Source organism: Oncorhynchus kisutch, linkage group LG26, assembly GCF_002021735.2.
Source record: "Oncorhynchus kisutch isolate 150728-3 linkage group LG26, Okis_V2, whole genome shotgun sequence".
Classification (NCBI taxonomy): domain Eukaryota; kingdom Metazoa; phylum Chordata; class Actinopteri; order Salmoniformes; family Salmonidae; genus Oncorhynchus; species Oncorhynchus kisutch.
In genome coordinates, this window is record NC_034199.2 from 4964507 (window position 1) to 5036239 (window position 71733).

General features: G+C 43.2%; 2 protein-coding genes and 1 pseudogene across 4 annotated transcripts; all 3 read right to left on the minus strand.

The window, feature by feature from the left end:
- Positions 1-27064: 27064 nt before the first annotated feature.
- Positions 27065-46460, minus strand: LOC109870977 (COP9 signalosome complex subunit 8). 2 transcript variants are annotated; one of them, XM_031805645.1, is made up of 7 exons: positions 46247-46460; positions 43661-43731; positions 43507-43555; positions 42193-42325; positions 29701-29808; positions 29412-29474; positions 27065-27797 (listed from the first exon to the last, which is right to left on the minus strand). In XM_031805645.1, exons 1-7 carry the CDS (start codon positions 46274-46276, stop codon positions 27718-27720), a joined length of 534 nt encoding a protein of 177 aa, XP_031661505.1. In that variant the 5' UTR covers positions 46277-46460; the 3' UTR covers positions 27065-27717. The 2 variants fall into 2 exon arrangements, with proteins under 2 accessions (XP_031661505.1, XP_020317297.1); XM_020461708.2 differs by lacking the exon at positions 46247-46460 and adding an exon at positions 45484-45629.
- Positions 34026-35837, minus strand: LOC109870975 (E3 ubiquitin-protein ligase TRIM63 pseudogene; annotated as a pseudogene). Its single transcript, XR_002252251.2, has one exon. The product of XR_002252251.2 is annotated as an E3 ubiquitin-protein ligase TRIM63 pseudogene (transcript).
- Positions 46461-64683: 18223 nt separating the features above from the next.
- Positions 64684-65632, minus strand: LOC109871123 (leucine-rich repeat-containing protein 3-like). The gene has a single exon (XM_031806332.1). The coding sequence runs from the start codon at positions 65619-65621 to the stop codon at positions 64830-64832; it is 792 nt and encodes a 263-aa protein (XP_031662192.1). The 5' UTR covers positions 65622-65632; the 3' UTR covers positions 64684-64829.
- Positions 65633-71733: the final 6101 nt, after the last annotated feature.

A 71733-nucleotide genomic window follows, 5' to 3' on the forward strand; every position in this document is an offset into this window, starting at 1 on the left:
GGACTCACTATGTGTTCAATAATAATAGTGTGTAACATGATTTTTGAATGACTACCTTAACTCTGTACCCCACACATAAAATGATCTATAACGTCCCTCAATCGAGCAGTACATTTTGAACAGATTCAACGACAAATACCAGGGAGGTTTTCCAATGCCTCGTAAAGAAGGGCACCTATTGGTAGATGGGTAAAAATAACAAAAGCAGACATTGAATATCCCTTTGAGCATGGTTGTTAAGGCGGTGTAAGGGAGGCGAAGTCAGGTGCAGGAGAGCAGAGTAAACAGGCGCACTTTTATTCAGTTCAACTATAGGCACAAAAAATGACATAAGTGCCCAAAAACACAGAACATAAACTATAAAAGTATCGCGCGAGAACATACACCGTTAACAATGAACAATTACACACAAAGACATGATAGGGAACAGAGGACTAAATACATGTAGATTGATTGGGGAATGAAAACCAGGTGTGTATGGAACAAGACAAAACAAATGGATATATGAAAAATGGAGCGGTGATGGCTAGAAAGCCTGTGACGTCGAGCGCCGAACGCCGCCAGAACAAGGAGAGGTGCCAACTTCCGCGGAAGTCGTGACAGTACCCCCCCCCTTGACGCACGGCTCCACAGGCACGCAGACATCGGCCTCGGGGACGACCTGTAGGGCGAGGCGCAGGGCGATCCGGCCGGCGACGGTGAAGCTCCCGCAGCAGATCAGGATCCAAAACATCCGCCACCGGAACCCAACACCACTCCTCCGGACCGTACCCCTCCCACTCCACGAGGTACTGAAGGCCCCCTGCCAGATGCCTCGAATCCAGGATGGAACGAATGATGTACGCTGGGGCTCCCTCGATGTCCAAAGAGAGGGACCTCCCGCACCTCAGATTCCTGGAGCAGACCAGCCACCACCGGCCTGAGGAGAGACACATGGAACAAGGGGTTAATACGATAATCAGAGGGATGCTGTAATCTGTAACATACATCGTTCACCCTCCTCAGGACTTTGAAGGGCCCCACAAACCGCGGACCCAGCTTCCGGCAGGGCAGGCGGAGGGGCAGGTCTCGGGTCGAGAGCCAGACCCGGTCCCCCGGTGCAAACACCAGGGTCTCACTGCAGTGACGGTCCGCACTGGTTTTCTGGCGAAGCGCGGTTCGCTGGAGGTGTACACGGACGGCCTCCTATGTCTCCTCCGCGCGCCTGAACCAGTCATCCACCGCAGGAGCCTCGGTCTGACCCTGATGCCACAGCACCAGAACTGGCTGGTACCCCAATACGCACTGAAAGGAGCAGAGGTTAGTGGAGGACTGGCGAAGCGAGTTCTGTGCCATCTCGGCCCAGGGCATGAACGTCACCCACTCCCGCGACCGCAGAAACCTGCCCACATCCTGTTTGACTCTCTCCCCCTGCCCAATACTCTCGAGGTGAAAACCCGAGGCAAGGCTGATCGAGACCCCCAGACGTTCCATGAACGCCTTCCAGACTCTCGACATGAACTGGGGAACCCGATCAGACACTATATCCTCAGGCACCCTGTAGTGCCGGAAGACGTCAGTAAACAGGGCTTCCGCAGTCTGTAGGGCCGTAGGAAGTCCGGGCAGAGGGAGGAGACGACAAGACTGGGCACACACTGAGCAGGAGGAAACATAGATCCTCACATCCTTAGCCAAGTATTGGGAAGTACTGGGAAGTACTGGGCCACCAATACTTCCCAGTCAGAACCATCCGGCGCAGTCAGAACCATCCGGCGCACCATCCGGCCGATCCCCGGATGACTAGAGGAGGGTGACGTGTGGGCCCAATAGATCAACTGGTCACGGACAGCAGACAGAACGTATATACGTCCGATCGGACACTGGAGGGGAGCGGGTTCTGTACGCAATGTCTGCTGTCAATGTCCGTGTCCAACTCCCACACGTCCGGCGCTACCAGGCAAGAGGCCGGGAGTATGGGAGTCTGATCCATGGGCCGCTCCTCTGTGTCATACAGCCGGGACAGTGAGTCTGCCTTCGTATTCTGGGAACCTGGTCTGTAGGACAGGGTAAACACAAAACGGGTAAAGAACATGGCCCACCTTGCCTGACGAGGATTCAGTCTCCTCGCTGCACGGATGTACTCCAGGTTGTGGTGGTAAGTCCAGATGAGGAAAGGGTGTTTAACCCCCTTAAGCCAATGTCTCCACACCTGCAACACTTTAACCACAGCCAACAGCTCCCTGTCCTAAATATTTTGAATTAAATCATTGGTTTTAAAAATGTATCTCACCCTTTAACGAAAGGGGAAGCTGTCTTTTTGCTCATGCCCTGGTCTGTCGCATGCAATGTCTTATAAAAAATAATTATATTATTTTATAGTCTTTCCTACAATGGTATGTTATAAACATTACTGGTTATTAAAGATTTTTAATGATGTACAACTGTACACTCGTGATGCATGTTTAAATATTAGTCAAATTTGGTAATTAATTGTAACATGTCTTAAAGTTTGTACTAAATATTTTGGAATTAAATAAAAGGAATTTAAAACTGTATCTCACTCTGGTCAGATGAAACCAAAATTGAACTTTTTGGCAACAATGCAAAACGTTATGTTTGGCGTAAAAGCAACACAGCTCATCACCCTGAACACACTATCCCCACTGTCAAACATGGCGGTGGCAGCATCATGGTTTGGGCCTGCTTTTCTTCAGCAGGGACAGGGAAGATGGTTAAAATTGATGGGAAGATGGATGGAGCCAAATACAGGACCATTCTGGAAGAAAACCTGATGGAGTCTGCAAAAGACCTGAGACTGGGACGGAGATTTGTCTTCCAACAAGACAATGATCCAAAACATAAAGCAAAATCTACAATGGAATGGTTCAAAAATAAACATATCCAGGTGTTAGAATGGAGAATCTGTGGAAAGAACTGAAAACTGCTGTTCGCAAATGCTCTCCATCCAACCTCACTGAGCTCGAGCTGTTTTGCAAGGAGGAATGGGAAAAAATGTCAGTCTCTCGATGTGCAAAACTGATAGAGACATACCCCAAGCGACTTACAGCTGTAATTGCAGCAAAAGGTGGCGCTACAAAGTATTAACTTAAGGGGGCTGAATAATTTTGCACACCCAATTTTTCAGTTTTTGATTTGTTAAAAAAGTTTTAAATATCCAATAAATGTCGTTCCACTTCATGATTGTGTCCCACTTGTTGTTGATTCTTCACAAAAAAATACAGTTTTATATCTTTATGTTTGAAGCCTGAAATGTGGCAAAAGGTCGCAAAGTTCAAGGGGGCCGAATACTTTCGCAAGGCACTGTATGCTACAAGCCGCAGTGTGTCTTAAAGCTTAAGATATAATGAATGCTGTAGAAGGTTTTGACCCCCGGTTGCAACTACCATTTTTGGCCTTAATCGCAGGGCCGTCCAATAGTGGTAAAACTTGTTTTGTAAAAAGTATTTTAGAGAATTCTGAACATGTGTTCTCAAAAGCCTGATAATGTTGTGTGGTGTTATTCTTGTTATCAACCTATGTATGATGAATTGTTGAATACCTAAATCCCTGTCTGATGATGAACTTTTACCTCATATAAAAGTTGGTTTTGGACGATATGCTATTTGCAGTTAGTGAACATCCCGAAATTGCCTGAGCGTTTACCCAATATACTCATCATAGAAACCTGTCCATGCTTTACTTGGTGCAGAATGTCTTTCACCAAGGTAAAAATAGCCGCAACATCAGTTTGAACGTCAATTACATGGTTTTGTTCAAAAATCTTAGAGACAAACTACAAATTAACACTCTAGCTCAGCAGATGTACCCTGGAATGAAATCCTACTTTATGGAGAGCTATGAGGATGCTACCAAAGCACCATTTTCTTATTTAATCATGGATTTAAAAGCAAATACTCCAGAACACCTGAGGCTACGAACAGGTCCGTTCCCGTGGGAGTGGTCGGCGGCGTACATTCCTAAAAAGTAACCGCTATGTCTCTGCGTTTAAAAAGAAACCTGCCCCTCTTGAGAAGCCTAGTTGGGGCTACAGCTAATGAACGGAAGGCCATCTTGGGTCACTGTTCTTCAGATCTCATATTATCCCTATGTGAGATTGCTTTGAATCTTCTCAAAGGACGCATTTCACTCACCCTGACCCAATTGAAAAAATTAAAGAGACAAAAGACCGCGATCAAACTCTTTGCCAAAAAAAGGGTCAGTCTTCAAAAGAAAAGACATAGCATACAACAGTCGGGCGGTTTTATTCTACCTTTACTAAGTATAGCTGTGCCCTTCGTCACCAGCCTTATTGCTGCCAGACGTGGGGGTTGAACACAGAGGGTGATGGCCAATAAAAATGTATCTGGTGCCACAACAAGAGTTGGATAGACTTAAAAAACAAGTGCAGGGTCCTGAAAATATCAGACAAACAGCGGAAAAGGATTTGGATACGGCCATGAAGGATATTTTGAATCAAAAAGGATTGAACCCCTATGATAAGGTCCAAAAATACACAAATCTCTGGCAAAGGTATTTGGCCTTGGTGAACCAAGGGGAGAGAGAGACCGGATTTCCCTACCGGACCCTTTAAAAGATGACGAGCCTAGCGAGAGCCAAGCCCCTGTAATGCCTGTACCTGCGAGCTTACCGTCTGAAGATCAAATGCCTGTTGAAGATAAAGTTATGCATGACATGTTAACCCATGTTCCGGCACGTAACAGGAAAAATGTTAGATACATTATGAACAAGATAAAAGACTCAAATGGGGCCGCTACTTGGAACGACAAAGGAGAGTTTATCCTTCAGGGTTCTGTTGTCAGGGGTTCACATATGCTTGACTTGCTTAAAAGTACCACATCGGCCCACAAGGTTGCTGATGACAGAAGACCTCCAGGGTGGCTTCAGTTTCTTAAGCCCCTGGCCATCCTCAACATTCCCCTCTCGGGTGTACCCAACTATAAGCTTCGTCAACAGATTCACGCTTTAAAACAAAAACCTTCAACGAGATACAGCACCCCTAAAGATGCCCCAACAACCCCACATCCCTATGAAATGAATGATGATAACTAATTTACCCCCCTGAATGCCTCCGGACCTTTCCCTAATCCAGATCTCTCTGGGTGGTTAGACTTTTGAATGACTTTTGGATGACTATGATTTAATTCAATAAATGTTATTTGAAAAATTAAGCAATTTAACATTTGTGGCATTCTTTGTGGCATCCTTGAGCATACGCCTTGATTACACGGTCTTAAAGGATACACATTTGAACACTTTTGATATTTTCTAACAAAACAAGCTACAACGTTATCATTACTTCTTAAATCATCCTTATAAAGAGACATAACATCTTCAAAAGAAACTCCCCGGGCTCTTTAGCATAGGTAGAATACACAGTGGTGACCGCATGTAGTGGGAAGGTTATATTGCACTTGTTTGATGCTGTAGTATATCTTTGAGATGTTTTTGGTCAAAAATTCTTTAATAGATTTGGGGAAATGTGAAAAACCGGGGGGAAAGCCATAGTGTCACGAACCGGCTCAAAGCCCGTAACAAAAGGGAGACAACGTGGAGATAAGGAGTAACAAAATATATATTTATTAAATAAGTAACTAAGTATAATATACAATAGTGTCTGTAATCAGTAATCAGTAGTGTAAGTGAGTGTTTTGCATGCATGAATGTGATAATGCAGGGTGTTGAAAGATGCTAAAGCAAACAACCAAAAAACCACCAAGAAAAGCAACCAAATCTATAAAGGTGTCTGCATGGAGAGAGTCTCCTCCATGAATGGGCAAGTGGTGTATTTATCCTGGGAGACACCGGGCCCAAGTGTTTCCCATGTAGCTGACGACCCTCCCAACTCTGCCCACCAGCATCCTAATAAGGAAATAACAGAGAGAGAATACGGCAGACAGAGTGGGAGGGTCGTCACATCCCCCCCCATAAAACCGGGGACCAACAAGGACCCTGGAACAAAATACCAGCCTCTAAGTTCCAAATTGACACAGCTTCTGCGCCACAAATTGATGAGGGTTTACGTGTTCACACTTACAATTTGCCCCAGCCAACCTCCTCCCGGACCTCAGCGACCTTCGCACAGGAAGCAACATTTAAGAGGAAAGAAGAAAACAAGACCAGGAGGGAGCAGACAGGACAGAGAGAACATGACAATACGAAACAATGGTCAGTCACGTAAACATTTAGGAACAGGGCGCACGAGAGAGCGCATCAGCAATCACGTTTTCAGTCCCCCGGATGTGCCTCACATCGAGATGGAATGATTGTAAAATTAAACACCATCGCATAATCCTCTGGTTTGGACACATCATGGACCTCAAAAAAGTAAGGGGGTTATGGTCGGTGTAGACCACAATGGGTACTACCCCCGACCCGACATACACTTCGAAGTGTTGTAGCGCCCAAATGAGTGCTAGCACTTCCTTTTCAATAACCGAATAGTTCAACTGATAATCGTTAAACTTTTTGGAAAAGAAACTAACAGGCCTCTCAATCCCAGACACATCTGCTTGCAGCAAAACTGCACCTGCCCCCACATGACTAGCATCCACCTCCAAGGTAAATGACAAATCCACGCGAGGAGCAGCCAGCACCGGAGTTGAGGTAAGCAACCTCTTTGCATCTTCAAAAGCGTGTTGACAACGAGTAGACCAAACGTAAACAGCCTTAGCTTTCAGCATATCTGTCAAGGGAGCGACCACAGTAGAGAAGTTATTACAAAAACTACGGTAATAACCAATCATGCCCAAGAAACGCATCAGTTCCTTTTTAGTAGTTGGTGGTGGAAAAGCATCAATAGCCACCACTTTAGCCCAAACAGGACGCACTTCACCCTGCCCAACCACTTTTCCAAGGTATGTAACGGTCGCCTGAGCAAACTCACATTTAGCCAGATTGATTGTGAGGCGACCCTCAGCCAGACGTTCGAACAAGGCTTGAATACGGGACAGATGTTCTTCCCAAGTATCTGCATATATCACTACATCGTCCAAATAAACAGCGCACCCGGTCAGACCGGCGACAACCCTGTTCATAAGTCGCTGAAAAGTGGCAGGTGCATTGCGCAGACCGAAACTCATAACCGAATACGAGTACAGACCAAAGGGTGTAATAAAGGCAGAGATTTCACGTGCCCTACTCGTCAGTGGCACCTGCCAATAGCCTTTTAACAGGTCAAATTTGCTCACAAACTTAGCTGCACCGACTTGATCAACACGGTCCTCCATCTGAGAAAGAGGAAATTAATCTGGCTTTGTGACACTGTTTACCTTACGGTAGTCCGTACAAAAACGGTTTGTTCCATCCGGTTTACTGACCAAGATACAGGGAGAAGCCCAACTGGAGAAAGAAGGCTCTGCTATCTTACTCTCCAGCATGTACTTGACCTCAGCATCCAGACAACGTAGTTTCTCTGAAGAAACTCTATAGAACCGCTGACGAATGTGGTCAGCACCTACAATGTCAATATCATGTTCTATTAAGTTTGTACATATAGGTGTATCAGAAAACAAACCTGGAAATCTCTGAATCAGACCATCCATCTCTTTCCGCCCATCAACAGGTAGGTGAGTGAGAAGACTGTCTTTCTGAATTTTTCAATCTACCCTGCAATATACAATCGTCAGGACCAGGAACATCTTCCTCCTCATGCACAGATCTAGCACGACAAGAACCCAAGGAAACAACGGTATCAGCCAAAAGAACAGGTTTTACCGTCCTCTGTCGACTCCCACTGTTCAGTCTCAGAGGAACGTGCATAATAGGGTTTTAACAGATTTACATGGCACAGCTGGTGTGCTTTCCTCCGTTCTGGAGTGGCAACTAGATAATTTTGCTCAGTGTACTGGCGCACCACTGTATATGGACCTTGAAACTTGGCTTGAAAAGGAGAACCAACAATTGGCAGCAGAGCAAGAACCTGGTCACCTGGACTAAAGTGACGAGGCTCAGTTCGGCGATCAAATATGCCCTTCATCCTCTCCTGTGAAGATGATAACTTCTCTTTAGCCATTTCACCAGCGGCGTACAGCCGTCGCCGGAAATCACACACATATGATAATAGGGACGATAATAGGGACTGAGGAGGCTCGGGAGACTTCCAGTCATCCTGGAGATACAGATAAAAGTCCACGCACCCTATGTCCAAACACAAGGTCATTTGGACTGAAACCTGTGCTCTCCTGTGAAACTTCCCTAGCGGCTAACAGTAACCAAGGCAACCCCTCCTCCCAATCCTTATCCATCTCAGTACAATAAGCTCTCAACAAAGACTTAAGTGTTTGATGGAAACGTTCCAGTGCTCCTTGACTTTGCGCGTGATAGGCACTAGACAAATTGTGTTTAATATGGAGCTGTTGAAGAACCTGACTAAACAGATTAGAGGTAAAATTAGATCCTTGATCACTCTGAATGACCTTAGGGATTCCAAACAATGAGAGAAACTGAGTCAAAGCTTTTAACACCGATTTAGTCGTGATAGATCGGAGAGGATAGGCAGCAGGAAACCTAGTGGTCTGACACATCACAGTGAACAGGTAACGCCTACCCTTTTTAGAACGAGGCAGAGGACCTACACAGTCAATAATCAGATACTCAAAAGGTTGGCTGAGTACAGGAATAGGAAACAATGGTACTGGTTTAATAGCTTGATTAGGCTTACCAGTTAATTGACAGGTGTGACAAGTTTTGATAAAATCAGAAACATCCCTCTTTAATCTAGGCCAAAAGAAATGTCTTAATATGCGATTGTAGGTTTTCTTCACCCCCATATGTCCAGCAACGTCGCTGTGAGAAGTTTCCAACACCAACTCACGAAGCTTAACTGGTACAACAACCTGACTAATTGCCTCCCCCAGAAAACAACTATCATGAGACACCCACTTTCTCATCAGGACATCCTCTTGCAGAAAATAGCCATGGGCAACTGTTCTACAGGCAGTTCTACACTGTTCTACAATTTGATCACGCAACTCTTCCAACGTGGGGTCATCCCGTTGCACATTGATTAGATCTGACCGGGTTACAGATAACGGGATAACAGGGAAAACAGTGACATACTTTGTATTATTATCATTAGTCGGCGCAGTGACCAGTTCGCCACAGCTCATAGAACGTGTCACTGCACACGCAGAGAACACCTCTGGGAAACTCTGTACACTCTCATCAGGAATCCCAACAAATTACGGCTTAGTGGAAACCACTGGAGATGGAAACACGACAGGCCATACACGCTCACCAGCCAAGTTATTCCCAAGGATAACGTCGATACCCTCAATAGGCAACGAAGGACGCACTCCCACAACAACTTCACCCTTCACCAGCCCACAATCCAACATCAGTTTATGCAATGGAACTGACAGAGTGTTCAAACCTATTCCCCTAATTAGAACACTATTCCCCGAATCAGTCTCAGCAGAAAAGGGTAACACAGACTCCAACACAAATGATTCAGAGGCACCAGGATCTTCACTGGCACTGGGTCTTTACTTCCTAACATAGACACAAAACCTTCCATAATGAAAGGTAAATAGTCTGGATCAATATGGACTTTCACATTCTCCTGGGCCTGAGGAAATGAGTCATGAATGAACTGATGTGGAACAGGTGCAGCTAACGCAGTAGGCTTAGATTTAGCGTAAGCACCCTTTGACCTGAGAAGTGGACATTCGTTTTTCCAATGATCTGAACCTTGACAGTAGTGACACTCCTGCCCAAAGTCAGCTTTACCATGGGAGTCAGGCTCAACCCTAGTTGAATAGAACTCTGCCCGTGAACCAAAGTATCTCGGTGTGCGAAGCCCAAATCTATCCGAACGCCCCCACTCTTTCCGAATACGGGGCTCTGCAAAGACACTTTTGTGAGTCAACACATACTCGTCCGCCAAAACCGCAGCTTCAGCAACATTCTTTACTTTCTGTTCGTTAATATACGTGGCAATACGATCAGGAATTGTGTCCTTAAATTGCTCTAACATAATCAGATCACACAGCCCTTGGAAAGTCACAACTGCAGAGGCGGAACACCAGCGATTAAACTGTAAAGATAACTGTCGTGCAAACTCAACATGAGTCTGTTTATCATCCCTTTTTAAAGTTCTAAATCGTTGGCGGTAAAGCCTCAGGGACCAATTCATAAATCTGTAACACAGCTGTTTTAACTTTATCATAACTGGCACTGTCGGCTACACTAAGAGCTGAATATGCTTCCTGCGCTTTACCAGTCAGCACACACTGCAACATTAAAGTGCGGTCAGAATCAGGCCAACTCCTAGCGTCAGCAACCCGCTCAAACAACGAAAAGAATGGGGTCCCTTTCATTAAACCGAGGCAATAACCGTAAGTTCCCAACAATATCAAATGTCTCTGGGGCACGACCAACAGAGAGAAAATACGGCAGACAGAGTGGGAGGGTCGTCACAATAGGAATAAAAAAAAGTTGAGATTTTTCTTCCTACTTCCTCTTCTAATGTCACAGCTAGCCAATGTTCACCCGGCATGTGTATAGGATGGGTATTGACAATAAACATGGCAGGCCGCTCCGGCCATTTCTCCATAGGTAATTCATCACAATCCAACACTCCACAAAATTGTTTTCCAATCAGTCGGCTCATGAGCCCTTCCAACTCTTGGGTATTCATGTCTTTGCTCAACGATCCTTAATAATAATCTACTAAAACCTGTCTTCGGCTATTCACTTCCAAGATTGAATCAGAGCAGGCATAAACAATCATGCTAACGGTACAGGCTACAGGTGTAGGGAAACGCATTTCCAGCCTGAGGTTACCTTGGGACACCACCGAAAGATTTCCTGAGGTGTCATCATCAGGTGATAAATTGAAAGCATACATTGTGTAACCCTCTGCAAAATCATTTCTGTCAATAGGTAAAGAGAGATCTTTTAGAAGCCTCCCGGTAGCCAGGAATAGATTGTAAAATTCTCGCACAGATATGTTGTTATTAAATTGCGGTTGGAAAGCCTTAGCAGGGACCTGACATCCGTCCTGACACAGAGCTACATACTCTGCATTGAAGTGTTGAAAATTAAATGGGTTTTTATTTAAGCTGCCCGTATTAGAGGCGTGATCAACCAAACCTATAACCACGTATCGTGGTAAAGGGCCTAGAAATAGGTTTTCTTGACTGCAGATTCTGCTGCCCACATGTATGCTAAAGGTTTTCATGGTAATTCTTTGGAGAGGGTAAAGGGCATTTCCTTTCATCAAAGCCTGTGAGTGACCCAGACGAACTGCCAGAGATACAGACATTTTTTTAATAAAAAGCGTGGCCCCCAACACTTTTAAACTAAAGTCCCCGTCCTGGGCAGATATTAGGCAAAACTCATCCTTGGCCCTGGTTAATTTTTGTCTTAAATCAACTGGATTTAAGAGTAAACGTTCTTGAAAGAAAATGTCAGAGTGTATAGGGCCTAGCAGATGAAACTCTCGAGATTCGGCACAGTAGCAAGCCCGTGCCTCCAGTCCTTTGTTTGCACCGGTGGATGGGTCTGTCGATACCATAGAGACTCCTGCAGTATCCTTGCTAAACAGCCCGGCGCTGAATTGTGTCTTGAGAGTGTCTTCAGAGTAGTTGAGTAAGCACTCCATGATGGCCCTATATGGGTATGTGGCACTGCTTTGACTGATTAGACGTTCACCCAAAGTCACATCCACTTGGGAGAAGATGATGGCCACTGGGTAATTAATGAGACTCACTTTGGCATCGTTTGCAATATTAGTACAATCTCTTTTGGTCACTTTTAGATGCAAATGCACCAAGGTGTTGTTGAGGTCCAGATAGTTGTCACCGTGGCCTGGTATGAAAAACTCTATGGGACCATTGTCTGTAATGGCAGAGAGTGGGCTATCTCCACATAACTGGACCTCTCTACTGAATGTTGGGTTAAGGGGTCCGTGAAAAGATTGAGCTCTGTCTTTATTGCTTCAGAGGAAATGCAGTGTAAAAGAGCCATGGTGCTTGTTCTTTTAGAAAATACTTCAGAGTATTCTTTTTACTGTTTTTGGTCCAGACCTCCTCACTTTACCTCGTCTTTGACTAACTGAGTTTATTTTAACCGTTAACCGTCGTTTTTTAGGCGCAAGCCTGCGCCTTATACCCGGGGGTCTCTTTTTTGGTCTTCGAGACAACGTCATCAGCCCCGAGCCTTCTTGACGCTCGACATCTGGTGACGCCCTTCTGGTCAAAGCATTGGCTACAACATCACTTACTATATTTTTTGCTGCTGATTTTAAATGCGGTTTGGCTATGCTGAGGCCTCTCATCATAAACGGTAAAACCATCCTAAAGAGGTTACGAAATATACCTCCTATCCCCGAACCGTACATGGTTGGGGATCCATAATAGCCTGGTAACCCATTACCCACTTGATCAACATAGTATGAGACATAACGGTTAGGGTCGAGATGTCGGTGTTCCATAACCCTTTTTATTTTTTTGTATTATGTATATAAAATATATAATACTAATATTATATATGTAGAGAGGTTTTGGTGGGTCTAAAGTGGATTTTTACAATTGTTTTACCATAAGTAAATTCTATGTTTTTGTTCTGATCCGTTTTAAGGTCAACAAGAATGTTTTCAATATATTTCTTGCTTACAGGTACGTAGTGTGGTTTGTCGTAGGTGACAGTGACTATGTCCCCATCCTTTCCGTCTCTATGAACCGTTCACAGGAGTGGCACACATCTGTCTCCGACCCTTTGATAGAATATGATGTCGGTATACACAAATATGTTGTAAAATCCTGCATGTATATCCGCAGGGAATGGGAATAATTTATCTTTCACATGCGTCCAACATGTCGGCTAAATTACCGCCAGTCTTTATTCCCCAGGCAGCATCTCCTCAGATTTGTACACGTTTATGTATAGGGGTGTACATCAGGAATATTTCCATATTGTTCAGTGATAGGCGTTCATTCAACTCGGAGACGATCCTGTCAACGGTTCTATAGAACCCTTTTTTAACCTTAATAAGTTTTGCAGGTTCCGATAACTTTTTACAATAAAAATCACGGTCCTTATCTTTGATATTATACCAGCTATGGGGGTATGTAATCTCGCTGAGACCTACTTCCCAGGCCTCTGATAACTCTATAGGCTTTGGAAAATTGGTTGTATAATTCGAACTCTGATTATTACGATATACATGTGCGGACGCAATACTGGGGAGAGTCAGGTAGAATCCGCTGTGTTCCATGATGCACTCTTGTGTACACGCGAATTATGGTGTATTTTATCATGCATGAGGGTTTAAATTAACCCCCGATGCCTCCACCACATCCTGCCCTAATACCCAACTGTTGAACTTTTGGGGCAAGTTATAGTTCCAGCACCCATTTTTGACCCTTTTCTCTCTTTTGATCTAGAATCTCCTCCACGTGAAAGACTTTGTCTTTACCCAACTGTAAGTTCCCTGTCATAATCTTTTAATTTGTAGACCTGGGGTATGCACGGCAGACATTCGGTAACCGTGAACAACTCATCGCTGTAGCCTTGCTCATATTTTTTGTCGAAAACACCCCTCAACTTGGATATACGCACCAAGTCCCCCACAATGAATTTAAAAAATAATAATTCTTACGGCGAAGGGGGAACAAACCATACAGATTTTTAAAGACTTGAAATAAGTTGTCAGAAGATACCTGAGAGGGTTTCATCCGTATACTCTTATGGTAACTATTGTTGTAACCCATTACTAAATCTTGAACTATATCGATATATCTATGCGTGTTGTGAGCTGTAAAATAGCGCCACATCCGCTCCTTCAGAGTTCTGTTAAAGCGTTCAACAACTGAAGCTTTCAAATCCAAGCCTGTAGCAAAATGTACTATATTGTGCTTCTTCATGATTTTCTGAAAAGTATTATTAAAAAATTATTTTCCGCCATCAGTCTGCACTTTCTTGGGGGCTCCTCCATCCTTCAAGATAGAGTCAAAGGCCCAGGTCACCTTTGCCCCGCTCTTATTTTTTAAGACCCTGACAAAAGCTATTTTAGAGCATGTAGCGATTTCCATCATTTTTATCTGCAAAGGTCTGCATGTCACATAGATCCACCTGAAATTGGGACAAATTATACTTCTTGGAAATTGTTTTCTTACAGGTTTATGTAGAGTGTGCGCATCCTGCTCTGATATCATTCACTTTAGCATCGCTTAACCGGCTACCTGTTTCTTCGGCTATAGCTCTCTGTAAACGTTCCTTACCCCCATAAGACCCAGGGTTAGAGGGATTATAATAAATGTTTTTCAACATCTGCTCCGCCATCCTTCTTGCCTCTCTGAGGTACAATAATGTTAATGAGCCACTTTCAATTAACGACAACATTTCATTTTCATTTTTTGGATTTTTATCTTCTAGAAAACATTATGTATTACGTATACAGACAATTCAGAATTCGTTGCAGGATACATGTCCCCGTTTTCTCAATGATCACATCATGCAACACCCTGTATATTTGGTTTAGATTAACAGGCTTGTGTCGCTGAATTTTTAAAACACACACATCCGCTATATAAGTATATAAACAACAAATATGATACATGTTACAATTAAATTAAGTAGTAAGAAGTAGTATCTTGGGGGGTCGTATAGGCATGGATGCCTGCGCTGGCTGGGGTGATTGATCTCACGACCGATGCATTTTTCTCGTATATACTCTCCAATCACCACGTCTAAAAGCGTGGCTACAGAGGCCTTGATGGTGTCCACAAAAATAGTACTGACCACCCCATCAAACACGTCCTCAGGCTGTGTACATGTAGGGGGTGGTTAATGCGTAAGTGAAGAACTGTAGGTTTTAAGGACCCTCCTTTTATTGTTGAACCAGCCCTCTGGGTATCAGGGCGTGGTTAATGCAGCCGCGTACTTAGTTTTCTTCGGGAGATGACCCTTCTGAGAATACATCTTCTTGGGGCTCCTTTGAATCATAATCCTCGGGATTCGTATATATTATGCACTTCCTTACATGAACAATGCTCTGTCGCTGTTGGCTCTGTACAAACAGAGCGTCCAACAACTCCAACATTTTCAATTCCATTAAATCCCAACTTTTAAAAGGAATAAGCATGAGCAACCTAAAATCCCCACTCCATCACGAATGTTTTGGTTGCGGATTTCCTCGTTGCTGATATAGAACTCCACGCAGCCACATGGAAGTCCATTCTTTCTTTGCATTTTCACCCTGTGAAATACTCTTCCTGAGGAGTCAGGGGTACCTTCCCAACGGGTCTCGTAGCCTGTGAACAAGCTATACCCCTTGGTGATAAGTCTCAGTTCGGGACACAAAACCTGGCGAAAAACCGTCCAGTCTTCAACCCCATAGTCCACTCCTAATGTCTGGTCGGTATATTATTCTCCTTCGGCTACCGTATAGAGGTTCACTCTACAGGCCAAGTAATCAAACAGATACCCCCATTGCTGTCCAATAGACATCAGCACTTGATCTTTCAGCGCAGTTGTGGGCGGTATCTGGGTTCTATACACACTTAGAAACTGCTTTTTTGGTCCATCGTATATTTCGGCATTATACTTGGCCCTTTCTCTATGTTTCAGCCGCGGTCCTGCTTCCGTTGTTACAGTCATCACAGCTTTGCCACTGATCACAAAATCCATGTTTAAAATCTTGTTTACTGTTCTGGGGTCGCATGCCTTGTTCTGGACTTTTATTTATAATGCGTCTGCCACAGCCAATACCCCGGGCATTCCTGCTTCATTAGATAACAACCATAAGGGCAATAAAACTGGGGGTGTGGGGCCATACTCTTTCAAAAGTTCAAACACAGAACCCCCCCAGTTCAACCAGGTCCCTAGACATCAATCAGCATGACAACTTCAAAGGATGCAATATAGATATAAAATAACACACCCTCTAACACGTGACCACAGGAACAGGATGTCCTGGCTGGAGGCCCATATTTGGACATGTATACGTAATCATGGACACAGGGTCATAAATCAAAATTTTGACCCGTGCCGTCTACTTTATTCTCTCTCTCCCTCTATTGCCAGGAAATAGTGGGGTTATGAAGAGCTAACCAGGGAAGGCCTAGTTCCACGGGAAACGCAGGACAGTAAATGAGAAAGAGACTGATTTTCTCCTCGTGACCCCCCTGCGTCTCCATGGTCAGGGAGATGGTGGCTTCCCTGATTAGCCCGGACCCTAATGGTCGACTATCCAGAGTGTGAACCGGGAAAGGTCTAACTACAGGAATAATGGGGATCCCTAAACTAATGGCTAATGCTCTGTTGATAAAATTCCCAGCTGCGACTGAATTGACGAGTGCCATATGCTGGGAATGCGGGGAAAAATCAGGGAAACAAACAGATACAAACAGGTGATCAACAGAGATCTCACATCGGGGCGAGCTTCAAGTTCCTCGGTATCCACATTACTAAGGGCCTATCATGGTATGGTAACTGCTTGGCATCCGATTGTAAGGCACTACAAAGGGAAGTGCGTACGGCCCAGTACGTCCCTGGGACCAAGCTCCCTGCCATCTAGGGCCTCTATAGTAGGCGGTATCAGAGAAAGGCCCTAAAAATTGTCAAAGATGCCAGCCACCCAAGTCATAGACTGTTCTCTCTTTTACTGCTTAGAAAGCGGTACCGGAGTGCCAAGTCTGGGACAAAAAGGCTCCTAAACAGCCATAAGACTGCTGAACAGTTAATCAAATGGCCTCCCTGACTATTTGCATTTACCATTTCATTTCCACTAATGCTCATGCACCAGCTCTCACACACACATAGACACACACTGCTGCTACTCTGTTTAATATCTATCCTGATTGTCTAGTCACTTTTACCCCTACCAAAATTAACTCAATTGCCTAATTCCCCTGTACGTTGACGGTACCAGTACTGCCTGTATATAGTCTCATTGTTATTTCAACAGATGAGAACTGCTAGCTAACTGGCAAGCATAAAAACAAACAACAACTTCGAGAGTACAGACCCATACACGGAGCACTACCAATCCAACACGACTGGTCTGCCGACGTAACCGTCCGAGGGGGCTACAACAGACTTCGTCTGTCGCGAAGTCCCCCATAAGCCCCGGCCCGCTAGCGGTCTGATTCGCCGTGTCTCCAGCTCGCCTAGCCTCCCACTGGTCCTTATGATCACTCGGCTACGCATGCCTCTAACCTAATGTCAATATGCCTTGTCCATTGCTGTTTTGGTTAGGGATTATTGTCTTATTTCACTGCAGAGCCTCCAGCCCTGCTCAAGATGCCTTAGCTAGCCATTTTGTTTCACCTCCCACACATGCGGTGACCTCACCTGGTGTAAATGATGTCTCTAGAGACAAAACCTCTATCATCGTCACTCAATGCCTAGGTTTACCTCCACTGTATTCACATCCTACCATAACCTTGTCTGTACATTATGCCTTGAATCTATTCTTCCGCACCCAGAAACCTGTTCCTTTTACTCTCTCTTCCGAACGCACTAGACAACCAGTTCCTATAACCTTTAGCCGTACCCTTATCCTACTCCTCCTCTGTTCCTCTGGTGATGTAGAGGTTAATCCAGGCCCTGCAGCGCCTAGCTCCACCCCCATTCCGCAGGCACTCTCATTTCTTGATTTCTGTAACCGTAAAAGCCTTGGTTTCCTAGCCATATCTGAATCCTGGCTTAGGAAGGCCACCAAAAATCCTGAAATTTTCATCCCTAACTATAACATCTTCTGACAAGATAGAACTGTGAAAGGGGGCGGAGTTCCAATCTATTGCAGAGAGAGCCTACAGACTTCTGTCATACTATCCAGGTCTGTGTCCAAACAATTTGAGCTTCTACTTCTAAAAATCCACCTTTCCAGAAACAAGTCTCTCACCGCCTGTTATAGACCACCTTCTGCCCCCAGCTGTGCCCTGGCATTTTTCTATGGCTGGCCATGATTTCCACCTGGCTATCCCTACCGCAGCCAACATCTTAGCACCCCCTGCAGCAACTTGCCCAAGCTCCCCCTCCCCTGCTTCTCCTTAACCCAAATCCAGAAGACAGCTGATGTTCTGAAAGAGCTGCAAAATCTGGATCCCTACAAATCAGCTGGGCTAGACAATCTGGACCCTCTCTTTCCAAAAAATTATCAGCTGGAATTGTTGCAACCCCTATTACTAGCCTGTTCAACCTCTCTTTCGTATCGTCTGAGATCCCCAAAGATTGGAAAGCTGTTGGGTCATCTCCCTCTTCAAAGGGGGATACACTGTAGAACCAAAAGGTTACAGACCTATATCTGTCCTACCCTGCCTTTCTAAGGTCTTCGATTGTCAAGTTAACAAACACATCACCGACCATTTTGAATCCCACCGTACCTTCTCCACTACGCAATCTGGTAGATGTTGCTCTTGCTGCTGGTGATTCTCTGATCCACCTCTTTGCAGACAACACCATTCTGTATACTTCTGGCCCTTCTTTGGACACTGTGTTAACTAACCTTCAGACGATCTTCAATGCCACATAACTCTCCTTCCGTGGCCTCCAACTGCTCTTAAATGCAAGTAAAACTTAATGCATGCTCTTCAACTGATCGCTGCCCACACCTGCCCACCCGTCTAGCATCACTACTCTTGACAGTTCTGACTTAGAATATGTGGACAACTACAAATACCTAGGTGTCTGGTTAGACTGTAAACTCTCTTTCCAGACTCACATTAAGCATCTCCAATCCAAAATGATATCTAGAATCAGCTTCCTATTTCGCAACAAAGCATCCTTCACGCATGCCACCAAACATACCCTCATAAAACTGGCTATCCTACCGATCCTTGACTTTGGCGATGTCATTTATAAAATAGCCTCCAACACTCTACTCAGCAAATTGGACGCAGTCTATCACAGTGCCATCTGTTTTGTCACCAAGCCCCATATACTACCCACCACTGCGACCTGTATGCTCTCGTTGGCTGGCCCTTACCATAGCAGCACCCCAACCGTAGCACGCACTCCAGCAGGTGTATTTCACTGGTCACCCCCAAAGCCTATTCCTCGATTGGCCGCCTTTCCTTCCAGTTCTCTGCTGCCAATGACTGGAACGAATTGCAAAAATCTCTGAAGCTGGAGACTCATAACTCTCTCACTAACTTTAATCATAAGCTGTCAGAGCAGCTCACAGATCATTGCACCTGTACATAGCCCATCTGTATATAGCCCACCCAACTACCTCATCCCCATGTTATTATTATTATTTTCTTCTTTGCACCCCTGTATCTCTACTTGCACATTCATCTTCTGCACATCTATCACTACAGTGTTTAATTGTAATTACTTCACCACTACGGCCTATTTATTGCCTTACCTCGCTGATCTTACCTAATTTGCACACACTGTATGTAGATTTTTTCCCTATTGTACATTTGTTTATTCCATGTGTAACTCTGTGTTGTTGTTTGTGTCGCACTGCTTTGCTTTATCTTGGCCAGGTCGCAGTTGTAAATGAGAACCTGTTCTCAACTGGCGTACCTGGTTAAATAAAGGTGAAATAAAAAATTTATTAAAATAGAAATTGGCTTATCGCCCCCCTAGTGGCAAAAGTAAGAACAGCCCAAAATGCACCAGTTCAAAGAGGATAATAATTATTCTGTCAAGGAAAATATTTGTATATATTTTTTAAGACAAAGTAAATGTAACTAGCTTGGTTTCCATCAAATTGGCCAGACTTTCATGCAAATATTCTAGAATCTGCTTAAAGAAAATGTGGTAATTTCCCACCAGTGGTACATTTCCAATAAACGTCTAATGGAGACGCTGGGAGTCAGAAGGCAGGTGGTGAATTTAATACTACAAGAACCATGGCAAGAACCATGGCATGAACCAAAACAAGAGTAGGGTCTGGACATGAAACCAATACTGCCTGGAGAATGGAACTAAGGGAGTGACAAATATAGGGGAGGTAATCAGTGAAGTGAGTCCAGGTGTGCCTCATAATGAGGCGTAGGTGTGCGTAACGATGGTGCCAGGTGTGCGTAATGAAAATTGCCAGGACCAGTGGTTAGTAATCCGGAGATGTCAAACACTGGAGAGGGGGAGTGGTGGAGTTGATGGGACAAAACAGACTTGTTGGGATAAAAATCAGTGCGTGATGACGTAGTTTATTTTTTTTCAACCTTTATTTAACCAATGCACACAAAATGTACTTTTCCACCTATGTTTTCATGTACAAAATAAAAATGTAATGTTCAATGTGTTTCCATCGCATTTTCTACTCTACCGATAGTTTTGTCACAGAAACTGTTGGGTTAAATAGCAACTGTGCCTACTATTGTCTTGGCACCTGCGCTCTAGCCAACAACCCGCAGATACAGTACATGCTGAGATTATGGATAATAGTAAGAATATTTTTATTTATCAAACGGCAGTCAAGCATCGATCATCATTTCACCAAAATAAGACCCGTGGTATTTATTTGAAAGCAGCAAGCTCATTATCATCATCATAACTTTAATCTGTAGCCTAATAGACTGCATGGTTTCCCGAGTCATAATGGGAGGACCACACACCATATCATCGTGTGACTCCAAATTTACTTCGTTATGATTGTTATATTAACATTTGCACATCAGATTTTTCCACCACCATTTCCGGAATAATTAATTTTACAGAGACAAAAAGGTCCCACCATGTCAAAGGAACTAATTATCTGTCAATAATTATAAAATTGCATCGAAACTTCCTGTTTCCATCACAGCTATTGTGATTCTTTTGTATACAATATTACTTTACTGTGGATGGAAACGTGGTCAATAATAACACATTAGTACAGGAAATGAAGAAATGCTTTAAAATGCTAGATGTGTATGTTGGAATTAAACAATTAACTATGCAAATGACCAAAAGATGTGTGTATTAAGGAAATAGACACCTGTGTAACGGCTGTCGGTGGAAGAAGGTGAGGACCAATGCGCAGCGTGGTACGTGTTCATCTTTTTTAATAAAGTAAACTGAACACTGAATAACAAAACAACCGGAACAGTTCTGTCTGTTGTAAGACACACAAAGACTGAAAACAACCACCCACAAAACACAATCGAAAACAGGCTACCTAAATATGGTTCTCAATCAGGGACAACGATTGACAGCTGCCTCTTATTGAGAACCATACCAGGCCAAACACAGAAAAACAAACAGACAACCCACCCAACTCACGCCCTGACCATACTAAAACAAAAGTCAAAACAAAGGAACTAAGGTCAGAATGTGAAAGTACCACACCCCCCCCAAAAAAGGTGCGGACTCCGGCTGCAAAACCTAAAACCTAAAGGGGAGGTCTGAGTGGGTGTCTGGCAGCTCCGGACAGACGGGAGACCCTGGCAGCTCCGGACAGACAGGAGACCCTGGCAGCTCCGGACAGACGGGAGACCCTGGCAGCTCCGGACAGACGGGAGACTCTGTAGGAAGGAGACGGAGAGACAGCCTGGTGCGGGGGGCTGCCACCGGAGGGCTGGTGCGTGGAGGTGCAACCGGATAGACCGGACCGTGAAGGCGCACAGGAGGTCTCGAGCAGCAAGCCTGCCCAACCTTACCTGGTTGAATGCTCCCCGTAGCCAGGCCAGTGCGGCGAGGTGGAATAGCCCGCACTGGGCTATGCTGGCGAACCGGGGACACCATGCGTAAGGCTGGTGCCATGTACCCCGGCCCGAGGAGACGCACTGGAGACCAAATGCGCTGAGCCGGCTTCATGGCATCTGGCTCGATGCCCAACCTAGCCCGGCAGATACGAGGCTCTGCTATGTACCGCACCGGGCTATGCCTGCGCACCAGGGACACCGTGCGCCTCAAGGCATAACACGGTGCCTGCCCGGTCCATCTCTCTCCACGGTAAGCACGGGGAGTTGGCGCAGGTCTCCTACCTGACTTGGCCACACTCCCCGTGTGTCTCCCTCCCAAAAAATTAGGGGGCTGCCTATTGGGCTTCCTTGCCAGCCGTGTTCCCACATATGACTGGTTCCTCTCTCCGGCTGCCTCTGCTCTCCTAGCTGCCTCCACCTGTTTCCATGGAAGGCGATCCCTTCCCGCCAGGATCTCCTCCCATGTGTAGACTCCCTTGCCGTCCAGAACGTCCTCCCATGTCCAGGAGTCCACCTTACCATGATGCTTGGTCCGTTGGTGGTGGGAAGTTCTGTCACGGCTGGCTGAAGTACTGGACCAAGGTGCAGCATGGTAAGCGTACATTTGAACTTTATTTAAAAATGCCGCCGGCAAAATGAATAACCCAAAAAACAACCGTGAAGCTATGTGCCGTGAACAACTACAAAGTTAACTTCCCAAAAAACAGGTGGGGGAAAAGGGTACCTAAGTATGGTTCTCAATCAGAGACAACGATAGACAGCTGTCCCTGATTGAGAACCATACCAGGCCAAGACATAGAAATCAAAACATAGAAAAAAGGACATAGAATGCCCACCCTAGTCACACCCTGGCCTAACCAAAATAGAGAATAAAAAGCCTCTATGGCCAGGGGGTGACAACCTGGCTCAAATCGAAGCCTTTCTAATAAGTGCCTGTTGTGTTCAGTGATTTAAGCAAATAAATAAACACCCAGGCTATTAATGAACGTTTTCCCGTACCGACGCTCAGTGGTGTAAAGTACTTTGGTAAAAATACTTGAAAGTACTACTTTAAGTAGTTTTTCAGGGTATCTGTGCTTTACTGCACTATTTATATTTTGACGACTTTTACTTTTAGTTCTCTATATTCATAAAGAAAATTATGTACTTTTTACTCATACATATAATTTCCCTGACACCCAAAAGTACTTGTTACATTTTGAAATTTAAGTATATTTAAAACCAAATACTTTTACACTTTTACTCAAGTAGTATTTTATTGGGTGACTTTCACTTTTACTTGATTGATTTTCTATTAAGGTATCTTTACTTTTACTCAAGTATGAAAGTTGGGTGCTTTTTCCACCACTGCTGGCGCTTTTATGCGCGATTTGTGTAGGCGGAGAAGCGTACCCAAGTTGTTGGGTTGTTATTTTTATAGTGAATGATAGCCAGTTACGTTCTGAAAATAGTATACATTTCCTCTGCTACATTTTCCGCTACATTTTCGGATTAAAAATGCCTATAATATTGCTATCATCCCCTTATGCTAAGAATTTCATTGATATTCTCAAAAATCTTCTACGGTAGTTTGTGTTTTTAAAATGTATTTCAGATGGCTGTCTATCTTGTCTTTCTGTTTATAATCTAATGCTAAATTGCAGGTTTTGCAGAATATATTGTTGACTGCAAAGAGCGTACCAGCGAGGAATTAGCACACTCTTTTTTCAAGCGATATTCAGATTCTGAATTGTTTTTCTTTTTTGGTTGCATTTGTATCTGACAAGGCAGCAGCTACTCTTCCTGGGTTCCAAACACATTAAGGCACTTAGATCACACACACAAAACCAAATATAAAACAGTACATCATATAACATTACACCACTACATATCTACAATGCAAAATGTATAATACCACCTTACAACAATATTACAATGTATGTGTGTGTAGAGTGTGTGTGCTAGCGTTTGTGTGTGTATGCGTTTGTACTAGCTGTGTGCTAGTAGTTTTACATAGACAGCATGGTGCATTCAGCTTGTCAACACTTCTTACAAAAACAAGTATTGATGAAGTCAATCACTCCTCTACTTTGAGCCAGGAGAGATGGACATGCATATTATTCATGTTAGCTCTCTGTGTACATTTAAGGGCCAGCTATACTGCCCTGTTCCCAAGCCAATTTCAAGTCCCTCTTTGTAGCACCTGACCACAGGAGTGGGGTGTGAAAAAGTCCCGGGGTGTGAAAAAACTAGGGCCTGTCAGACCTGCCTTGTTTATAGTGTTGTTAAGAAGGCAGAGCAACACTTTATTATGGACAGGCTTCTCCCCATCTTAGCTACTGTTGTATCAACATGTTTTGATCATAACAGTTTACAATCCAGGGTTACTACAAGCAGTTTAGTCACCTTTCTACATGATTTATTGCAATATTTAGTTGAGGTTTAGGGTTTAGTGAATGATTTGTCCCAAATACAATTATTTTAGTGTTTCAAATATTTAGGATTCATAGTCTCTCCCCTTTAACTGTCCTAATTGCCCCATTTCTATAACCTCAGATCAGCGATTGAGTCTGTAGGAGGATCAGCTTGAGCAAAGGGAGGTGCAGAATCACTGATATAGAAATAATATTCCCTACCAAATAGTAGGCTTTGTGCAATAAAGATGTGTATGCTACGCCTCCCCTGGTTTAATCAACCAAACACTAACCCCCCACCAAACACTAATGCACAACCAGACATTGAACATTTGATTGGAGACAGCTAGTGTAAATTAAAGAGCATTTCCGATGATTTTCTGCCTGCAGCAAACCCAGTAGATAATGCTGGAAATACCGGACAAAAAAATGATAAAACATGTAACAAAAAAAACACCTGTCCCTAACCCATGGTGAATCAGAATGCGGACAAGATCAGGAAAAAGGACGTTAGCGCCATGTTAGCACCAGGTATAAACGGTGCTATAGTATTATGTGAGTAAAGTCATACCATATAAGATCACGACAGCTGTGATGGAAACAGGAAGTTTTGGTAAAATGTTATAAATGCTGACAAATAATTTGTTTGACATGGTGGGTTCTTTTTGTGTCAATAAAATGTGTTAAAATGCGAGAAATGGCGGTGGTAACGAGTCACGCAATGACATGGTATGTGGTCCTCCCACTAGGACTCGGAAAACCATGCATTTCAAATTAGGCTACAGATGCAATAAGTAATGAACTTCACAGGGTGGTGAAAGTACACGGTATGAGCTTGATGTTCTTTTCCAATACATGTTGAGGGTCTTATTCTGGCGACATGATGATCAATGCTTGACTGCCGTTTTGACAAATAAAAACGTTTTCTTATCCATAATCTCTTCATGTAGACTAGCCTAAACGCAGAGCTACCCGCACTATACTTACTGTATCTGCTAGCTGTTGGCTAGAGAGCACGTGCCAAGACCAGAGTAGGCACATTTGCTATTAAAGGCTACAGTTTTTGTGAGAAAAAAATATCAGTAGAGTTGAACATGTGATGAAAACACTTTGAACATTCCATTTTTATTCGGTACATGAAAATGTACGTGAAAAATATTTTGTACACACTGCGTCATCTGCAACATGTCAGTTTGGTGGAAACACCACTATTGGGCAAATTCGCATATTTTCCTTATGTAGATTTTTATTTATTTATTCAGGAAACCAGCCAAAAATGAACCTTAGCAACATCATCATGTGTCATATCACGAGAGAGATGTCCAGCACGTCTACAGAGGTGAGTACCTGGTCACTGCTACATTTGTGTACAGAACAATAAATCAGACTCCTGAATACACTGGGAATAGTGAGTTGAATGGAGGTTAGTGTGTTTTGAGCTTTCTGGGTGCTAAGTATTGTAAGGGTTGAGGTGAGTCCCCCCCTCCCCCATACAATGTAAAGCCTTTTGAGCACCTGGAAAAGGTGCTAGGTATAAATCCAACCCAGTCACATTAGAACAAGTCAGTCTAGACTCCTGTTGTTCTATGTCAATCTTTCAGCTGTTACTGTAAGGTCAATACCTGAGGTCAATGTAAATAGGCTAGGCCATAGGCTACATTCACAGGGCATCGGGGAATGGTGTGTGCCTGTGTACACAGATCTCCAAATTCATTACTGTTTATTTACAGTGTTGCAAACAACAGCTGTGCCCATTGTAAGCAGCCCAAAAAACAAGTTGGATCTTCAATCAAAAAGAGAGACCCAGCTTGATTTTGTCCCCACGCAGCTGTTAGTCTAACATTGACTCTAAAGTTATAAAAAAGGTCCAGGTTGCACCTATTGATATTGAGTTTCAGAAATAATTAATGTTACAAGCCCCACACTATTTTAACTGTTGTGAGTCAAGGTGATAATGCAGCTCTATTGCAAATACTTTTCAGCGAGTGTAATGACCATAAGCATAACATGGGCTTATGACTGGGCTGGGCTTCCCCATGACCACAACTGCTAAACCTCTATATTAGCCTACTAACAAACTAAACAAAAAGGAAGAACATGGATAACAGCAACGCAGGAAATAAGGATCTTTGAATTCGAAGCCAAAAAATGCATGTTCACAAAGGGGAATTATTTGCATTAATTCCATGTGTGAAGAATTAGTAGTTTACCATTGTTGATTATTTTCATTTTATGGTGTCCAAAGGCTTTATGTGGGAAGAGTAACAGTAATTACTTTGTCCATCTCCCCTTTTTATCAGTACAAGCATATAAAGGCAAGTAATTACTTGCCATTAGCAAAATGTTAAATAGTTCACACATTCATGGTAGTCAACTTTATCTCGAACCGTTCAGAAACGACCCTCACTTTGTCTACCTTCTCAATGTCATCAAGTTCAAATACAGTGATGCTTCCTTGCTCAATATAACTTTATGGCTGGCCCCCATGTGGATGACGAGCGCTGTTGATATGCATATCAGACAGGGAGTAACGGATTCACTGAATAGTGAGTGATCGGGTCTAGTTACCACCAGCTGGGAATAGCCTGCCAGAGAATCTGAGGGGGTGAAACTGTGTACATACTGTATTTAAAGGAGATCTTAAAACACAGCTTTTTAGCTTTGCTTTTCCTTAGGATTCTGTTTTGTCGTTCAGTTGTTATCCTTTTATGTTTGTTGTGTAGTAAATATTGTGGCGGCAGGGTAGCCTAATGGTTAGAGTGTTGGACTAGTAACCGTAAAGGTTGCAAGTTCAAATCCCCGAGCTGACAAGGTACAAATCTGTCCTTCTGCCCCTGAACAGGCAGTTAACCCACTGTTCCTAGGCCGTCATTGAAAATAAGAATTTGTTCTTATTATTAACCGACTTACCTAGTTAAATAAATGTATTTTAATTGTCTTCTGTGAAGCACATAGCGTTGCATTGTGGGGAGGGAGGAACGTCTTGGCCACCCTTCTTGTGGCATGTTGCTCTCACAGACAACTGACACTAGAGAGTCACAACTTTTCTGGTTTGCAGGGACTGCCCCCCAAAAACCACCAAGTTCAGAATTAGAAACAAACCATAGCATTTATTCACGACTCAAAACACAAATAGTAATTCAAAGGCAAAGTCTATAGATGGAAGGGTGTTGTTGGAGAGAAGGGCCTATATTTTCTAAATAACCTGGAGTCATCTTACCTGAAGGATTTCTATTGCGGGATAACTTATAAGTGCTCAGGGAGTCTACATAAATAGGTCTATTTATATATTTGGTATTGGGTCAAATGCAGTTCCGTGTCTTACTATGATCAGGTTCACTCCACTCTTTTGAGAAACCTTATAAATGCATGTAGCGATAAGGTGCATACTCAAATAGTATACTGAACAAAAATATCAAATGCAACAATTTCAAAGATTATACTGAGGTTCATATAAATTAATTAGGTCCTAATCTATGGATTTCACGACTGAGCAGGGGCGCAACCATGTGTGGGCCTCGGAGGGAATATAGGCCCACCCACTGGGGAGTCAGGCCCACCCACTGGGGAGCCAGGCCCAGCCATTCAAAATGAGTTTTACCCCACAAAAGACATGACCACAATCATGCACAAGGGGGGTCAGTTTGAGGTCCTGCGTGTGTGTGTGTGTGTCCACATCTAAGCTTGGGAAAAGGGGCGTTCTGGTGTCCTCATGGCAGACAAACAGAGCTGAAGGAAATGTATCAGTTCTCAAGAAAAGCCACGTAGTCAGTGAGCCTGGCCAGCTGCTGCTCATTTGGAACCAGCGATACAGGGGGAGGATCTGTTGAAAGAGAGAGGGAGTGAGTAAGAGGGATTCCTCATAGAGCCAAGTCTTCTACCATGTAGCATCCTCCATCCGTGTGTGTGTCAGAGTTTCCGTTATGAAAATGTGGTGCAGGACATTTGATCAGCAGCATTTCCATTTACCAGACATTTTAGAAATTTACGGGAACCATAGGCCTATGCATTGGGTGCGTAACCTGATTAAGGCATCCACCAACGGTGATCGGAATAACAAAAATCACATAATCACATATTATAGTGAATTAATCTTAACAGAACGTGCAAGTTGAGGATGCAATGACGTGTCTCTTACTTACTGCGCACTTTGTAGATAGAATAACTGTTGACATTTACTTTTCCTCAGCCAACAAGACGAGTAGCGAAAAGTACAATCACTAGCCTGCGTGAGTTTGAAGTTTGGGGAAGCAAATTTTCACCATAAAAATGCAACTGTATTTGCAGACTTATGTAAAATAGCCTACTCTTCGGAATCTGACGAGTAGAGTGTATAGTCATAATTTAGGCTAATAATATAACTCAAATCACTGTTCGCAAAAAAGATTGTCCAATGCATGGCTGAGTGCATATAGCAGAGAGGCCTAGGCTATATCAGATGTGTTTTTTCTTTCTTTGCGTAGGAAAAATTAAGCTTTTTATTTAGACGTATCATTCAATTCTACTACACTTTACAGTACTGCAGACTTTAGCAGAATCTTTTTTAATTACAGGGTAGCCCACTCTGCTGACACTGACAAACAGATCAATAAAAACGACGTTGTCCATATAACAGTTGAGACAAATAGAATATGATATTCATCTAAGCTGGAGGAGGAAATTATTGCCCAAAAACAAACTTAAGTGGCACTGACCCGACCATGATAGAGTGAATATGTGCAGTGAGCACTCACCAAGGATATGGTCAATGCTCTCCGCTGGTGCCAAACAACATGAACATGACAGAAATGGGCAACAGGTTTCAATGGCATATGGAAGTATTTATAAAAATAGGCTAATTGCCTCCACTGCCATGGTCGGATTTTGCCTAAGCTACTTTGAAGCAAGGTAAAACATGCCTCATGTAGTGAAACTTTCAGGTTTCAAACAATTAAGAAGCTATAAATTTTCAAAATGCATACTGCATCTAGCTCATTGCAAAGTGGTGTGTGACGCACTGATGAAGCCTGTCTTCATTTGCCTATGCATTTAAAAAGCAAATGGGAAGCGTGCTTCAATTTCCAGTTGAGAAATAAAAACAATAGCTGTATGTATGACGTGGGACAAAAATATATTTTTAACACAAGATTGCATTTAGCATTGTTGCGCAATGATTGGGCTTATGAAAGCGCTGTCTGACAGATTTTCTGCTCAAAGGCTCTGTATGCTGATTTAATGTAAGAAAAATTGAGGTGCGAGAGGATTAATTGAGGGGCTGACGGATCAAGTCAGATGAACATATGTGCCACAGATTCTCAGCATGATGGTCTGCTGATTACAGAAAGGGGCTGTTACAAGGTTCCGCAAAATGTTTCCATACAAAGTCGGAGGAAAAAGGCTCAGGCATGACAAATAGCCTACTGACGGGAGAAAAGAGAAGGGCAACAGCTCCACCTACCTGGCTTCTGGGGCATTACCATCCTGGTGGCAGGGTCTGCCTGCCAACCCTGGCTCACCACCCCTGTGGGAGGGAGAAAGTGATAAGAGAGAGGAGGGTTGGGTGGTGAAAAGGAGTGCAAAATAAGCGAAGAGATGAAAGGGTAAAAGTTAGACACACTATTTTTAGGTCTAAACTTGAAAAGTCACATGAAGAGATTAAGGATATATGGTATACGACTGACTATATTATTGATCCAGTAGCCAGATGGTAGTGAGTATAGATTAGGTTCTGCACTGCTTCTGCTTACCCTTCACGGCGTCCTCCACGGAGTAGCCCACAAAGGCGGCAAAGTCTTCTGCCATGATGGAGGTGTACGCCTGGGCCACCAGGCCATACGCCCTCCGACGAGTGGTCTCTGTGGGAATAAAGATGGGTACACACGTGAGATGTCTGCATTTAAGAGAGGGCCATTTTGTCTTTCAAAGATACGAAAAAAATCAAATAACACATGTAAACTGCACAACATGGAGCCCAGCCCCATGGTCAAAAAGTTATATTCTTGTACTACTTATGTAGCAGTGCTAATAACAATGTCTATACTTGGACTGAGCAATAGCAAGTCAAATAGGCCTACAGTGTAAGGCAGATGTAAGGAAAAGGAGAGCACAAAACAAGGTCAGTGTATGATTTGGTCCCGAGTCAAGAGTGGGTCAACTGCTCCTTATGACGACATTGCAAAACAATTTAGCCTCACAGCTGACGGCAAACCAGACTTTGGCTTACACCTTTGATGGATTTGTATGTTTATTGATGCCCCGACTGCTTCAATGAACAAGCCCTAAGTTATCGCCTTTGCACTTTATAGCCTAGCAACAGTCTGTGTGTACTAACAACCCCCCATTTTCTACAACAGTGTTACCGGTGGTAACATAACAATTGGGACGAGTGGAGACAGCTGCGAGGACAGACGCAGTGACTGTCCGGGGTTTTCCCCCTTCTCCCCAAAGAGCCCCCTGTTATCAATGTTACTTAATTTTCTGAACAAATGCCACATTTGGTTTTAACTACAGGCATTTGCCCGGAAAATCAACCGATATCCTTCCAACCATATTATGTAGCCTACTGTATATGGCACAATTAAGAGCGAGAGCATTATCAACTGGTGTGCCCAAGTAATATAAATTAAAACGTCTGGTCCTGCCTTTTTAAGTAGACCTACAAAATGCCCAACCCACCTGAGGATGTCTTTCTCAGCCATCTACAGTGCATTTGGAAAGTATTCAGACCCCTGAACTTTTTCCACATTTTGTTACGTTACAGAATTGCCCCTCATCAATCTACACACACACACCACATAATGACAAAGCAAAAACAAGTTTACAAATTTTTGGAAATGTAGAAATAACTGAAATATCACATAAGTATTCAGACCCTTTACTCAGTACTTTGTTGAAGCACCTTTGGCAGCGATTACAGTATCAAGTATTCTTAGGTATGGTTCTACAAGCTTGGCACACCTGTATTTGTGGAGTTTCTCCCATTCTTCTTTGCATATTCTCTCAAGTTCTGTCAGGTTGGATGGGGAGCGTAGCTGCACTGCTATCGGGTTCAAGTCCAGGCTCTGGCTGGGACACTCAAGGACATTGAGACTTGTCCTGAACACCCATAAATGACCCTAAGCACACAGCCAAGATAACGCAGTAGTGGCTACTGCGTTCTCTTGGCTGTGTGCTTAGGGTCATTGTCCTATTGGAAGGTGAACCTTCGCCCCAGTCTGAGGTTCTGAGTGCTCTGGAGCAGGTTTTCATCAAGGATCTCTCTGTACATCTTTCCGTCAATCCTGACTAGTCTCCCAGTCCCTGCCTCTGAAAAACATCCCCACCACATGATGCTGCCACCACCATGCTTCACCATAGTGAAGGTGCCAGGTTCCCTCCAGACGTGACGCTTGGCATTCAAGCCAAAGAGTTCAATCTTGCTTTCATCAGACCAGAGAATCTTGTTACTTTAGGTACCATTTGATACTTTCCGAATGCACTGTATTTCCTGTGCTTGAGGAGTATAAAATCAATCTCGCTGGATTGATTGCGTTCATTTTATTCTTGCTTGTGCCGGTCGTTTCTTCCCATTAATGTTACGACCACGGAAACGTTTAATGTTAAACACACCCTGGTAATGGCTGAAATGGACTCAAAGGAATAGATTGTCTTTCTGTTGAATCTATAAGAACGCTAAAGCTTTGTCAGGGATTTAACGCATAGTCTTGACACATACCACAAGAAATATAACTTTTTATGGGTGTTCAATTTTTTAATAGAGTTGAAATGTTTAGTAATTTGATTTTGTATATATAGGTGTAGCCTCTGCAGAGTCCCCAACAACCCAAATTTTTTCAGTTTTTAGGGGAAATTAAAAGAGCCTGTGACAAAGACTTCCGCTTTTGGACATATACGAGGCAAAACTCCATCTTAAATCCTCCACATTTACTGGATTGGTTGAACAGTGCAGAAGAGAACCTTTGCCGACCGTTTTTGTTCCATTCTCGTCAAGACCAGTATATAGGGGGATCTAGTTACAGGCATTTCTATTAAGCCTGCTACCTTACGTTAAGATACAGTGCCTTCAGAAAATATTCACACCCATAGGCTTTGTCCACATTTTGTTGTGTTAGAGCCTGATTTTAAAATGGTTTAAATCTAGATTTGTGGGCATCGGCCTACCCACAATGAATTATCTTGAGTCAATAAGTATTCAACGTTCAGAAGTACAAACATGCTTACATAAGTCACATAATAAGTTGCATGAACTAATAATAGTGTTTAACATTTTCTTATGACTACCTCATCTCTGTACCTCACACATACAGATAATTGTATGGTCCCCTCAGTCAAACACAGATTCAACCACAAAGACCAGGGAGGTTTTCCAATGCCTTGAAAAGGGCACCCATTGACATGAATATCCCTTTGAGTATGGTGAAGTTATTTGACTTTGGATGGTGTATCAATACACCCAGTCCCTACAAAGTTACAGGCGTCCTTCCTAAATTAGTGGCCGGAGAGGAAGGAAACCGCTCAGAGATTTCACAATGAGGCCAATGGTGACTTTAAAACAGTTACAGAGTTTAATGGCTGAGATAGGAGAAAATTGAGGATGGATCAACCACAATACTAACCTAATTGACAGTGAAAATAAGTTAGCCTGTACAGAATAAAAATATTCCAAAACATGCATCCTGTTTGCAACAAGGCACTAAAAGTAATACTGCAAAAAATGTGGCAAAGCAATTAACTTTTTGTCTTGAATACAAAAAGTAGAATGTTTTGGGGTAAATTCAATACAACACATTACCGAGTACCACTCTCCATATTTTCAAGCACAGTGGTGGCTGCATCATGTCATGGGTATGCTTGTAATCATTAAGGACCAGAGTTTTTCAAGATAAAAAAATAAACCAAATGGAGCTAAGTACAGGCAAAATCCTAGCTGAGTTAGTTGACTTAAATCTATTTTAAAATCTATGACAAGACCTGAAAATGATTGTCTAGCAATGATAAAACAATTTGACAGAGCTTGAAAAATGTGAAAATAATAAAACATACCCTGAAAGACAGACAGCTGTAATCGCTGCCAAAAGGTGCTTCTACAAAGTTGTGACTCAGGGGTGTGAATACTTTTGTAAATGAGATTGTGTATTTCTGCATTAAAAAAATCTAAATTAGAAAAAATAAATATGTTGCTAATGTTTTCACTTATGGGTATTGTGTGTAGATGGGTGAAAAAATAATTCAAATTAGGCACATCATTTTCTGTATTTTAACAAAATATGTTTAGATTTTCTGATACCATTAGAATGCATTTGTATTCATTTTTCGAAGAAAAAAGTGAATTTTGACAATAAATGTAACAATGGAATTCCCACCAAAATCCCTGAACTGAATATTTGTCCGCCCCAGTAAAATGTTTGTGCTCTAATTCAGTTAATCTATAAAGTTCAGTGTCTTCATCCATTGTCTGTTGCATTTATTAGAATTGTTCTTAAAACCTTTTAACAATTTTGATGACCGTTGCTAGCACCACTGATAAAATATTAAAACGAATTCTAAAGGAATTTGGAGACTACAAGAACAGATGGCAGGAGCCATTGAACCAGCTGACTGGCAGGGTACTATCCAAAGATGACTAGTCATGTGGGCCGGCCCCTACAAATGCCTCCGCTACAGCTCTTCAGAAAGGAGTTGGTCATTGCTGAGCAAGCCGGTCTATGACATGAGGGGGATGGTACTTAATGGAGGAGAAACAGGACCCCCACCTGACCTTCACTGACACTCTATTCCAGGGCCTCTGTCATTTCTCAACATCTTAACTTTTAAAAATAGCCCCCCACTTCCCCCCCCCCCAATCTTCACCAGCAAAGGCTTGCCACTGAGGACTTCGCAATGGCTTTTATTTTTAAATGCTGGCACATGCCAAGTGAGAGCAACAACATATTAGGACCACACCCAAATTATAGTTATCTTTCAAAACCATTTTGTTTTGAACTTCAAACTTATTTGCTGGGTTTGCATGTGTGTGTTTCTCTGTACCTTGAAGATTCGGAATCTGATAAAAGCAAAGAAATATCTGCTTGAGTCATTTGAAGCATTGTTTATTTCAGGTTGCGACGAAAACAGATCTGTCTAAATATTCTGTTGCCAGTTGAGGGCACGCAATCAATTCAAGCATTTATCCGTTTGATACAACCACAGGCATTCTAGATGCAGATGAGAAATCACAAATCAAAACTTTATTCCCATCTCAATCTCTACACCTGATAAAGTCTTCAAGTGTAAACAACCAGAGTGTATTCAACCTAAGGTACATAACAAATAGATCTGAATAAATCTGATATGGAAATACAAAAGTATAAAAAAACTATATAGTTTACCAAATGGCAAAGTTTAAGAGTACAAAAACCTAAATATTGCACTCAAAACTGGGGTAAGCCATTGTGTATTAAAGTCAATCCACTCCTTACGAAAACATTCTGACACAACCAACTTCTTCCATCCTTCCTTACTCCTAAATTATCTTAATATCTCTGAAACATTGAAACTAGAGTCCCTGCAATGGACATTCAGGTTGAAGAGCCTTCAAAAGTAGTAAATTGTTCATTTGTTCTGTTCGTATATTTTCAAGTTTCATCACTCCTCCTCTTCATCCCCTTCCGCATCCTCAAACTCATCATCGTCGACCATTCCAAAGTCCATCTTGGCCAGGACGACCTCCACATGCTCTGTGGACAGTGTGAAGTGGTCCATCTTCTCGAAGCCTGGCTCGGGCCTCTCCTCGCCCAGGGAGCTCTTGGCGGTGTCCTTGGTCTGTGTAATCAGGCCCTTGGAGGCCAGCAGGAACTCGGCAGCACCACTCTGCTCCAGGGCCTGAACCGCCGTGTCAGTCAGCTCTGAGCCTGCCTGCAGTCGTTCGCCATAGCGCTGGGCCAGCGCCCGCAATGCTGTCACCTTCTCGTCCTGCTCCTTGCCGATCTGTTCCAGCAGCATGCCCTTACGCTCCTCCAGCACAGCATAGAGCAGGTCGAAGCGCTCACCCAAGCTTTGCTTGGCGCGCTGTGCATTGTCCTGTACCGCCCGGCAGGCGTCCTCCATCTGGTTGAGTAGGGCCTGAAGGCGCCCATTGCCCGCCACCAGGGCGTCGATGGCGTTGCTAAGCTCACCCTTCTGCACCTGGTAAACACTGGCAAGCGGCGACACCTCACAGTCCTTGTGCTGGCCAAACACTTTGCACATGGAGCAGGTGGGCATCTGGCAGGTTACGCAGTAGATGTTGATCTTCTCCTCCTCGTGCTCCTGGCACATGGGTTCCTTAGAGTCCTTGGGCTTCAGTGGAGTCTCTGTGCTGTCTCCGCTGCCACTACCCCCGCCGCCCTCCTGCTGTTGCTTGTAGATGTCGATGATGTTCTCCACCAGCAGGTTGCGTTGAAGGCCGTGCACGCCGTGGCGGTCCAGGACCACCTCGAAGCGGCAGGTGGGGCAGCGGAAGACGCCACCCGAGAAGCGGTAGGGATTGCGTGAGTCGTAGAGGTCGCTGGCACAGCCACGGCACAGGTTGTGCTGGCAGGGCAGGATGACGACGGGCTTAGTGAACATCTCCAGGCAGATGGGGCAGCTCAGCTGCTTCTCCAGGCTCTCCATGGGGCTTGGTGGACGCACCACCGAACCAGTCCTCTGGACATCCATGCTGAAATAGGCTTCTCCTTAATGTTGGGCTAGAAAAGCTGAGTCTCTTTTTCGACACAGCCTTCTCAAACTTCACAGTGTCTTGGACGATGCTTCTTCTCCTATAGGCTTTAACAAGCCAGTAACTATGGAGGCTGGGGGCTGAACCTTTCTCTTTGGTAGCTGCTTCAGAGTCCGCTGAAGTGCTGACATCTGTTCTGACTGGGGAATAGCAGCCCTGTCCTTTATACCAGCCTGCGACACCCGATATCTCCCACCAACCAGGGTACACATTCCTCCCTCCTTGTTTGCCAGACTCTTTTCTGAGAAAATACCCCCCACCCACTGGCTGCTGCATGTGTCATATGTTACACAAGGAGCAAGATCACCTCCCACAGTGACAGAAATCTGACAGGGCCAGGAGAACATTCAGCAGAGATAAAGCCCCCCATGTGACTGTCCCAGAGCAGTCGCACCTGAGGGAGGTTTCCTTAAGGGTAAACAACATGCCTTGTCACGTCAACACACCCCTGACTTTGTTTACGACAAGCTGGTTTTCCAGGAGTATTACGACAAAGCCAACATAGGCTTCATAAAGCTGACCACCTTTCTCACAGGCGTAGCCTACTTATAGACTCTGGTCATATCAGAGCACTTCAGTAGATTAAATATTTCTCACTACATACTTTTTTGCCCCTTCTACATATGCCCAATGAATGGTGTTTTGAATCCAACATCTTACTCGATAAACTGCCCCAACAAAACAAGCAGAATAAAATACCTCCCAGTGACATTTCTTTGGATGGATTGCCGTTATATTACACACGCGGTCAGCTATAGCTTAACCCCCAGATCGTGGAAATTGTCTTGAGTAACTCTCCTGTGAATGTGTAGCACATTCCGTGACGTTGAAAAATGATCAAAATAAAGAACAGTGAGAACCAGGGATGAGCTATTCTTAACCTTGCCGCATGAGTGACATCATGTATTGGTCTCCCGGGGTCCAAAAGTTTGAGGTGGTCACACGTGGGGAGTGTGAGCAGTGAAGGTCATACGTGTTTCCATATGACACTTATCTGCAGAGGCAGGAGCTTACTGATGGATATTTTAGTCTAATTTAAGACACCATCTTATCTGTCCATTTCATAACCTTGTGACAATACCTTTGTAATATACTCATCTATATTGACTACTGTCATTTTGAGAATCAAGAAAACAGATCTGTTTTGAACAATTGTGGTAGGCTAAATGGTGTGATGCTGCTTATGGTTTAACCTCACTAGGGTAGGGGGCACTATTTTCACCTCCGGATGAAAACCGTGCCCAAAGTAAACTTGGATAGAAAGATTTGGATAGAAAACACTAGTTTCCAAAACTGTTAAAATAATGTCTGTGAGGATAACAAAACTGATATGGCAGGCAAAAACCTGAGAAAAATCCATCTAGGAAGTGGGATTTCTTCATGTTTGTAGTTTTCTATTGAATGCCATTACAGTATCCATTGACTTAGGACTCAAATTGCACGTCCTATGGCTTCCACTAAATTGTTTCAGGCTTGTATTCTGAAAATGAGGGAGTAAGACCACTTTGAGTGAGTGGACCCTGGGAAGTCGTAAGACCCATTTCCTGTGCACGACCGAGAGAGCTCATTTCTTGTTTTTCTTTTATACTGACGGACACCATTGTCCGGTTGAAATATTATCGATTATTTAGGCTAAAAACAACTTGAGGATTGATTATAAACATCGTTTGACATGTTTCTACTTTACGGATACTATTTGGATTTTTCATCTGCCTGTTGTGACTGCCTTTGAGCCATTGGATTACTGAACAAAACGCGCCAACAAAACTGAGGGTTTTGGATATAAAAAGGGACTTTATCGAACAAAACAAACATTTATTTTGTAACTGGGAGTCTTGTGAGTGCAACCATACGAAGATCAAAGGTAAGGCATTTTTTATATCGCTATTTCAGATTTTTTTTTTGTCATAACTGCCTGGTTGAAATCTGATTTTCATCCTTTTGTATGCGGGGCGCTGTCCGCAGATAATCGCATGGTTTGCTTTCGCCATAAAGCCTTCTTGAAATCTGACACGGCGGCTGGATTAACAAGAAGTTAAGCTTTATTTTGATATAACATATATTTTCAAGAATGTTAAATATTTGAATTGAGTATTTTTGAATTACGCGCTCTGCAATTTCACTGAATGTTGGCCAAGTGGGACGCTACTGTCCCAGGTACCCATAAGAAGTTAAAGGGCTAGATTAAACAAGGCGAACTGTATCATATCATGCTGTGCATCAATGGGACAATTTGTTTGTGTTCTTATAGAGCCTATTAATTTTCAATGAGGTATTACAGAACCTTTTAAAGATGGAATCCGCAGTACTGGAAAACAGCTCCACTGTCCACATGACAAAGAGGAGCTGGGGAGCATCACATATGGTAAATATACATATGCTGCTGTTCTATCGTGTGTGCAATAATGGGAGAAAAAAAACTTGTTTGCAGTAACTTTTTGTTGTTCTTATAGAGCAAATGGACATGGCAGTTGCACAATTCAGGATTCCAACTTTAAGCTCCCTTATGTTTGCCCCGTATTACCACTTCACAGCTGGGAAACAATGTAAGCCTATGTAGGATGTAAGTGGCACCCTCTTATTTATTTGACTAGGCAAGTGAGTTAAGAACAAATTCTTATTTACAATGACAGCCTGCCTTGTTCAGGGGCAGAATGACAGATTTTTACCTTGTCAGCTCAGGGATTCAATCCAGTAACATTTTGTTTACTGGCCCAACGCTCTAACCACTAGGCTACCTGCCACCCCTTTTGATTATGAAGGACCCGCAATAGGCAGCAGACTACAATGTCCAGTTGAAGTCGGCATACACTTAAGTTGGAGTCATTAAAACTTGTTTTTCAACCACTCCACTAATTTCTTGTTAACTATAGTTTTGGCAAGTCGGTTAGGACAGCTACTTTGTGCATGACAAGTAATTTTACTTGTGAAGTCAGAAGCTTACATACACTAAGTTGACTGTGCCTTTAAACAGCTTGGAAAATTCCAGAAAATGATGTCATGGCTTTAGAAGCTTCTGATAAGCTAATTGACATAATTTGAGGCAATTGGAGGTTTACCTGTGGATGTATTTCAAGGCCTACCTTCAAACTCAGTGCCTCTTTGCTTGACATCATGGGAAAATCAAAAGAAATCAGCCAAGACCTCAGGCAAAAAACAATAGAGACCTCCACAAGTCTGATTCATCCTTGGGAGCAATTTCCAAACACCTGAAGGTACCACGTTCATCTGTATAAACAATAGTACGCAAGTATAAACACCATGGGACCACGCAGCCGTCATACCGCTCAGGAAGGAGATGTGTTCTGTCTCCTAGAGATGAAGGTATTTTGGTACGAAAAGTGCAAATCAATCCCAGAACAGAAGCAAAGGACCTTGTGAAGATGCTGGAGGAAACAGGTACAAAAGTATCTATATCCCCAGTAAAACAAGTCCTATATCGACATAACCTGAAAGGCCGCACAGCAAGGAAGAAGCCACTGCTCGGAAACCGCCATCAAAAAGCCAGACTACGGTTTGCAACTGCACATGGGGACAAAGATCGTACATTTTGGAGAAATGTCCTCTGGTCCGAGTACAAAATAGAACTGTTTGGCCATAATGACCATCGTTATGTTTGGAGGAAAGGAGGCTTGCAAGCCAAAGAACATCATCCCAACCGTGAAGTACGGGATGGCAGCATCATGTTGTGGGGATTCTTTGCTGCAGGAGGGACTGGTACACTTCACAAAATAGATGGCATCATGAGGGACGAATATTATGTGGATATATTGAATCAACATCAAAACATCAGTCAGGTTGTTAAAGCTTGGTCGCAAATGGGTCTTACAAATGGACAATGACCCCAAGCATACTTGCAAAATGGCTTAAGGACAACAAAGTCAAGGTATTGGAGTGGCCATCACAAAGCCCTAACCTCATTCCTATAGAAAATGTGTGGGCAAAACTGAAAAAGCGTGTGCGAGCAAGGAGGCCTACAAACCTGACTCAGTTACACCAGCTCTGTCAGGAGGAATGGGCCAAAATTCACCCAACTTATTGTGGGAAGCTTGTGGACGGCTACCCAAAACGTTTGACCCAAGTGAAACAATTTAAAGGCAATGCTACCAAATACTAATTGAGTGTATGTAAACTTCTGACCCACTGGGAATGTGATGAAAAAAATAAAACATTCTACTATTATTCTGACATTTCACATTTTTAAAATAAGGTGGTTATCCTAACTGACCTGAAACAGGGAATTTTTACTAGGATTAAATGTCAGGAATTGTGAAAAACTGAGTTTAAATGTATTTGGCTAAACTTCCTACTTCAACTGTAAACATGGCAAAATGTGCTATATAACAAGTGTGGGGCCACTAGTTTCATAATTTAAGTAAGAATAAAAATTCTTACTACCCAACATATTTAATCCTGCTACAAATTGTCCAAAGCGAATTCTAACATGAAAAACATGGAGCTGCTGATTGTGTGAACATTAACAAATCTATCCATATCCAATGTATTTCGTCTTGTCCAGGTTTAGGCTATGAATATACACTGCTCAAAAAAATTAAGGGAACACTAAAATAACACATCCTAGATCTGAATGAATGAAATATTCTTATTAAATACTTTTTTCTTTACATAGTTGAATGTACTGACAACAAAATCACACAAAAATGATCAATGGAAATCAAATTTATCAACCCATGGAGGTCTGGATTTGGAGTGTCACTCAAAATTAAAGTGGAAAACCACACTACAGGCTGATCCAACATTGATGTCCTTAAAACAAGTCTAAATGAGGCTCAGTAGTGTGTGTGGCCTCCACGTGCCTGTATGACCTCCCTACAATGCTCCTACAATGGGCATGCTCCTGATGAGGTGGCGGATGGTCTCCTGAGGGATCTCCTCCCAGACCTGGACTAAAGCATCCGACAACTCCTAGACAGTCTGCGTTGGTGCAACGTTGGTGGATGGAGCGAGACATGATGTCCCAGATGTGCTCAATTGGATTCAGGTCTGGGGAACGGGCGGGCCAGTCCATAGCATCAATGCCATCCTCTTGCAGGAACTGCTGACACACTCCAGCCACATGAGGTCTAGCATTGTCTTGCATTAGGAAGAACACAGGGCCAACCGCACCAGCATATGGTCTCACAAGGGGTCTGAGGATCTCATCTCGGTACCTAATGGCAGTCAGGCTACATCTGGCGAGCACATGGAGGGCTGTGCCGCCCCCCAAAGAAATGCCACCCCACACCATGACTGACCCACCGCCAAACCGGTCATGCTGGAGGATGTTGCAGGCAGCAAAACGTTCTCCACGGCGTCTCCAGACTATGTCACGTCTGTCACATGTGCTCAGTGTGAACCTGCTTTCATCTGTGAAGAGCACAGGGCGCCAGTGGCGAATTTGCCAATCTTGGTGTTCTCTGGCAAATGCCAAACGTCCTGCACGGTGTTGGGCTGTAAGCACAACCTCCACCTGTGGACGTCGGGCCCTCATACCACCCTCGTGGAGTCTGTTTCTGACCGTTTGAGCAGACACATGCACATTTGTGGCCTGCTGGAGGTCATTTTGCAGGGCTCTGGCAGTGCTCCTCCTGCTCCTCCTTGCACAAAGTCGGAGGTAGCAGTCCTGCTGCTGGGTTGTTGCCCTCCTACGGCCTCCTCGACGTCTCCTGATGTACTGGCCTGTCTCCTGGTAGCGCCTACATGCTCTGGACACTACGCTGACAGACACAGCAAATCTTCTTGCCACAGCTCGCATTGATGTGCCATCCTGGATGAGCTGCACTACCTGAGCCACTTGTGTGGGTTGTAGACTCCGTCTCTTGCTACCACTAGAGTGAAAGCACCGCCAGCATTCAAAAGTGACCAAAACATCAGCCAGGAAGCATAGGAACTGAGAAGTGGTCTGTGGTCACCACCTGCAGAACCACTCCTTTATTGGGGGTATCTTGCTAATTGCCTATAATTTCCACCTGTTGTCTATTCCATTTGCACAACAGCATGTGAAATTTATTGTCAATCAGTGTTGCTTCCTAAGTGGACAGTTTGAGTTCACAGAAGTGTGATTGACTTAAGAGTTACATTGTGTTGTTTAAGTCTTCCCTTTATTTTTTTGAGCAGTGTAGTAAATTGGTGAGAGACAAAGCCTAAGCAAGAGTTCAGTCTGTCTCAACAGGTCAATACAGTGAGCCTCAAACAAATCTGCAGTCAATCAATCACTCACTCAATGTGAAGCATTACTCTCTGGAGTGTATTCAATAACACCCAGTAACAGTCTCCAGAATATGTTTTTCTCATCAGAAGACATACAAAAACAAAACAGCATGCATATTCTAAGAGCCCCTGCAAGACTGTTATTTGAAAACCTGGAAACTCAGTCACAAAACCATGTGATCCGTCACATTGTTTTAGCAATGCATTTTGAGCCACAGATGTGTATAGGATGTTTTCATTCAGGTCAGGTGTGTGCAATTGGTAACAGAAAAGTGCACGGCCATGACAGTACCTCTCAGGGCCTCCATGACTGGCAGGATGTTCTCAGACCACTGGTGAGCTGCGATGGCCGAGTAGATCCCTGGGAAGTCTCGCTGCCATATACGCTGACCCACGGCCCATACGGCCGTCAGTTCTAGGTTTGCCTGCACACAGCACATGTTTCAACCCACTTCACTGACATTACCATACATTGGGGCCTAGACTATAATGGATGACATGCAGGCTAGGAGGCTTGTTGATAGTGACACATTGGATACACTCATTCTCATGTGTTGAATTAATTCAGCGTGCAGGGCAGGTCCCACTGGTCTACCATCATTTTCAATGTGGGAAATTATATGATGAGTACCTATTCAATAGTTACAGGGTTCCCAGTGTAGCTTTAACATTTTTGTCTAACAACTAGGGATGTTAACGGATAATCGTTTAAATCGGTTAGCTGCTGAAAATACATTTGATTGGTCATGCTCATCATGCACAACAAATAACAACTCTAAATGCAATTGCATGTTAACTGTTTTGATGGCCACGATTAAGAGCTACTATTTTAAATTCTCAGACTCAACTCGTAATTAAAGAGTCCCTCCCATTCGCCATTCGAGTGCATAGGCTAGTCAACAATAGGCAGGCTATCATCGTGTCACCCACCACTTTTCAATGTGAGCTTGAGGCAGTATAATTGTTTGAAATCTGAAAGTTTTACTTTGATTAAAATAATGAGGCATGTCTTACCTTGCTTCAAAACTTGGGATGTAATTATTATAAAGACTTAATGTCAATTCCACCATTCTCCTGTTCTATTTGGGTTTCATCTCAACTTTCCTTTGTTGTCCAGAAGCCAAAGGCACAATCCTAGTCATATTAGCAACACATCCTAGTTGTTGCCATTAGATTACCCTCTTTCTATCTTTGAGATTCACCTGTCACATATGGAACCACTCGCATTTGGTGCACTGTTTAGAACAGTGTTTTCACGTTAATTGCATTTTGGAAAATGTTTGAAAATGGGGTTTTTATTAACTGTTTCATTACAGAAGTTGCATGTTCAATAATAGGCTTTAGCCTTTTAACTAAGACAATAGGAAGGCTTGCTATTGTTGCATGTTTCCATTAAGCTCTTAAAATGTCATGTGCATGCATTATATTTGGTTGGTCAGTCATTTGACTGTTTGGAGAGAGAAAATCTATTTGTTGACCGGTTAATGAGGGTCGGTCAGTCGGCAGCAAAATTGACCCGAAATGTGCGTACCTACTAATAAACAGACGCTTATGACACTAAGACATTCACAGCTATCTAAGTATGAGAAATCCGAACCCTTCTTACCGATTTAATGGCTTGAGGAATTCGCTTCCACAAGTACCTTGCGTTATTCCTGTAAAAAGAGAAAAAGTCATCTGACAATTAATTCCAATCATGTCTCAGTGGGCAGAACATCTTATCTTTAGAAGGGCTTTTGGAAAGGCATAGCCTGACTTGCATGTCATTGTGCAGTAGATAGAGCACCAACAGCTGGGCATACACTTGAGGGGTAGCAATGCCACCTGGAGCCTGGCAATAAAAAGAGCATGGATTAGTTATAGCCTATGGTCAGACCATTCAAGCCAATTACTCATGAAGTTCCAAATTTGGTAGCACCCTCATGACTTAGGATAGGCCAATAATGGAGTAAAGGAGCCTACGTTACTCCTTACAGTCCAAGGACCTTACGGGTTCTGTTTAAAGGTGAATTGGCTCAAAGTCAAAACAGCTAAATACTCCGTCTAATCCTGAATCGATTCTCAATTGCGGTACAGTTCTAGAATCAAATCCCTCTACTTTTCATATCAAATGTCACAAATGCAAAATACACTTACTGTACATTGTTAAAACAGTTGCAGCCGACAATATATTTCAGTAACAACATGTTTAGGGCATCAGTCTTCCATTTACACACAGGTGTTAGGAGACGCAGATAGCTAATTAGCACAAGTAGTCAACTGTCTTCAGTCTGTTTTCAGTAAACACGCACTGTATCATGGAGATATGGCCAAGTTGGAAACATGGAGATACGGCATTACCATGCAGTGGTAAAAAAATATCATAAAAGTTCACATGGGAGGAACCATACGGAGGCCAAATTATCACTATTGTGTAGTTAGAGACAAGAAGACTCCCACTGAACGACTGGAAATGTGTCTCAGGTAAAAATGACACTGGGACAATTCAACTGTTCTGTGCATAATTTTGCATGCCATCATGCAGGACCAGCTACTGATTTGAAATCAGTAATCTATATGGGAACAACCAGTTAAATGTATTGATGTTGCTAAAGATAGGAGACAGAAGAATAGGAACAAACTAGATTAATTGTTATAATGCGCCATTGTGTGAGTCAGGCTGTTGGTAGGTATGCCCACCTATGAAACCAGTAGGTCGATAGGAGAATAACTTTTCTGTTCTAATTATAAGCGTTGGTCAAACAGGGAGAAAATTATCTTCTCCATGCAAACTCCCAAGTGACGCCCCTGAGTTGTGAAGCGGTCTAAGGCAGTGCTTGGGGCGTCACTAGAGACCCTGGTTCAATCCCGGGCTGTATCACAACCGGCCGTGATCGGGAGTACCATATTGCGGCGCACAATTGGCCCAGCGTCATCCGGGTTAGGCCGCCATTGTAAAATAAGAATTTGTTCTAAACTGACTTGCCTAGTTAAAGGTTTTTATATATATATAAACTGCAGCCTTGCGAAGCACATGTATCAAATAAGGCGGGCTAGACATACGGCAAAACATACCAAAGAGTAGCATACATTTAGAAGCTTAGTTTAAAACCTTGTCTGTGCATACCATCAGAGTAGGCCACAAACACAAAACGTACGGTTAAACAACGGACCAAATGTAAGCACTAGCCAACTGACGTACGCAATGAATTGCGTTAGTCAATTTCATGTTATGAACTAGAGCTAGTTAGATGTGTTGTTTGCCAACTAACGCTAGTGTGTCTGTGTGTGGATGGATAGCTAACTAACAACTGAACTTAGTAGCCAGCTACACCAAACGTAAACAACGGAGCAGATGCAAAAACACTAACGTTAGCAACATAACTAGCTAAATTAGCGAACTACGGTCGTGCAGCTAGCTACTTTCGCTCACAGCGTTAGCTTTGTTCACCTTAACGGTAATGTTATGATCTAGCTAGCTAGACATGTTGTGTTCGCTGACGTTAGCGTGTGTGGATGGGTAACTTAGCTAGCTACAACCCAAAGCAACTATCTTCGAACAGCGACATTTAAATTATACAACTTTGAAGAAATACATAACTACCTCAAGCTCCTGTGTTTCGCACTGTTCTAAAAGTTTATCATAATTTTCACCCATTATCACCGCGGCAGGCATTTTGTTGCTGCCCAGATCAGTCATTCGACCAGATACTGGGTTTCCAATTGCACTATTAGTTACCACAGCCACAAAGTCCAATTGGCTTGGTCTTTAAAACATTTATACAAACACACATTTTCTTCTTGGTATTCATTTAAGGTTAAGGCCACGGTTTGCAGTGTGATTATGGTTAAAATCACATTTTAAGATGAAAACATTGTAGAAATAGGCGGGATTTACTACAGTGTGGCTGTGGTAACTAGTGAAGACCGAGGTACTGGGTAATTTCTTCTTTAACTATGTATTGGTTGATCGCAACCAAGTGAAAGCTGCATACACCGCAACCTACTGTATTGGAGTGCTAGGTGCCTATTAATTAATCTATTTATCTTATCGAGCCGTGTTTCTTCCTACTGTTCTTGGAAATTAAAAAATATAAAAATTGCCCTACCAACTAACCCTACACAAATTTAAACCTAACCACTATTCTAGTACTGATGCTACACCAGGCCTGCAGCCTGGGAGGATTCAACACACCTTGTTACTCTTCTTCAGTAAAATCTTGTACACCCAAGGACTTCTCTGCAACTACCACAACAACATTTATTTTCTGTATTTTATGTTCGATTTCTGCAGTACAGTTGATAACTATGGCTATGAATGCTTAGAAACCAACAGGATAACGGAAGCACATGTTATTCCTACTCACAACGAGCCTCTTTGGATCCTCGCCCTGCATATGACACCTTCTGTACTACTCTGATCCTGGCAACCTCAACCTGCCTTTCTCTCACCGGACACTTTTTATCTCCGGCACCATGGGTAACCCTACAGTTAAAACACAAGTTTTCAAACCGATACTACACATTCCTTTGTCACATGCCCTCCTGCACACTTCTCACATCTAGGAATCTCCCTCATACAAACTGCTGCAACATGGCCAAAAGCTTGGCACCTAAAACACCATAATGGGTTTGGGACAAAATCATTGGATAACTGACACATCTTACTTGACTTTGTCAGGTATTGATGCTGCATCAAAATTCAGCAGGACAAAGGGCCTCCCAAGTGGCATGGTCTAAGGCACTGCATCACAGTGTGCGAGGCATCACTACAGACCCGGGTTCGATCCCAGGCTGTGCAACAGCTGACCGTGACCGGGAGATTGGCCCAGCGGGTTAAGCGAGCAGTGTGGCTTGGCAGGGTCGTGTTTCAGAGGACACATTGCTCTCAAACTTCGCCTCTCCTGAGTTCGTAGGGGAGTTGCAGCGATGGGACAAGACTTTAACTACCAATTGGATATCACGAAACTCGGGAGAAAAGGGGTAACAGTACAAAAAAAACACAATAAAATTCATCAGAACAAACTGTATCTTCTGTTTCTCCACCAGGTCTGCATCTCCCCAAATGGGGGGCATCACAGACACCGGGAATCTTCCATTTCAATTGATCCTCCTCAACATAACGCCACCCCAGTTATCACTCCTTTCACTGGCACCCTGCTGCAGAGAGAGCAGTCACAGTTCTTTCCCTAGGTGGGTGGTGCGGAGTGCCCACTCCCTCTGGATGGAAGAAACGCAAAAGATCATCACAAGTCCACTTCAACAGTCGCCAACCTCATCTCCACCCAACCCGATACCCACATATAGATCAGCCAGAATGTAAGGATTCATTCTCTACAAAAACCTCACTCCCACTGGGCCAGAATCATATTTGTCATCATCGGGATGAGGCTCTAACTCGGCTGTCTTCACCGCATATGCCACCAGAGGCAATTAATCCTCTCTTGTCAGGTTCAATTTCTGAGCTATTGGAATATATATATATATATATATTTTTGTACTTGATGCCAATCTTCCTCACCACACGCTTCCCTTTATGCCCAGCTCCTTTCCTTATTCTTCTCTGTCCATTTCTACATCTCCACACTCTTGCCGCTCCTTCATCCACTGTAGTAGAAAACTGTTAAAATGGTTCTTGTATCTTGAATTTGGCGCAATGTCACATTGACTAAAAAAGCTCTACCAGCCACCGTTGCTCCTGTGCTATTACCGAACTGGGTCATGTCTAAATGGGATCCAGTTTTTGTCAAATTGACAGTGCCTTCAGAAAGTCTTCACACCCATGGACTTTTCCCACGTTTTGTTGTGTTACAGCCTGAATTTTAAATGGTTTAAATTGAGATTTTTGGTCACTGGCCCACACGCACCCATAATGTCAAAGTGGAATTATGTTTTTAGAAATGTTTGCAAATAAATGAAAAGCTGAAGTCCATAAGTATTTCATCTCTTAAGTTCAGGAGTAAAAATGTGCTTAAAAAGTCAATGTACTTACTATTTATTATGGATCCCCATTAGCAGCTGTTCAGTTGTGTGGTCAGGTGCCCACAAAAATTGGCTCGGAACAGGGCAGCAGGGCAGTTTATACAATTTTAAAAACATTACAATGCATTCACAGATTTCACAACACATTGTGTGCCCTCAGGCCCCTACTCCACTACTACCACATATCTATAGTACTAAATCCATGTGTATGTGTGTGTATAGTGCATATGTTATTGTGTGTGTGTGCATGTGTCTTTGCCTATGCTTGTATTGCTTCATAGTCCCCACTGTTCCATAAGGTGTTTTTTAAATCTGTTTTTAAATCTAATTTACCTGCTTTACCTCAGTTACTTGATGTGGAATAGAGTTCCATGTTGTCATGGCTCTATATAGTACTGTGCGCCTCCCATAGTCTGTTCTGGACTTGGGCACTGTGAAGATACCCCTTGTGGGGTATGCATGGGTGTCCGAGCTGTGTGCCAGTAGTTCAGACAGCTCGGTGCATTCAACATGTCAATACCTCTCATGAATACAAGTAGTGATGAAGTCAATCTCTCGTCCTTTGAGCCAGTAGATATTCAAATCAAATGTATTTATATAGCCCTTCTTACATCAGCAGATATATCAAAGTGCTGTACAGAAACCCAGCCTAAAACCCCAAACAGCAAGCAATGCTGAAGCAGGAAGAAACCTAGAGAGGAACCAGGCTATGAGGGGTGGCCAGTGCTCTTCTGGCTGTGCCGGGTGGAGATTATAACAGAACATGGCCAAGATGTTCAAATGTTCATAAATGACCAGCATGGTCAAATAATAGTAATCACAGTGAACAGGTCAGGGTTCCATAGCCGCAGGCAGAACAGTTGAAACTGGAGCTGCAGCATGGCCAGCTGGACTGGGGACAACAAGGAGTCATCATGCCAGGTAGTCCTGAGGCATGGTCCTAGGGCTCAGGTCCTCCGAGAGAGAGAGAAAGAGAGAATTAGAGAGAGCATACTTAAATTCACACAAGACACCAGATAAGACAGGATAAATATTCCAGATATAACAGACTGACCCTAGCCCCTTGACACATAAACTACTGCAGCATAAATACTGGTGGCTGAAACAGGAGGTCTCGGGAGACACTGTGGCCCAGTCCGAAGATACCCCTGGACAGGAAGGATATAACCCCACACACTTTGTCAAAGCACAGCCCCCACACCACTAGAGGAATATCTTCAACCACCAACTTACCATCTTGAGACAAGGCCGAGTATAGCCCACAAAGATCTCCACCATGGCACAACCCAAGGGGGGAGCCAACCCAAACAGGAAGACCATGTCAGTGACTCAACCCACTCAAGTGACGCACCCCTCCTAGGGACAGCATGGAAGAGCACCAGTAAGCCATTGACTCAGCCCCTGTAATAGGGTTAGAGGCAGAGAATCCCAGTGGAGAGAGGGGAACCGGCCAGGCAGAGACAGCAAGGGCGGTTCGTTGCTCCAGTGCCTTTCCGTTCACCTTCACACTCCTGGGCCAGACTACACTCAATCATAGGACCTACCGAAGAGATGAGTCTTCAATAAAGATTTGAAGGTTGAGATCAAGTCTGCATCTCTCACATGGGTAGGCAGACCATTCCATTAAAATGGAGCTCTATGGCAGAAATCCCTGCCTCCAGCTGTATGCTTAGAAATTCTAGGGACAATTAGGAGGCCTGCGTCTTGTGACCGTAGCGTACCTGTAGGTATGTACGGCAGGACCAAATCGGAAAGATAGGTAGGAGCAAGCCCATATAATGCTTTGTAGGTTAGCAGTAAAACCTTGAAATCAGCCCTTGACTTAACAGGAAGCCAGTGTAGGGAGGCTAGCACTGGAGTAATATGATCAAATCTTTTTTTCTAGTCAGGATTCTAGCAGCCATATTTAGCATTAACTGAAGTTTATTTAGTGCATTATCCGGGTAGCCGGAAAGTAGAGAATTGCAGTAGTCTAACCTAGAAGTAACAAAAGCATGGATTCATTTATCTGCATCATTTTTGGACAGAACATTTCCGATTTTTGCATTGTTACGTAAATGGAAAAAAGCTGTCCTTGAAACAGTCTTGATATGTTCGTCAAAAGAGAGATCAGGGTCCAGAGTAACGCCGAGGTCCTTCACAGTTTTATTTGAGACGACTGTACAACCATCAAGAATAATTGTCAGAATCAACAGAAGATCTCTTTGTTTCTTGGGACCTAGAACAAGCATCTCTGTTTTGTCTGAGTTTAAAAGTAGAACGTTTGCAGCCATCCACTTCCTTATGTCTGAAGCACAGGCTTCCAGCGAGGGCAATTTTGGGGCTTCACCATGTTTCATTGAAATGTACAGCTGTGTGTCATACGCAAGCAGTGAAAGTTAACATTATGTTTTCAAATGACATCCCCAAGAGGTAAAATATATAGTGAAAACAATAGTAGTCCTAAAACGGAATCTTGAGGAACACCAAAACTTATAGTTGATTTGTCAGAGGACAAACCATTCACAGAGACAAACTGATATCTTTCTGACAGATAAGATCTAAACCAGGCCAGAACTTGTCCATGTAGAACAATTTGGGTTTCCAATCTCTCCAAAAGAATGTGGTGATCGATGGTATCTAAAGCAGCACTAAGGTCTAGGAGCACGAGGACAGATGCAGAGCCTCTGTCTGACGCCATTTAAAAGGTAATTTACCACCTTCACAAGTGCGGTGTCAATGCTATGATGGGGTCTAAAACCAGACTGAAGCATTTCGTATACAGTGTTTGTCTTCAGGACGGCAGTGAGTTGCTGCGCAACAGCTTTTTCAAAACATTTTGAGAGGAATGGGAGATTCGAAATAGGCCGATAGTTTTTTATATATTCTGGGTCAAGGTTTGGCTTTTTCAAGAGAGGCTATATTACTGCCACTTTTAGTGAGTTTGGTACACATCCGGTGGATAGAGAGATGTTTATTATGTTCAACATAGGAGAGCCAAGCACAGGAAGCAGCTCTTTCAGTAGTTTAGTTGGAATAGGGTCCAGTATGCAGCTTGACGGTTTAGAGGCCATGATTATTTTCGTCATTGTATCAAGAGATATAGAACTAAAACACTTGAGTGTCTCCCTTGAACCTAGGTCCTGGCAGAGTTGTGCAGACACAGGACAACTGAGCTTTGGAGGAATACGCAGATTTAAAGAGGAGTCTGTAATTGGCTTTCTAATGATCGTGATCGTTTCCTCAAAGAAGTTCATTAATTTATTACTGCTGAAGTGAAAGCCATCCTCTCTTGGGGAATGCTGGTTTTAGTTAGCTTTGCGACAGTATCAAAAATAAATTTAGGATTGTTCTTATTTTCTTAAATTAAGTTGGAAAAATAGGATGATCGAGCAGTAGTGAGGGCTCTTCGATACTGCAGAGTACTGTCTTTCCAAGCTCGTCGGAAGACTTCCAGTTTGGTGTAGCGCCATTTCTGTTCCAATTTTCTGGAAGCTTGCTTCAGAGCCCAGGTATTTTCTGTGTACCAGGGAGCTAGTTTCTTGTGACAATTATGTTTAGGGGTGCAACTGCATCTAGGGCATTGCGCAAGGTTAAATTGATTTCTTCAGTTAGGTGGTTAACTGATTTTTGTCCTCTGACGTCCTTGGGTAGGCAGAGGGAGTCTGGAAGGGCATCAAGGAATCTTTGGGTTGTCTGAGAATTTATAGGACGACTTTTGATGCTCCTTGATTGGGGTCTGAGCAGATTATTTGTTGCGATTGCAAACGTAATAAATGGTTGTCAGATATTCGAGAGTATGACTGTGGCAGTGAATAAGTCAGGAGACATGTTGGACTAAACCCACTGAGTCGATGATGGCTCCGAAAGCCTTTTGGAGTGGGTCTGTGGACTTTTCCATGTGAATATTAAAGTCACCAAAAATGTGAATATTATCTGCTATGTCTACAAGGTCCGATAGGAATTCAGGGAACTCCGTGAGGAACGCTGTATATGGCCCAGGAGGCCTGTAAAAAGTGATTGAGTAGGCTGCATAGATTTCATGACTAGAAGCTCAAAAGACGAAAACGTCGCTTTTTGTTGTAAATTGAAATTTGCTATCGTAAAAGTTAGCAACACCTCCATCTTTGCAGGATGCGCGGGGGATATGGTTACTAGTGTAACCAGGAGGTGAGGCCTCATTTAACACAGTCAATTCATCAGGCTTAAGCCATGTTTCAGTCAGGCCAATCACATCAAGATTATGATCCGTGATTAGTTCATTGACTATAACTGCCTTAGAAGTGAGGGATCTAACATTAAGTAGCCCTATTTTAAGATGTGAGGCATCGCGATCTCTTTCAATAATGGCAGGGATGGAGGAGGTCTTTATTCTAGTGAGATTCCTAAGGTGAACACCACCATGTTTAGTTTTGCCCAACCTAGGCACAGACACGGACTCAATGGGGATAGCTGAGCTGACTACACTGACTGTGCTAGTGGCAGACTCCACTAAGCTGGCAGGCTGGCTAACAGCCTGCTGCCTGGCTTGCACCCTATTTCATTGTGGAGCTAGGGGAGTTAGATCCCTGTCTATGTTCGTAGATAAGATGAGAGCACCCCTCCAGCTAGGATGGAGTCCGTCACACCTCAACAGGCCAGGCTTGGTCCTGTTTGTGGGTGAGTCCCAGAAAGAGGGCCAATTATCTACAAATTCTATCTTTTGGGAGGGGCAGAAAACAGTTTTCATCCAGCGATTGAGTTGTGAGACTCTACTGTAGAGCTCATCACTCCCCCTAACTGGGAGGGGGCCAGAGACAATTACTCGATGCTGACACATCTAGCTGATTTATTCGCTGAAGCTATGTTGTGCTTGGTGACCTCTGACTGTTTCATCCGAACATCGTTGGTGCCGATAACAATATCCCTATACTCTCTACACTCACCAGTTTTAGCTTTAGCCAGCACCATCTTCAGATTAGCCTTAACGTCGGTAGCCCTGCCCCCTGGTAAACAGTGTATGATCGCTGGATGATTCGTTTTAAGTCTAATACTGCGGGTAATGGAGTCGCCAATGACTAGGGTTTTCAATTTGTCAGAGGTAATGGTGGGCGTCTCAGATCTCGTAACGGGAGGAATAGATACCAGAGATGGCTCGGCATCTGACTCCGACTCGCTGCTTAATGGGGAGAACCGGTGGAAAGTGTCTGTCAGCTGAATGAGTGACACCAGTTGAGCATTCCTACAGCATTTCCCTCCAGAAGCCATGAGAAAGATTTCCGGCTGCGGGCACCGTGCGAGGGGATTTATGCTACTATCTGTACTTACTGGTGACACAGACGCTTCTTTCATCATTTCCTACACTGAAATTACCCTTGCCTAACGATTGCGTCTGAAGCTGGGCTTGCAGCACAGCTATCCTCGCCGTAAGGCAATTGTTCTCCTGTATATTATGAGTGCAGCGACTGCAATTAGAAGGCATCATATTAATGTTACTACTATCTTCGGCTGTTGGAGGTCCTGACGAACCATGTCCAGATAAAGCATACGGAGTGAAAAAGTTTAATGAAAAACGAAAAATATAAACTGTAATTAAAAAGTAAAAACCAAGGGGCCTCCAGTGGTTAAGGGAGCTGTACTGCAGTGCCAGCTGTGCCACCAGAGACTCTGGGTTCGCGCCCAGGCTTTGTCGTAACCGGCCGCGACCGGGAGGTCCGTGGGGCGACGCACAATTGACCTAGCGTCGTCCGGGTTATGGAGGGTTTGGCCGGTAGGGATATCCTTACCTCATCGCGCACCAGCGACTCCTGTGGTGGGCCAGGCGCAGTGCGCACTAACCAAGATTGCCAGGTGCACGGTGTTTCCTCCGACACATTGGTGCGGCTGGCTTCCGGGTTGGATGCGCGCTGTGTTAAGAAGCAGTGCGGCTTGGTTGGGTTGTGTATCGGAGGACGCATGACTTTCAACCTTCGTCTCTCCCAAGCCCGTACGGGAGTTGTAGCGATGAGACAAGATAGTAGCTACTAACAATTGGATACCACGAAAAAGGGGGTAAAATTCAACAATAAATAAATAAATAAATAAAACCGTAAAGTTGTCAGGTAGCAAAGTAAGGTTAGCAACAAAACGCACAGCAGCACGTAAACAAGTCTGCAAGTTGTGACCGGAAATGACACATTATTGACATGCATATTATCTCTGTGTCCATCCAGGGGCCGTGCTGCCCTGTTCTGAGCCAATTGTAATTTTCTTTAAAAAGTAATCGAAGTAGTTGGCAATATCAGTGGTCTTTGTGATGAATGAGCCATCTGATTCAATGAATGATGGTGCCAAGTTACCTTTTGCCTCATCCCTCTCAACCATACAATTTTTAAATTCCTCATCAATCCAAGGGAATTTAACCATTTTTACAATCATTTTCTTAATGGGTGCATGCTTATTAGTAACTGGAATAAGCAATTGTATTAATGTGTCAAGTGCAGCATCTGGTTGCTCCTCATTCCTCAATACACACCACAAACCAGCAAATATTCTTTACATCATCAACATATGAATCACTACAAAACTTATACACTATATTAGGCCTAGCATTTGGGACTTTGGTTTTCCTAGATATGGCTATTATATTGTGATCATTACATCCTATGGATTTGGATACTGCTTTAAAGCTAATTTCTGCAGCATTAGTAAAGATGTGATCAATACATGTTGATGATTTAATTCCTGTGATGTTTATAACTTCCCTGGTAACTGAACCTGAACCAGATTGCAGGCACTGGTTACAGTGACATATTTTCTTGAGTGGGCAGCTTGATGAGAGCCAGTCAATATTTAAATCACATACATTAAAAAGCATTTCACACATATTATCCAGATACTGACTGTTAGCACTTGGTGGTCTATAGCAGCTTCCCACAATAATGGGCTTTAGGTGAGGCAGATGAACCTGTAGCCATATTAATTTAACATTAGAGCATCTCTAAGCTTTACAGGAACATGGTTCTGAATATAGACCGCAACACCGCCCCTGTTAGCATTTGTCTTTTCGGTAGATATTATAACCATGTATTGCTACCACTGTATCAAAGGTATTATCTAAGTGAGTTTCAGAGACAGTCAGTGTAACGGTTTTCTTGTGTCAAAGGAGAGGTGGCCCAAAATGCATGGTTGAAGTTAATGTTTTTTAATAAGACAACTAAACATGAACATAATACAAAACAACAAACGTGGAAAACCGAAACAGCCCTATCTGGTGCAACACAGAGACAGGAACTATCACCAACACCAAACAGGCTACCTAAATATGTTTCCCAATCAGAGACAATGACTAACACCTGCCTCTAAGAACCATATCAGGCCAAACACAGAAACAGACAAACTAGACACACAACATAGAATGCCCACTCAGATCACACCCTGACCAAACAAAACATAGAAACATACAAAGCAAACTATGGTCAGGGTGTGACAGTACCCCCCCCCCCCCCAAGGTGCGGACTCCGGCCGCAAAACCTGAACCTATTGGGGAGGGTCTGGGTGGGCATCTGTCCGCGGTGGCGGCTCTGGTGCTGGACGTGGCCCCCACTTCACCATAGTCTTAGTCCGCCACATTGTCCGCTTCTGTGGCCTCCTAACCACAGCGACCCTTCTAAATGACCCCACGGGACAGAGGGGCGGAGGCTCCGGACAGAGGGGCGGAAGCTCAGGACAGAGGGGCGGAAGCTCGGGACAGAAGCTCCGGCAGCTCGGGACAGAGGGGCGGAGGCTCCGGAAGCTCGGGACAGAGGGGCAGAAGCTCCGGCAGCTCGGGACAGAGGGGCGGAAGCTCCGGCAGCTCGGGACAGAGGGGCGGAAGCTCCGGCAGCTCGGGACAGAGGGGCGGAAGCTCCGGCATCGCCGGACAGGCGGGAGACTCCGGCAGCGCCGGACAGGAGGAAGGCTCCGACAGCACTGGACAGGCGGGAGCACCTATAGGGATGAGACGGAGAGACAATCTGGTGCGGGGGGCTGCCACCGGAGGGCTGGTGCGTGGAGGTGGTACCGGATAGACCGGACCGTGCAGGCGCACTGGAGCTCTTGAGCACCGAGCCTGACCAACCTTACCTGGTTGAATGCTCCCGGTCGCCCTGCCAGTGCGGCGAGGTGGAATAGCCCGCACTGGGCTATGCAGGCGAACCGGAGACACCATGCGCAAGGCTGGTGCCATGTAAGCCGGCCCAAGGAGACGCACTGAGACCAGATGCGTAGAGCCGGCTTCATGGCACTTGGCTCGATGCCCACTCTAGCCCGGCCGATACGCGTAGCTGGTATGTACCGCACCGGGCTATGCACCCGCACTGGGGACACCGTGCGCTTCACAGCAAAACATGGTGCCTGCCCGGTCTCTCTCGCTCCCCGGTAAGCACAGGAAGTAGGCGCAGGTCTCCTACTTGGCTTCGCCACACTTCCTGTGTGCCCCCTCAAGAAAATTTTGGGGCTGACTCTCTGGCTTCCATCCACGCCGCCGTGCTGCCTTCTCATACCAGCGCCTCTCCGCCTCCAGCTCTTCCTTGGGGTGGCGATATTCTCCTGGCTGTGTCCAAGGTCCTTTACCGTCCAACTCATCCTCCCATGTCCAGTCCTCCTTGCGCTGCTCCTGCTGCCACTGCCTGTCACCACACCGCCTGGTCCTGTTGTGGTGGGTGATTCTATAACGGTTTTCTTGTGTCGAAGGAGAGGCGGACCAAAATGCAGCGTGGTTGAAGTTAATGTTTTTTAATAAGACAACTAAACATGAACATAATACAAAACAACAAACATGGAAAACCGAAACAGCCCTATCTGGTGCAACAAACACAGAGACAGGAACAATCACCCACAAAACCCAACACCAAACAGGCTACCTAAATATGGTTCCCAATCAGAGACAATGACTAACACCTGCCTCTGATTGAGAACCATATCAGGCCAAACACAGAAACAGACAAACTAGACACACAACATAGAATGCCCACTCAGATCACACCCTGACCAAACAAAACATAGAAACATACAAAGCAAACTATGGTCAGGGTGTGACAGTCAGATTATGAATGCCATCTGTTACAAGCAAGTTATTGACTTCATGGACCTTGTTTCTCAAGCTGCATATTTTAATATGAGACATTTTTAGCACTTTTCTACGTTGCTTGATTGTTTTTAATGCTTATCAGAATAGACTTGCACATGTTATTTATATTGGAGCTGATCGTGCAGGGTGAGCAGCACAAATTGGCCTTCCTACTAGGGCACACCGCCTCAGTGCTAACAGTGTACATTTGGTTCATAGGCTCATGATTACTGCATACAATAGCTGTAGGATAAACAGAGGTATTTGGTGCAATTAGGGGCACATACATTAAGTTACATTGTTTTCCAATGCCCCTAGGAAAATGTACATTTGATGCAGCATTATGACAATTCATTTTCACAATGGTCGGGATTAACTGAGTTGGTCTTGGATCATTAAAGCGTAATTGTTTCAATGCAGCCTTGTCCAGGAGCCAAGATGATTTGGATGGACTCTGTGGATGGACTCTGTCATTCCTGTAGAGCAGTTGTTCCCAGCGCACTCTCAAATGTTGTTTTTCCCATCATTGTAAGCCTGACACACACACACTATATGATACATTTATTAAACACAAGAATGAGTGTTTTTGTCACAACCCGGCTCGTGGGAAGCGACAAAGAGCCATTAAAACAAGTTTTAATGACTCCAACCTAAGTGTATGTAAACTTCCAGCTTCAACTGTATGTATGTTCAGACGCATGAAGGAAGCGCTGTGCTCCCATCCGATTCTTAACGCTCGATTAGCCATCGGGGGGGACTTTGAGGCCTGGTGACCGAGTCTACATCACGTGGCAATGGCTCCCTCTGCTGGACAAGCCAGGTCTCGACAGCCTCTCCGGCCAGAACTAATTGGGGCTGATTGTGGTTGGTAAGTAATCAAGGGGCTGATTGCTCACCAGCAGGACGAGTCCCATAAAGCTGCCAGATGGGTAGCACACAGGGTTGGAGACTGGGGGAAGAGAGGTTACTTCCATATAGTCATGCTCAGTACCAGAGATAATGGAGGGAGCTCGGAGCCCAGAAGACATTATACCGGAGGAGGTCTTCTGGAGGAGACCTATTCTTTTCTCTTTGTTATTTGTTAAACACCCTTGAAACCGAGCTAATACAATTGTGTCCCTGTCTGATCTGTGTAAACGTCTTGACCAAACCCCCTGGTCTGCCACATTATGTAAATGTACTAGTTCAGTTTCTTTTTTTTAATAGATTTTCCAAATTTCAAAAAAACAGTTTTTGCTTTTTCATTACAGGGTATTGTGTGTCATTTGATGAGGGGATTTGTTTTTAGAATAATACGGCTGTAAGGCTGTATCGTAACAAAGTGGAAAAATCCTAAAGATTGATTCTATACATCGTTTGACATATTTCTACGGACTGTAACGGAACTTTTGGACTTTGTCTGCTCGTGCGTCATGAAGTTGGGCTGAACGAACTAACAACCAGGAGGAATTTGGACATAAATGATGGACATTATCGAACAAAACAAACATTTATTGTGGAACTGGAATCCTGGGGGTGCATTCAGATGAAGAGCATCAAATGTAAGTGAATATTTATAATGCTATTTCTGACTAATGTTGACTCCAACATGGCGGATATCAATTTGGCTTGATTTGTCGCCTGAGCGCCGTACTCATATTATTGCATGGTTTGCTTTTTCCGTAAAGTTTGTTACATTAAGGAGAAGTATATCTTTAATTCTGTGAAAAACACTTGTATCGTTTATCAATGTTTATTATGAGTATTTCTGTAAATGTATGTGGATCTCTGCAAAATCACCGGATGTTTTGGAACTACTGAACATAACGCGCCAATGTAAACTCAGATTTCTGGATATAAATATTAACTTTACTGAACAAAACATACATGTATTGTGTAACATGAAGTCCTATGAGTGTCATCTGATGAAGATCATCAAAGGTTAGTGATTCATTTTTATCTATATTTCTGCTTTTTGTGACTCCTCTCTGGAAAAAATGGCTGTGTTTTTCTGTGACTTGACTCTGACCTAACATAATCGTTTGGTTTGCTTTCGTTGTAAAGCCTTTTTGAAATCGGACACTGTGGTGGATTTACAACAAGTGTATCTTTAAAATGGTGTAAAATACATATATGTTTGAGAAATTTTAATTATGGGATTTCTGTTGTTTTGAATTTGGCGCCCTGCAGTTTCACTGGCTGTTGACAGGAGGGACGCTACCGTCCCACGTACCCTAAAGAGGTTAAATAAATAAATACTGCAATGTATTACTGAAGCAATTAAAAGCGATAATCCAACACTAAACCACCACTGAAATGCTGCCAGTGAAGCATTAAGCATCCTAATTAGAAATTACACAAATAAATGTCATTCTTTTTCACACTCCATGCACCATCTGTTGTACCCCTGTAGAATCTCACCCCACTGTTCTTACAGAGCACTTGACCCCTTCCAAAACAAGACAAATCCCCCTTGACCTTTACACTGACGTGCCAGGTTGCAACGTGTTCGATCTTATCCTGTAACCCCTGCCCTGACATCTAGTGCAGCTCCGGGGTGCCACTTTCTCAATTATATTAGTTAGACATTACAGCGAGGTGGGCTACTTTACAGGCTGCACTGAATGCATGATTTCCTATAGGCTCTGAGGGTTGATGTTTTCCAATATGGTGTTAGTGAGGTTCAGGTATTGATTTATTCCTACACCCTTCCCAAATATACCACCAAATCTATAGGTAACATTTATGCCAGTTAATGGACGGACATTAATCTCTGTAGGCAAAATCATTGCTTTGAATTGGAAGATGGGGGCTGGTTGAGATAGATTTGTGTATTTTAGTGATAATAAACTGTACCAATGAATAATCTCGATTAATATGCAATGCCCATTCTTTCAGATCTGCATACGCTATTTCTGAATGCGCAATTAAAATCAGATAAAATATACATTAAACCTTTGTTTGTTTGGTGTTCGGAGAATACCCAATGCTCTCTCATCAGAGTACTAGCCAAAAAAAATACTCCCTGTGATTGGAATCCAAAATGCTTTAATTTCTATTCATGTGAAGTTGGAATTACCTTTGCAGCAATACCACCGTAATCAAGTCTGTGAAAAAAAAACACATAGAAGGGAGTACAAAACCCTACAAAGTCTAGGTGAAAGATGACCAAAAATATTGACTCTGCATTACAGATGCCACTGAAGTTCAGTTGATTGATGAAGTCTAAATACGGACACTGTCAATGTTTGAAGCCCTTCCTCCTCTAAATGTGATTAATGGGAAACCTCCGTGATGCTTTCAGAGGCAGAACACATACATTTTCAGAAGTGGTATATTTGCATCCAGTAACTGGCAGATGCAGAGGACTAAGATGATTAGGAGGAGGAGTGGAAGAGGAGGAAGAGTTGGAGGAGAGAAAGTGGTTAAAGAGAGGAAGAGGAGGAGCAGAGGAAGAGAGGGAAAGGAAGAGGACAAGGGGTGGAATATTGTAGATTAATGTTAACAGTTAAAGTCAGGAATAGTACACATACTAATGCAATTTTCATACTATTCTGTCAACCCAAATCATACTGTACTGGCTCTATAAAGATAGATACCCACATAATGTTGAATGCACCCACTGTTTTATTGGGTGCATTGTTTATCTCCGGAAGCCTCTCAGCCTGACAAAGATGTTTGCAGAACACATTCATCCCGAACCAGGTCTTACTCCACACATAAGGACCACTACCCAGAACAATGTCAGTCACTGGACGGTGGGCAATGTCGCTGAGAGTCAACAGTATGCAACAATACACACTTGCTCTCCTGACCTTTTAATGCTATTTGAGAGCCACATAGATCTGATATCATGAGGTCATTCAGCACCCAGTCCTTTGAAAGTAATGAATTGCCTGTATGAATTACCGTTTTAATAATGCAGACTCTGGTACACACATGATCTACCTCAAATCACAATGTCTAAGAATAATGCAACAGGAAGGAGTCTTTTGGCTTGTGTTTGAAGTAATGAGGACAGAGGGATGAATTCATGTCTCTCTCACTGTTCCTTAACCACAATGCATTTTCCTAACAGATTTTTATCTCTAGGTTAGAAAATTCTGTTGCATGCATAATAAACATCATACCACAATTTTTTTTTTTTTACAATAGAATCAAGTACTGGTGACCACATTTGTAACCCAACTTTGCTTGGTTGAGAGTGCCAAACAGTTGCTGGTACTTACATCTTAATTTGTGTCCCTTCAGCAAATGCCGCAAAATTAGTTGTGAATCAGCAGCCAGCTGATAACTAATGTATCATGCTCATTTCCTTTCATGAATAGAGATGGAGAATAATGTGTTGTTGATGAAAGTCATGTGTACAGGAAATGAAGTCGCTACTTATTGGGTTGGATGCGCGTTGGGTTGGGTTGTGTTTCGGAGGACGCATGTCTCTCAACCGCAAGTCTCTCCTGAGCCTGAGCCCATATGGGCGTTGTAGTGATGAGACAAGACAGTAACTACTAACAATTGGATACCACAAAATTCGGGAGAAAAAAGGGGGTAAAAAAAAGTGCAACAATGTGTTGCATGCAGCTACAGTGTACGCTAAGAAAGTGTGGCACTAGGGAGACGTTAATTTAAATGCAACCTATATTTTTGACTATACATATTATCATTACAGATGTGGGAGAGGAAGAGCGGGATATGTATATGTTCCCTGATTGTAGTATTGAGACAAGGAGTCTCTCGGTCTTGAGACCACTGCAGCACAGAAATGCGCTCTTTGTCTCATCACAGTCTCAATCCACAGGGTCTGGTCTTGGTCTTGTCATGGCCTTGATACACTGGGTCTTGGTCTCAAGATCTTGGTTTTAAGGGTTCTGGTCTGGGTTGCAAGATCTGGTCTTGACCATAATGTCTGTCTTGCCACATCTCACTAGCTACCAACCTAAATGTCACATTATAAGAAAAGGTAGTGGAGCAATAACTCTCAAAGTTCGATACATCACATGAATCACTGGATCATACTTTTCCTTTTGAAGGCTACTAACTGTTCTCATGAAAAGTATCAGATTGGCTTATCACTTCTCTTGGATCTACTTCCCTTGGAGTATTAATGGTTAATAGAATTTTAACATTGGTTTGAGCCATTTTTCAAAATGTGTAGATTTTTGTAGATTACTTATTATTTGTGAGGGCTGACAAAATGTGAGTAAGGACCATTTGATGAGTCATTGCCAGATGAGATTAGTCAAAAGGGCTGTTACCTCTAAAATCAAATTTCTTTCAATATCACTTGTTTCTAGGACAAGTATTTTATGTAGAAAGGAACGTATCTATTTTGAAAAGTTTACCTGGCTGAAGGCTTGGAGTTCAAGTCCCATTAGTGGATTAGACTAAGTCGGGAGTAAGCAAATTGAGTGAATCCGTAGTGCAGTTGTTCCGGCAATGGATTGAATTCAGGCTTAAAACTTCTACAGGATCGGTATCCCCCCGCAGGATGGTTGAACTAACTTGCGCTAATATGATTAGCATGAAGTTGTAAGTAACAAGAACATTTGCCAGGACATAGTCATGTCTGATATGGGCAAAAAGCTTAAATTCTTGTTAATCTAACTGCACTGTCCAATTAATAGTAGCTATTACAGTGAAATAATACCATGCTATTGTTTGATGAGAGTGCACAGTTATGAACTTGAAAATGTAATAATTAACCAATTGGGCAGACTTGATACAACATTTTGAACAGAAATACAATGGTTCATTGGATCAGTCTAAAACTTGGCACATTCACAATCTAAATTGCACCTAACTTGGTATAATACATTGTGCCTTTCTCTTGCATTTCAAAAAAACGCAGGTAAAAAACACAGTGCTTTGAACGGTTGGTAATGGCTCACATCAACACCATTATCCCAGAAACCCTAGACCCACTCGAATTTGCACACCGCCCAAACAGATCCACAGATGATGCAATCTCTATTGCACTCCACACCGCCCTTTCCAACCTGGACAAAATAAACACTTATGTGAGAAAGCTATTCATTGACTACAGCTCAGCGTTCAACACCATAGTACCCTCAAAGCGTATCACTAAGCTAAGGATCCTGGAACTAAACCCTTCCCTCTGCAACTGGATCCTGGACTTAGGTAGCAACTCATCTGCCACGCTGCTCTTCATTACTGGAGCTCCCCAGGGGTGCGTGCTCAGTCTCCTCCTGTACTCCCTGTTCACCCACGACTGCATGGCCAGGCATGACTCCAACACCATCATTAAGTTTGCAGACACCACAACAGTGGTATGCCTGATCGCTGACAACGACGAGACAGCCTATAGGGAGGAGGTCAGAGACCTGGCCGGGTGGTGCCAGAATAACAACCTATCCCTCAACATAACCAAGATTAAGGAGATGATTGTGTTTCGGGTCATTGTCATGCTGGAATACCCATCCACGACACATTTTCAATGCCCTGGCTGAGGCAAGGAGGTTCTCACCCAAGATTTGACGGTACATGGCCCCCCATCCATCGTCCTTAATGAGGTGAAGTTGTCCTGTCCCCTTAGCAGAAAAACACCCCCAAAGCATAATGTTTGATGGTGGGGATGGTGTTCTTGGGGTCATAGGCAGCATTCCTCCTCCTCCAAACACGGCGAGTTGAGTTGATGCCAAAGAGCTCCATTTTGTCCTCATCTGGCCACAACACTTTTACCCAGTTGTCCTCTGAATCATTCAGATGTTAATTGGAAAACTTCAGACGGGCATGTATATGTGCTTTCTTGAGCAGGGGGACCTTGCAAGCGCTGCAGGATTTCGGTCCTTCACGGCATAGTGTGTTACTAATTGTTTTCTTGGTGACTATGGTCCCAGCTGCCTTGAGATCATTGACAAGTTCCTCCCATGTAGTCCTGGGCTGATTCCTCACTGTTCTCATGATCATTGCAACTCCACGAGGTGAGATCTTGCATGGAGCCCCAGGCCGAGGGAGATTGACAGTTCTTTTGTGTTTCTTCCAATTGCGAATAATCGCACCAACTGTTGTCACCTTCTCACCAAGCTGCTTGGTGATGGTCTTGTAGCCCATTGAAGCCTTGTGCAGGTCTACAATCTTGTCCCTGACATCCTTGGAGAGCTCTTTGGTCTTGGCCATGGTGGAGAGTTTGGAATCTGATTGATTGATTGCTTCTGTGGACAGGTGTCTTTTATACAGGTAACAAACTGAGATTAGGAGCACTCCATTTAAGAGTGTGCTCCTAAACTCAGCTCGTTACCTGTATAAAAGACACCTGGGAGCCAGAAATCTTTCTGATTGAGAGGGGGTCATATACTTATTTCCCTTATTAAAATGCAAATCAATTTATAAAATTTTTCACATGCGTTTTTCTGGATTGTTTTGTTGTTATTCTGTCCCTCACTGTTCAAATAAACATACCATTAAAATTATAGACTGCTCATTTCCTTGTCAGTGGGCAAACCTACAAAATAAGCAGGGGATCAAATACTTTTTCCCTCAAAATGTTCCTGTGCCGCAGGAAATACAACTTTTAGTGTATTTGAGGTTTAAAAATGCTTCTAAAGTTTGGAATTTCCACTTTAAAATGTCAGACTTGGTTTGCCATGACGAAAAATGTATCAACCCCTACTAAAATGCTTATTATAATCCACATAATAATTCACATTTCCTGTTGCGGAAAGATTATTTTCCTGCTGTGAGAAACTGGTCAAATTTAGATAGTTATGTGTCCATACAGAAAGACAGAGAGCAATTATAAATACTAAAGGTCCAGATGAAGTCCAGATCTATCGTCTCCTAAGGCCACCTAAAATAAATCCCAGCTCAAAACAAGAACACCATTCTCCCTATCATCCACTCACTCACTCAGACACTCAGACACTCACACACTCAGATACTCACACACTCACTCACTTTCTCAAATGTGTGCCACAGCGGGCCTGCTAGAGAACCGTGCTGATCGTGTCAAAGTCTTTGCTGATCTGCGAGCTGCTAGGCAGGGACTTGAGGTACTCCATGTGCCTCCTGGCATCCTCCTGGTTCTGCCGCACGTAGTAGATCACGTAGGCTATCACCATGGTGAACCAGCCGAACACAGTGACGAACATGGCCACATCGGTGGTCTTGTGGTGGAAGTTGCAGAAGTTGATGCCCGAGTCCAGGACCTGGATAACGGGTTTGCCGGCGTACTCCTCCTCCACAGCCGTGTGACAGCTCACCTCATTGACCGTCTCTGGGTCCAGTCTCAGCTCCCTCAGGACCTCCTGCAAGCTGCACTCGCAGTGCCAGGGATTGTTGGAGAGGCTGATTTTGGCCTGAAGTTTGGCGAATGCCTCTTTGGGCACGCTGCTTATGCGGTTGTTGGACAGGTCCAGGACCCGAAGGACGTCGGAGACCCCTTGGAAGGCCCCAGCGTCCACCGTCTTAATGGCGTTGTTGGACAGATCCAGTTCCTGTAATCTGTTGAGGTCCTTAAAGGCCTGTTTGGGGATCTTGGTAATCCTGTTTGAGGCCAGCAGCAGGACTACAGTGTCACACGGCAGGTCAGCCGGGATGTTCTCCAGGTTGCGCGACATGCACTGCAGCACGGCAAGGCTGTTCTTCTCCATGCAGTGGCAGCTCTTAGGACAAGCGGTCACCAGTGCACTTCTGAACAATATTCCAAAGTGCAAGGCCCACGAGACAGCTGAGAGCATGGGATTTCTGGGCCGATCATGACCCATACGGTTGGACATCTTCAGCTGTGTGCTCCTGCTGGTCCTGTCATGAAAGAGCAGTCATGGTTAAACCTTGTGTCATGTTGTTCTATCATTATGGCTTGAAAACCACGAGACAAGACAGTTTTAACTTCCTTACAAGCTGTCAAGATTTTATCTGTAGTTAATCCATCAGATCCATCGGTGAAGTATAATTTTCATGTTCTGCTGTTTCCAAAGGGTTTCAGTAGAGCCCAGTTTCACATGAGCTGCATTGAGAGTATTCCAGGCAGAATCCAAGAGGCTGCTTTCTGATTGGAAAGAGAAGAGAGTTACTCAAGAGGGAACGGTATCTTAGAGGGAGATGAAGGCAACTATAAGGTGGAGGTAGGCTGAATGTGTTACTGGTACCCTCCTGCCATGTCGAGAACTGAAAGAAGAAAAATAGAATAGTGACAGTCCTAGTGAAAAAGGGAATTACTAGACATAGTTTCTTCTTAGAAGCAGTGACAGAGAAAAACATGAAGGCCATACTGTAAGAGTTTTATGGTAGGTTTAAGTATTTTAGGGATAAGGTTTTATATCAAGATTACTTTCCTAAAATATTCATACAATTGTCCTGAGGGCATCAGCCAAATTGGTTTTGCTTGCACATTGGGCATGGTCAATTCAAGTGTCACACTGTTTACACATTTGTAAAATGATAATCAAGGACAATCCATTTCACTTAAAGGAAATCTCATAAAGCAGAGAGACAAATAGATTGATCTTCACTTACATTATCAGATCATATTAGGATAGCCTAATTCATTTATATGGACTTACAACATTTGAATGAAATTAATTTCTCCTGCTTCAGCAGGATAGTGCCAGTTTAATAATGATTACACTCTCATGAACTGTGCTTCTCTTCTCATAATCGTAACATATCAATGCTTCAGCTGCTCAATCATATTTCCACATAAAGTAAAACTGATGGCATACGTTTACACAACTAGAATGGATCCACTGTGCCAATCCATTTTCACTATAGGTGCACCCTCTTGTGGATTATGCTGACCATGCAGTTTATTGTTGTACTTGATGCCAACCTGTGATGGAACTGGGGGCACCAATGTGACATTTAGACATTTTATCAACCATTTTGGGGTACTGTACATCTCAATGTCTTCATCCCATGAGCACGCACACACACAAAATATAGACAAGATTTCTTAAACAAGCCCCTCACGTTCAAAATTTGAGCTGGAGATCATATGGAGGTGTCGGCAGGAGTTTACACGCTAAAATGCTTAAGGGCACACTGGGACAGCCTGTAGTGACATTTTGAAAGCACTGCCTTTGTTCTTTTACAAAACAGGCCATATTAATAGACCATGGCAGCCCTGCAGTTGAAGTGAGTTTAATAGAATGTATAAAATCATATGAGATTAATTTGGAGACAGAGCCAAAATGTAACAAAATGTAAACAATTAGAGGTACTAATTGGTTCTCTACTTTGTTAGGTAACCATTTTTATTCCAAGTAAAATAAGTTAATTGCTGTAAATGCAGTAAAATGTTGAGCACACATAATGTCATGCAGCAAATTGCTACATCCCTTTTTGGACTTTTAAATGAATGATATATACCCTTGATTCTTGAAGGATATGACTAAATGCCTTATGAGCTTAGTTCAACTGCCGTACCCCATCAGAACCCAAAATATACGTTTGTTTACTCCACTGTTTGTAAACAATTACTGTATAGCCTCAAAAAATAGTTTAAACTATAATTTTGATATCATGGATGGTCAGTCCTTGCATCCACAGCTCTTGGAATTTGAGAGTAGTTACATTTCTTCAATCCCATCTCTAAGCTTTTTACCAAAACAGTGGTGGGTAAATTTGAAATAGTTTGAACTGCAGATTCCCCTGTAGATAATGTAGCGCTGAATGTATCACAGATCAAATTAGGAGAGTTACAATCTGCAATATGATCACTTATAATAATACAGTTTCAGGCCACAATCCTGGTTTGCTATAAAGTTGAGGGGTGGGGCTAGATAAATGTAACCACTGTCAAATTCATAGGTGGAGCTATGGGTGCAAGGACTGAAAGGCAAGGAGATCATCATGAGTTGCAAACATATTTTAAAGCTATAAAAACCATCAAAACCATAAATTATGTAATAAAACAACCTTATATAATGGGGGAAGACAGTTCTAAGCTTACAATGCATTTTACATTACATTCTTTACATTCAGAAGTTATATAAAACCATGCTATTTAATTGCAGTAGTAGCCTAACAGATTGTACCTACATAATTATACTGATTTATCTTTATTTAAATTGTCCTATACTTAATTATTTGCTCTTCCAAAAACCCACCCAGAATCAAAAAGAGTAATCCTATAGGCATTGGACATTAAATGTAGACAACTATGGCCTTTCCAAGTTTTTTGCCCCCCAAAATACAGAAACTTTTATATCATAGTTATAAAAAGGAGCACACATCAGGTGTTTATCCAGCAGTCCATTTGCTCCAGAAGGCGTGCGGAAAAACTGACTCGTATGTGCTTCTATATTTCAAATTTCCACCAAGATCCATACTTCTTCTTTAAGGCTAATTACTGCAGACATTTCTTATGAATATAAAACAAAACATAATTCAGACGGCTGTGGTCTGTACAACATGTCTTGCTTTCAGCACAAGGCATTCTATTCATAGTCTAAAATGTCAGCAGTCAGCATAAAACCGAAGTTCCCGCATAGTCTGTACATGGTATTCCAAGTAACATCATCTCCAAAACAGGTACCCCACACCATAGATTACAGTTGTAATAGCTAATAGCCTACCGTTTTTTTAAAAGAGATGACAGCAGCCACACTTGTTGATGTTCCTGTTCAGTCGCAGGCCACATTCATCAGCACGTCCTGCGCCCATCAGTGGAGAGCATAGAAGAAGAAGGTCGGGCTGTGTGTCGATTGGACTACTGTTAGTTTGGCAAGCCTCCACGTATTCCCTCGCTTGAAAAAAACAGGTCGATCCTGTATAGTCAAACAATGAATTTAGGGCCTGGTGGTTGAATAAAATAGGCAACAAACCTGGAAAGCATTAAAGGTTAAAAATTTGTAACATAAATGTAAGGGGGATGTATTAGGTGTTGTATATATTAGACCTTGACTATAACCTGGTGAGTTGGTGAAGTCAATACGCATGTATTGCTTACTGTCATCAGTAACATGCTGACTGGACAGCCAACGTTGGTTGCACTAATATTGCTAAATAAATTCATACATGTAATTAAATTGTTTCATTCAAACTGCTCATGCGCTTCAACGGGTGTCGGCGTAGCCAGGCGCATAGAACTTGGTAAATAAAAAAAGCATAGATCTTGGTTCTATATTTGAGACAGTTGACGCACTGTAAATTCCTCCTATCCCATCTACTGATTGGTTTTCACAAGCATACTAACCCAAGTGGGTGATTAAAAGATGAACAAGGAGAGATTCATCAAATTAAACAAACTAGGTTTCCACTTGTATCTGTGGATTAATTGTCAGAGTAGAGAAGACACAATTTTGTATGACTCAAAATGTTTCAAAATTTTATTCTACAAAAAAAGGACAATATGCATTTCAGGTAAAATAACCAACACAGTATGACAGTTTATTGTGAAATAGACACAAATTACTTATTCGAAATGTGTGACAGACACATGAAAAGTCCCCTTTTTGATTTTCTTTCTCCATAATGCATTAGTATACAGTACACGAATTCCAATCTGTGGTGGCTAATGTTAGCTAGGCTAGCTTGGTGGCTAACGTTAGCTAGGCTTTAAGGTTAGGGTTAGGTGTTAAAGTTAGGGTTTGTTTTAGGGGTTACGGTTAGGGCTAGTTAAGTAGTTAAAGGGTTAGATTTAAGAGTTAGGTTAAAGGGTTAGGGGAAGGGTTAGCTAATTTAATAAGTAGTTACAACGTAGCTCAAAAGTAGTAAGTAGTTGCAAAGTAGCTCATTAGCGAAAATGCAAAAGTTATCAAATCAAATTTATTTGTCACATACACATGGTTAGCAGATGTTAATGCGAGTGTAGCGAAATGCTTGTGCTTCTAGTTCCGACAATGCAGTAATAACCAACGAGTAATCTAACCTAACGATTCCAAAACTACTACCTTATACACACAAATGCAAAGGGATAACGAATATGTACATAAAGATATATGAATGAGTGATGGTACAGAACGGCATAGGCAAGATGCAGTAGATGGTATCGAGTACAGTATATACATATGAGATGAGTAATGTAGGGTATGTAAACAAAGTGGCATAATTTAAAGTGGCTAGTGATACATGTATTACATAAAGATGCAGTAGATGATAGAGTACAGTATTTACATATACATATGAGATGAATAATGTAGGGTATGTAAACATTATATTAAGTAGCATTGTTTAAAGTGGCTAGTGATATATTTTACATCAATTTCCATCAATTCCCATTATTAAAGTGGCTGGAGTTGAGTCAGTGTGTTGGCAGCAGCCACTCAATGTTAGTGGTGTCTGTTTAACAGTCTGATGGCCTTGAGATAGAAGCTGTTTTTCAGTCTCTCGGTCCCTGCTTTGATGCACCTGTACTGACCTCGCCTTCTGGATGATAGCGGGGTGAACAGGCTCGTGGTTGTTGTCCTTGATGATCTTTATGGCCTTCCTGTGACGTCGGGTGGTGTAGGTGTCCTGGAGGGCAGGTAGTTTGCCCCCGGTGATGCGTTGTGCAGACCTCACTACCCTCTGGAGAGCCTTACGGTTGTGGGCGGAGCAGTTGCCGTACCAGGCGGTGATACAGCCCGACAGGATGCTCTCGATTGTGCATCTGTAGAAGTTTGTGTGCTTTTGGTGACAAGCCGAATTTCTTCAGCCGCCTGAGGTTGAAGAGGCGCTGCAGCGTCTTCTTCACGATGCTGTCTGTGTGGGTGGACCAATTCAGTTTGTCTGTGATGTGTATGCCGAGGAACTTAAAACTTACTACCCTCTCCACTACTGTCCCATCGATGTGGATAGGGGGGTGCTCCCTCTGTTTCCTGAAGTCCACAATCATCTCCTTAGTTTTGTTGACGTTGAGTGTGAGGTTATTTTCCTGACACCACACTCCGAGGGCCCTCACCTCCTCCCTGTAGGCCGTCTCATTGTTGTTGGTAATCAAGCCTACCACTGTAGTGTCGTCCGCAAACTTGATGATTGAGTTGGAGGCGTGCATGGCCACGCAGTCGTGGTTGAACAGGGAGTACAGGAGAGGGCTCAGAACGCACCCTTGTGGGGCCCTAGTGTTGAGGATCAGCGGGGTGGAGATGTTGTTACCTACCCTCACCACCTGGTCCATGATGAGATTCAAACACACATCCCTTGGGTAGGTAGATGTTCGCGTTATGGTGATTCAATAGATTGGAATAATCTATCACAGTATAACAACTCGTACTCTCAGTGATATATTGACTCAATGTCACCTAAAAAATAATTTACAACCTGTGTATGACATGTTAATTTCATAATCACCTGCAAGTTAATAATGTAAACATAAGTGTTATTTTCAACCCAGTATCACAGATTGTGAAATAGACATGAATTGTTAATTGGAAATGTGTCTGTTTTTTTGTGTGCAATATACAATTCTGTATACAGTGCATTTTAACTGATACCTTATACATTTATGCTACAAACATTCATTTACAAGGGCACAGTTATCAAAGTACATCAATGCATTCACATATCAGGCAGCAGCCATGTGTTTAAAATTTTAATGGAGTATATAACTGTAATTAACGCTATACTGTAGGTCAGAGAACATTTTTATATTCTTTCTATGGGTGAATTGTTTTTAACCTCAAAACCCAAACAATATGACCAAAATATCCCTCAAAATGTACTAGCAGATGTTTACACATCCTCTGAGGATTGTGGTGTAGAGTATTATGCCTTTTAATGTAACACAACACTTTTTATGTGAGGAACTCTCATAAAATGTGTCTTCTCATCTGAGAAAGCTTGATAGATTGATATTTGGTTTGTCACGTTCGTTGAATGGAGGAGACCAAGGCGCAGCGTGATATGAATACATGATTTTAATGAAGACCAAGAACACAACAAACCTACCGTGAAGCTATATAATACTAG

What these genes read in the sequence shown, in the direction of transcription:
- LOC109871123 (XM_031806332.1), bottom strand. Translation starts at nt 65,621, where the DNA reads ATGTCCAACCGTATGGGTCATGATCGGCCCAGAAATCCCATGCTCTCA.
- LOC109870977 (XM_020461708.2), bottom strand. Translation starts at nt 45,579, where the DNA reads ATGACTGATCTGGGCAGCAACAAAATGCCTGCCGCGGTGATAATGGGT. An exon ending in GCGAAACACAGGAGCTTGAG is followed by an intron (nt 43,732 to 45,483) that starts GTAGTTATGTAT and finishes TTTTATTGCCAG; the next exon opens with GCTCCAGGTGGCATTGCTAC. An exon ending in TTCCTCAAGCCATTAAATCG is followed by an intron (nt 42,326 to 43,506) that starts GTAAGAAGGGTT and finishes TGCTGTGTGCAG; the next exon opens with GCAAACCTAGAACTGACGGC.